Raw genomic sequence first — 72,089 nt, 5'->3', positions numbered from 1 at the left:
TTCTGACAAGAGCTGAATGTGAGTAAGTAAAACCATAGAAAGTGAACCATGGTTAAGGGAAACTGCTGTATAGACCAGTAACTCCTCAATGCTTTTCTCCACCTCAGTTCCATCACATCAATACACATATATACCACATAGCAAGTTGCTGTTGTTGGTGTTGTTCAGTCCCTCGGTTGTGTTCAACTCTTTGTGACCCCATGGACTGCAGAGTACCAGGCTTCCCTGACCTTCACCATCAGCCAGAGCTTGCTCAAAGTCATGGCCATCAAGTCGGTGATACCATCCAACCATCACATCCTCTGTTGCCCCCTTCTCCTCCTGCCTTCAATCTTTTCCAGCATCAGGGTCTTTTCCAAGACTTAGCAAGTTAAGAATCGTAAACACTGATAACTGCAATTTGATTCTAGGCCCCCACAGGCAAAAAGAATGTTTTATGTGTTTTGTTGTTTTCTGTGTATTGTTTAATTTGTACTGCTCTTGTTGCTTTTAGTTTGTTCTGTATTTTTTTTTAATTGAATTGAAGTGCTTTTAGGGAAGGTTCGCCCTCAGATCACCTCTGGTTTATGCCATCCCTACAATCATTAAGTGTAATTTTTTTTTTTATATATTTGTTTGTTAGTGTAGACTAAAAAAAAAAAAAAAAAGATGTACAACTTGAAAGTTGTGAATGAAGTTTTATTTGGGGCAAAATGAGGACTTCAGCCCAGGAGGCAGCATCTCAGATAGCTCTGATAGACTTCTCCAAAGTGGCAGTGGGGGAAGGTCAATATATAAGGTTTTGGTGAAGGGGGAGTTCAGTGCCATGAAGCACTCATTTTACAAAAGGTTTTTGTTAGTCAGGAGGATCTGATGTCACGGTGAAGGGAGTTAGTGTTTCTCTAGATATAAGGAGATGTAAGGATTGAGATCATAAAATCTGTTCCTAAAAACAACAAGGTATCTACTGACCTGTCCCACTTCCCTGGAGCACAGAGTGCCTCACTCTACCCTGAACTCCCTCAGGGATTGTTGGAGGTCAACAGCAATAGCAGCATGGAGTTCAATCTCCATCTAGGCAGATGGAGAATGCCTTTGCTGTTCAGTCGTTGGCAATGCTCTTGGTAAGTGCCAATTTGTAGTTGACATTAGCTACTTGACTTCTGAAGACATTTGAGTAAGTTCATTGTGGGCAATGATTAACCAAAACTAGATAAAGACAAATACAAAAATATGACTACAGCCCTAAATTATACATTAGCATTGGTGGAAAATTTTCATCACTATTTGTACCCTAAATTCATGAATAAAAAGCAAATTATACACTTTAGTCAGATGATATATATCCCAGAAATGTAGGTTGCTTTAACAGTCTAAGATCAGTTAATGTAATACACCATTTTAGTAAAGGACACAATCATCTCAGTAGTACTGAAAAAATATCTGATAATATAGCAAAGTGATTCACAATAAGAGATGAGGATTCGATCCCTTGGTCAGGAAGATCCCCTGGAGGAGGGCATGGCAACCCAATCCAGTATTCTTGCCTGGAGAATCCCATGGACAGAAGAACCTGGTGGGTTACAGTCCATAGGGTTGCAAAGAGTTGGACATGACTGAAGCAACTTAGCATATGTGCTTTAAAAAAAAAAAAAAAAACTCAAAATACTAGAAATAGGAAAAAAAAAAAACCTTTCTGAAACTGATAAAGGGTATCTATGAAGAATCTACAGTTAACGTAATTAATGGTGAATGATTAAATGCTTTCCTCCTAGGGTCAGGAATAAGACAAAGATTTCTCTCTTTTTAAAAAAGTCTTATTGCAGTATAGTTGACTTACAATGTTGTGCTAGCTTCAAGTGTACAATAAAGTGAATCAGTTATGCACACATGTCTGATACCCACATATATATATATCCATTTTGTTTTAAACTCTTTCTTCCACGTAGGTCATAACAGAGTACCAAGTGGAGTTCCCTGTGGTATACAGTAGGCTCTTATCAGTTATTTAATTTTACACAGTACTATGTTTGATGGACTTCCCTGGTGGCTCAGAAGGTAAAGCGTCTGCCTACAATGCAGGAGACCCGGGTTCGATCCCTGGGTCAGGAAGATACCCTGGAGAAGGAAATGGCGATCCACTCCAGTATTCATGCCTGGAAAATCTCACGGACCGAGGAGCCTGGTGGGCTACAATCCATGGGGTCGCAAAGAGTCGGACACGATGGAACGACTTCTGTGTGTGTGTGTATATATGTAACTCTCAATCTCCCATTTTATCCCTTCCCCTCTTCTTTCCCCTCAGTAACCATAAATTTCTTTAATAGTTATGATTCTATTTCTGTCTTGTAAATAAGTTTATTTGTACCACTTTTTAGATACCACATATAAGTGATATAACATATTTGCCTTTCTGTGTCTGGCTTACTTTAGTAAGTATGACAATCTCTACATCCATCCATGTTGCTGCAAGTGACATTATTTCATTTGTTTGTTTTTTTTTTTTCTTTTTTAATGGTGGAGTAATACTCTACCATATGTATGTACCACACTGCATTTACCTAGATGTCCATAGGCAGAAGAGTAGATAAAGGATATTTTCTTTCTGATATTTGGCTATCTGAATGAGTACACACTCTCTTCTACTTTAAGACATGGGACAAGCTTAATGGTAAGACATGTCCTTTAGATATTGGGGAATGCAGGAGCAGGGCTGACAGGGTCTAGAATTGCCTGTGATTGGATGTGGAGGTCTTTTAAAATGTGGAGCTTCCTGTTTCACAGACTGATTGACATACCTAAGCCTTCTTTACCACCACCATCTGTCTCAGACACAAGGCTGCCATTTTGATCCCCATTTCACTGACTCTAACTTTGGTGGCTCAGTGGGTAAGGAATTCACCTACAGTGCAGGAGACCTGGGTTCAGTCCCTGGGTTGGGAAGATCCCCCAGAGGAAGGCATGGCAATCTGCTCCAGTATTTTTGCCTGGAGAATCCCATGGACAGGGGAACCTGGTAAGCTACAGTCCATGTGATCACAAAGAGCTGAACATGACTGAGCAGGTAATACTTTCACTTTTCCAACTTTCTGAATAATGATTGCTAACTCAGCCAAAGTAGGAGGTCTGTTTTTTTTTTTTTTTTAATTTTATTTTTAAACTTTACATAATTGTATTCGTTTTGCCAAATATCAAAATGAATCCACCACAGGTAAGGAAAGAAAGCACAGGGAAGACTTCTCTGTAGTTTCTAGATTAGGTTTTATTTTTTATTTTTTTTTAATTTTATTTTATTTTTAAACTTTACATAATTGTATTAGTTTTGCCAAATATCAAAATGAATCCGCCACAGGTATACATGTGTTCCCCATCCTGATTAGGTTTTAAACTAAAGAAGCTAAAGATGCTCAAGGATAACGTATGACCCAGCCCTGCTCACCAGAGGATTTAGGGCTAATATCTCAAGTAAAACATGCAATCAGTTCAATTCAGTCATTCAGTCATGTCTGACTCTTTGTGACCCATGGACTGCAGCATGCCAGGCCTCCCTGTCCATCACCAACTCCCAGAGCTTACTCAAACTCATGTCCATTGAATCCGTGATGCCATCCAACCATCTCATCCTCTGTCGTCCCCTTCTTCTCCTGCCCTCAATCTTTCCCAGCCTCAGGGTCCTTTCAAATGAGTCAGTTCTTCACATCAGGTGGCCAAAGTGTTGGAGTTTCAACTTCAGCATCAGTCCTCCCAATGAATATTCAGGACTGATTTCCTTTAGGGTGGACTGGCTGGATCTCCTTGCTGTCCATAGGACCCTCAAGAGTCTTCTCCAACACCACAGTTCAAAAGCATCAGTTCTTTGGTGCTCAGCTTTCTTTTTAGTCCAGCTCTCAAATCCATACTGGAAAAACTATGGCTTTGACAAGACGGACATTTGTGGCAAAGTAATGTCTCTGCTTTTTAATATGCTGTCTAGGTTGGCCATAACTTCTTCCAAGGAGCAAGCAAGCGTCTTTTAATTTCAGGGCTGCAGCCACCACCTACAGTGATTTTGGAGCCTCAAAAAATAAAGTCTGTCTCCATTTCCACTCTTTCCCCATCTATTTGCCGTGAAGTGATGGGACCAGATGCCATGATCTTAGTTTTCTGAATGTTGAGTTTTAAGCCAATCTTTTCACTCTCCTCTTTCACTTTTATCAAGAGGCTCTTTAGCTCTTCTTCTCTTTCTGCCATAAGGATGGTGTCATCTGCATCTCTGAGATTATTGATATTTCTCTCAGCAGTCTTGATTCTAGCTTGTACGTCACGCCACTGTATGATTTGTATGATCCTTGGGACTGTATATTTATAGTCCCATGGACCTAGCATTCGTGTAGATGGTGCACAAATAGAGAACTTTTTCATTTGATGATTTTTGGTTCTGCTGATGTATTTTAATCATATTCCAATGAAATGTGCATGTGTGTATGTCTCTGTGTGTTGCCTCATCTCATTATTTTATTACACAAATTAGGTTTGTGAAATGGTCCTAGTTTTGCAGTATTTGAAGCTATATTTTAGTGGTTTTAATTTTTAAGGAGCACCCCAATTCCCCTCATGGCCCCTCAAGGAAGAGGACTATTAAGAAGATTAATGGTCATAACTAAAATTATAAAATAAAAAGCTATTTGATTTTTATAATGGCTATGAAGTGGAAAGGTGGAGATTCTTGAAATCTGAAGCATTAACATAGCCCAGAAGTCAACTGAGACGATCTTTTTTTTTTTTTTTTTTTTTATCATTAGAAGTTACATGACAATTTATTCTGCAATTTGGAAGGGAAAAGTTATATATTTCTGAAGTTAGTTCAAGCAGTAGAGGTGAAATAGTGGAAGTTTCCCTTTTTCTCACATATCTAAAATCTAATATCATATGTTCCCTTATGCTAATCTTTGAGGCCAATGCATTTATTTTAGTTCACTTCACCAGTCGTCAGTCCAGTGTTAATTCAAATGGCACTGTATTCATGGAATATTATTGAATATGCTTAGAGATACTTTTCCTACATTGAACTGATTCTGTCTCTAATGTGTGAAAATGAACCTGGTCTCACTCATTTCCAGGCTATTCTCTGCATGGTCAGAGCAAATGAACACCCTAAAATCTGAATCTGACCATATCATTTCCCAGCCTGAAATCCATCAGAGACCTCCTGTGGCCCATGAAATGAAACCTAAACTTGGGAATGTGGCAGAGAAGAATATCCACTGTTTTTTTTTTTTTTTTTCCCATGGTTCCTGAAACCTTATCCATATTTTTCATCCCTCTCAAAGTTTCTGTACTTCATGAGCTTATGTCTTGGTATCCTGGAAAAAGCTATTTTCTCATCCAGGAATGTGTTTCTCCTTTTCCCTTATATACCTGCGCACATCTGGCACTCTTCTATACTTTCTTAAAGACACAGAACAAGCATCTTTCTTGTAAAGTTTCTCTGATCACTAAAAAATTGTTAATCATTTCCACTTATCTGCCAGTACCAAAGCTCAAACTCAAACTATAATAAAGCTTCTCCCCTCATCAGTTTTGTGAGTTTTTAGGGAAATGACATGATCTCATAAGGTACACTTTTGTTACCTACAAACTAATAAGAATGATGATACTAAAAAAAAAAAAAGAATGATGATACTTAGTGTATTATGATGGTTTGCTGATGTGGTGCAGTCAAATTTCTTAGTACTCACGTTGCCTGGGACACAAAGAACTAAATAGACGTGGATGTTGTTATAATTATTACTCTTTTCACAGTTGGTCTACTCCCATATCCTTCCCCACTCCCGGAATGTCCTGTGTCAGAGGAACTATCTAAATAAGTAGCTACTAGTTTCTTCTTCGCATCTCTTGAACAGATAACTGAGAGAGTACGCTTTTGCAATGATTTAGTCCCAGGCTATTTCCAGGTCACTGTGTCATCAAATGGCACAGGCAATGCTGCGTGCTTTGCAGTTGTGTTACTTAATACTGACGCGGACTTTAATCAAAGTCAGTAGGAGGTAAAACCAATCTGTGCCACACCCAGAAGTTCTGGTATATTCAGCTTTACTTTTAACATTTTGTTTAAGCTCAATGTTTTTTCCATAAGGCTTCATTATTTTTGTGACAAACATTTTCTGATACCTTCCTTCAATGTGGAGCCCTTAAGATCACTTGGTGTTCTTCTTTTAGTTAGCATTTATTTCATTTCGCTGTTTGTTTTTCCCTTAATAACGTCTTTGCTAAAAAGTGATGTTCTCATACGAAGAGAGCTCAGAGGAACTTAGCCCTTACCTAAAACCTCACTTGATGTAATGAAATTCTCACAATATTATTGTTTCATCTCTCTTTTCTGGCCACAAGAAAGGACACTGTTTTACAACCATGGGACGTTTTCTTTCTAGTCCCATTTTGGTTTTCATTGCATAAGGTTTTATATCAATTAACTTCTGAAACAATAATATTGCATAAGAAGTCACAATGCATCAGTAGTGTAACCAAAAATGAGTGCCTATTTGCTCAAGCATCTGGATGGTCAGACAGGTAATGCATCTGATTTTAGCTCAGCTGTTCATATGTCTGAGACTTGGCTATCTGTTGGTAAAGCATATGGCAAAGAGTATGATTATAGTTAAAAGTGAAGAAATTGAGCCACTAATAAGAGTAATCTATCTTGGGGTCCATTTGCATGTAAAATGTTCTTTTAATTTAACTCTTTAACTCATTTAATTATTAATGAGTCATGTTGATATTTTGTGTGTGTGCCATAGATTCCCTTTGTGAATACACAAACACTATAATTAATATCTACATACCCATATCATACCTATTCTGCTTGTCTAGTATCTCTGTTTGTTTCTGAAGCTCCAATACTTTGGCCCCCTGATGTGAAAGGCCGACGCTGGGAAAGATTGAAGGCAGGAAAGAAGGGAATGACAAAGGATGAGATGGTTGGATGGCACCACTGACTCAATGGATATGAGTCTGAGCAAGCTCCAGGAGATGGTCCTTCAGGACCGGGAAGCCTGGCATGCTACAGTACATGGGGTCGCAAAGAGTTAGACACAACTTAGAGACTGAACAGCAAAAACAATCTCTGTTTGAAAGGAAGTCCAAGAAATTAGAAACCTGGTGTAAGAAATTGTAAATATTACCTCTCCTGATGTCCCATGTAATGGCTCATGCCATTGAATCGGATATGGCAAGGTGTGGCCCATGGACCAAATGATTACCATTGCCTGTAATTATATGACTTATCAGCTATTTTTTTCTTAATTTTTAAGTGTCTAGAAAGGATAAAAACAAAAATAACATTTAGAAACGTGAAAATATTCACATTATTATATTCACATAATGAGAATCACATCACATTATTCACAGTCAAAGTTTAATGTCCATCAATAAAATTTTACTGGAACACACTTCACACATGTATTACCTTTGGCTATTTTCCCATTATAGTAGAACTAATTTGCACAAATTGTATTATTTATAAAGCCTAAAATATTTACTATCTGGCCCTTTACAGAAAAAAAAAAAAAATAGCCAACTCCTGTTCTTAGGCAGTTTGCTTAAATTTCTCACTTTACCCTTACCCAAAATGTTCTGCTTGTTTCATATAGAAGAGGACTTCACAACTGAAAAATACCATAGTGGAGGCGGTTTCAAGTTCTCAACTAATAACCTGAGGTTTTTGTCCTGGTTCTTCTACCTTGGGCTTTACTTTCCTCTGTGAAGTTTCCATTCTCCTTGAGACAAGATGCTTGCCCAAAGCTGTAGGTTTACAGTCAGTGCTCACTGTAATCCCCTCACCAGGAGTGAATTTTACTTTCTTAACATTTCACCAAAAGCCTTACAGAGTTAAGTTCTTATCTACTCTGGTTGGATCACGTGTAACTCTTGAACCAATCACAGGAAGGGGTATTTTATGATCTTACTGAACATACTTGGGTTACATATAAACCCTGCACAAAGGGAAATTGACAATTCCATATAAAAAAACTAAGAAAATAAAAGTGTGCTTATCCAGTGTTTACTGGAAATTTATACATGAAAGAGGCAGAATGTATACTGTTTAGAAATAAAAAACCAGTTTTCTCTGAATCATCTTAAGGTAATTTTTTTTAAGTATGCCATCATTTGAGATAAAAATGTAATTAAATTAATGTAAAATAGATCTATGCTGAAGGACAAGTTTTCCTAGTTGTTAAAACATAGAATGACTTTTGTAATAAGAATGCATTAATAAGCAGTTTTTTATATACAAAACAGACAGGAATTTATAAAAAGCTACTTTACATCTAAATTTTGGAATCTCTATTATTGATTTTTGTCACTAAAAGTGTTTGTTTTTATCTTTATTGAATTCAGTATATAATTCAGTAGCCACCTGAAAACATGCTAGATATTATGTAATCTCTTAGATATTCAGAAGAGGACTACAACTTGACCTTGTTTTCAATTTGGCTACTCTCAAGGGACAAAGGCATAATATTAAAATATGTGGTAACAAATAAAAATATTCAAAGGCTGGAATTATAGGATCAAGAAGAATAAACCTCATTGTCCTTTAGGAAAGAGTACGTTTGTTATACAGGAGGTGACGTTTACCTGTCTTAAATGCCTAGAGGATTTTTCCAATCAGACCCCTTTAGGCATGAAAGGAATTGATGTGTTTGGAAAACTGTTTTACACTGCTGTTCGATGTGACTTCAGTGTAGGGAATGTGCAAGGAATATTTGAGGGTTGAGATTAGGAAGTAGAGTGGCAAGTGATGAGGCCATAAATGAGTCAGAACCTATAGCATCTTTAATATCAGACGAATAAATCTACATTTTATTTTCTGTGTCAGAGAACATATAAAGATTTAAGAAAGTAAATAATTTCAATGGACATTCTGGAAAAACACAACTTTAAACATTAAATTTAGTTTAACAGAGACTGAACTATAAAGAAAGCTGAGCACAGAAAAACTGATGCTTTTGAACTGTGGTGTTGGAGAAAACTCTTGAGAGTCTCTTGGACTGCAAGAAGATTCAACCAGTCCATTCTAAAGGAGATCAGTCCTGGGTGTTCATTGGAAGGACTGATGTTGAAGCTGAAACTCCAATACTTTGGCCACCTGTGGTTCATGGGGTCCCAAAGAGTCGGACACGACTGAGTGACTGAATGGAACTGAACCCATTATAGGTAAGATATTTTCCAAGATCAATTATAAGAATTTCTTCACAAATCATTTTCATGACTTCTCAGACAACTTTACTTCTAATATTTCAACAGGATCTTTCAAGTATTAAGTAAAGCAATGTGTCTATAGCAAAAGTGTAGCTCTATTATGCTCTCATTTATGTAAAACATGAGAATACAAAAAATATGTATATGTCTGTCCATTTGTGTGAAAAGAAACCCAGGACTGATAAAAAGAAACCTAGAGAACACTAAGATTTCTTGTCTACAGAGATAAATGAAACAGTGAGATGGATGGGAGGATGAAACTGGGATAGAAGGGTTGGTTGTGAAAGGTGGCACTTCTCTGAATACAGTATTTTGTATCATTCTACTGTTTAATATTTTTATAATTCAAAATGCCTAAAGTTAGCAACAATGAAGAGGAAGCCCAAAATGAAATATCATAGGAAGCAAATGGACACAAATTGTATTACAAATAAGCAGCAAATAAATTAGAAAAAAGAGACAACTTTGGACCTTTTTTTATTATATACTCAATGACTAAAGATCAAGAAAACTGTGCATGAATATCTTAGGCAATGTTCATATTGATATGGGTTAGAATTCCTAAAACTATTTATTTGTATTTGATAAAGCAAATGTATTGCAAATAATAAAAGCCACCTTTCTCACTTTCTGGAACTCATAAACAAGGAGAGGAGAAAGGGTAAAATCTTTTGGTGTTGTGTTAAAATCGGAGGTATGTATATTAAATACTCTTTTCAAAATAGATAATCTGAGAGATAGTAGATTTAGAAATATATATGCATGAATGTTTACTTATATTTCTTAACTCTTTGTACTGAGAGAAACTAGAAGCAATGATACCCCAAAACCATTGAGCATATTTGCTTCTAAAGTTGGTTTCTAAATATCATTCTCAAATAAAAACTAGGACTCTTTGGAGAGGAGGCTGATTCCAGGGTCAGGGCAGAGAAAGTACTAGTTGAGTCTAGAATGTCATGAAGTAGCAGAAAGGAAAGGAGGTACTCAAAAGTTGGTTCACGCACTCTAAAAATGCATAAAAGGCAACTTGAAGGGCTTCTCAGTGGCTGCATATGGTACATACTGAGCAAAATAACAGTAATAATAATGATGATGATGATGATGATAAGGATGAAGAAGGAGGAGTGGGAAGGGAAGAAGAGAAAAAAGAAGGAGAAAGGAAAGGAGAAGGAAGAAGAGGAGGAGGAGGAAAGGAGAAAATAGAAAGCTAGAAAAAAAAATCAATTGTTTTCAGTCTGTGTTGAAATCAATGAATAATTGAATACACAAATGCATAGAAGATGAGGGAAAGCTCTTCTTTATAAAAGAATTCTAACTGACAAATGTGTTTTTTACTTGATGGAAACAGGAAAACAACATTGGCCAAACTCTAAAGTAACAGCTTTTTGTTTTTCAGGCAATAATCATTAATGAGTAGTATAATGAAGTGATAAACATATGATGAAATACGGGATACTTACATAATCTGAAAATAACTATCACAGAATGCTTAATTACAGAGAGGAAGATGGTTACATTGCAGTGAAGAAACCTGGAAGACATCATCTTAAGTGATCAAAATTAACATCCTCACAAATGAAAAAAAAAAAAAGAAAGAAAGAAATTATCTGCCTCTTGCTATGATTCACTAAGATGGCCTATCCTTTCTGTGGTATTTCTATCAAAAATTAATAATGTGAATTTTCAAAATACATTCTACAAAAGCAAGAGAAATTTTTATCAAATATCTGGTCAATAGTCTTCAAAAGTGTCAGGTCATGAAAATTAATGTATTATGTTGCTCTTCAGTTGCTAAGTCAAGTCCAACTCTTTGCAACCCCCATGGATTGCAGCACACCAGCCTCCTTTGTCCTCAATTGTGCCTGAGAACTTGCTGTAATTCATGCCCATCAAGCCAGTGATGCTATCTAAGCATCCCATCCCCTGGCATCCCCTTCTCCTTTTACCTTCAGTCTTTCCCAGCATCAAAGTCTTTTCCAATGAGTTGGTTCTTCTCATCTTTGTACTATGGCTGTATAAGAAGTTAACATTTGAGGAATGTGGATGAATGGCAAATGGCAGGGTTTCCCAACTCAGAGCTATCAATATTTGGGACTGGAGTTATCTTTGTTACAGGGTGCTACCCTGTGCAGTGTAGGATATTAGGCGGCATCCTAGGCCTCTACCCACTAGATGTCAGTAGCAACACCCTCTTAACTGTGATAACCAAAAATTTATCCAGACATTGCCAAACATACTAAGGGAAGGAGACATAAAATCTCTGCCAGTTAAGAACCTCTGGTATATGGGAATTTTTTTTGTACTGTTTTCACAAATCTTTCATATGACTGAAATTATTTTAAAATAGAAAGTTTTTAAAAATGTGTGAAAATGTCTAACACAGTGCCAATGACATATTGAACACTGAATATGCAATAGTTCTTTATAAAATCTAGTAAATAGACCTCTATGGAGATTCATACGTAGTTTTAAATTCTACATCTCAATGAGAAATTCAGAAAGTCTATTTAATTGATCACAGATTTAATGAGGGATTCTTTAAGTGCAAAAACTACTGCATTTCAACACCTCCATCTCTATATTTACTCACTCTGCATCCAAACAAAATCTATCTATGTGGCAGGTCAATCCTGTCTTTGCAATTTAATGCTCCTTATTCTTGCAGGCTTTTTGAGAATATAAACCTTTTCTATTTGGGTTAATTTCACACTTAGACTCTCACCAAAACCTCATTAATTTTTTTTTTTCAGGGATCAGCTCTACTGAATGCTAGGTGTGATGATAACAAGAAAATCTGTAATATTATTTCATAGAACTTTAAAATACAGTGTGATCTGCAGGGAAATGGAAACAGAATGTGGATAAAAGCAGGTTTTGTTATCCTTAGATTTGACATTTTTACTTTAGTGTTTGACTGTCTGACCTTGCTACTCATATCGCTCACAGCTGGCAGGAATTCAGTGACAAAGGGGAAGAGTGGTAGTACATAATAACAGGCCCTTGCTCAGTGATACGCGGTTGGTAATACAGGGAAAAGACAAAGGGAAGAGAGTAATCAGAAGATAGCAACAGTGATTGAAAGTGCAAGCAAAGGAAGGGGCAGAGATAGGAAGTGGCAGCAGTGGCAAAGTTTAAGAACAAACAGTCTGGAAGGGCAGGAACAGGAGAGTCGGCTATCTCTTTTTCAGAAATGAAAGAAGAACACAAGGAGAAAGACAATTTGAACAGTAAAAAAAGAGAGAGAGAGAGATGTGAAATGTATATTGGAAGAGAACAGAGATACTCAGATTCTGAGGTATCATTGGTGATTTAGAGTTCATCCATGGGAGTGTGCTCACCATCATGAGAAATCTGGAAATGATAAATTCCGAAAAAAATAATGTCATTAGGAAAATATTGTGCAAATGAGAAGACTAAAGCAGAATATATAGTAGTCTCCAAATATTCACAGGAATTCTACTTCAAGACAAGGAAAAGTAAAAATGGAATCAGTATGTGTTTGCTTTGATGGCTCTGGAGAATAATTGGTTGCCAGGGAGGAGGATTACAAGGCTGTGAACTTTCTAGGGTGTGAGTTGTTCAGTGATGGACTAAAGCATATAATGCTTTCCTGAGCCCCCATCATGTGGCCATACTAGGGAAGAGCTTTGTTTGTTCTACAACAGACAATAGGACTAGTGTCTCATATCATTTATTATGCAAACTCATACATCCTTGGAAGTAAAAGGGGGTTCACCTATAATTACTTTTAGACAATAATTTTAAACCACAGTGCTTCTGGGAAATACTGAGGAGGACTGGCTAATTTCTGAGAATATTTCTAATGCCTTGACCCTAATCAGTTTTTCCATTCTTGACTGGTCATTTCACCAGTGCGTTTTTCAGTCATTGGGAACTGCTGAGGGGACCAAGTATCCCTATGTTTTGCTATAATAAAAATACCATAACTAGAGAACAGTGGAAATTACTTTCTGAATGTCAACTTATTGATTACAATAATTACTTAATCAAATGAATGATATTGACTATGCCTTACATGCCAGTCATTGTGCGTTGTGTTAGTCCTGCTTATATAAAAAATATTTCTGGAGCAACATAAACAAATATTCCTAAAGGAAGTCAGTCCTGAATATTCACTGGAAGGACTGATGTTGAAGCTAAAACTCCAATACTTTGGCCACCTGATGTAAAAAACTGACTCATTTGAAAAGACCCTGATTCTGGGAAAGATTGAAGGTGGGAGAAGGGGATGACAGAGAATGAGATGGTTGCATGGCATCCCCGACTCAATGGACATGAGTTTGAGTAAACTCCAGGAGCTGGTGAAGGACAGGGAGGCCTGGCATGCTGCAGTCCCTGGGGTCACAAAGAGTCGGACATGACTGAGCGACTGAACTGAACTGAACTGATAAACACATATTACACTAAGTAAGCAGCAAAGCTCAGATATGAACCTATGTTCTATCTACGCCAATTTTTATCTACAGATATAGATAGATGAGAAAGAGAGATCTTTTGGCTTAACAAGCAGAAATTTATTTTTACATGGTAATGGAAGCTGGAAGTCCAAGATCAAGATGTTGGCAGAGTTGGTTTCCTCCAGGGTCTATGAGAGAAGGATCTGTTCCAGGACTCTCTCCTTAGCTTATGGTCAACTATCTTCTCTGTACTTAGTCCTTATATGACCATCCTCTGGTGTTTCTATCTCTTCTTATTCAAAGGCATTTCTGGAATCTCTTTCTCTTCTTATAAGGACACTGATCAAATTGGATTAGAGCCTCATCCTAATGAACTTGTTTGACTTTTCCATCTTTTTAAAAGCATATCTCCAAATACAGTTATACTCCAAGGTACTAGGGTTTGGAACTTAAACATATGAATTTTGAGGGGCTACAATTCAACCCATACAACTTATTTCTTTTAGGATAAAGAAACGTTTCATAATAAATAAGATTGGCCCTTATTTTTCTCTTTGGCCAATACCCATATGACAACCCCATCATTACCTGTATTTTAGCCACCTTAACCATCTTGCTTTGCTCCTAAGGATTATGCCCCCTCCTGCCTTAGAGCTTTTGCATTTGTTAAAAATCTCTCTCCCTCTACTTTAGTATAAGAATTTTGCTGCATAAAAGCAAATCACTGTCAGGGATCCTCAACCTTCACCTCCTTACAGAGGATGTAGGTTTTGTCATCTTCCTTTATTTTTATCCAGCATGCCTTGGGATGGACATGAAATTCCCTTGCCCACTAGCATTTAACTATTTGAGAGTCCACAGTCAATTCTGCCTTCATATTGCTATTTGCCATTATGTGTTAAATGTAGCAAAATTATTTTTTCCCCACAATCCCCCATTACTCTTTTATTGAAATATATTTTACACATAACATTGTGCAAGTTTTAGGTCTACAATGGGTTAATTTGATATATTTATATACTGGAGTATAATTGTCATTGTAGCATTAACTAACACTTCTATCATGTCGGGCTTCCCTTGTGGCTCAGATGGTAAAGAATCTGCCTGCAATACAGGAGACCTGGGTTCAGTCCCTGGGTTGGGAAGATACCCTGAAGAAGGGAAAGGCTACCACTCCAGTATCCTGGCCTGGAGAATTCCATGGACTGTATAGTCCATAGGGTTGCAAAGAGTCAGACACAACTGATCAACTTTCACTATCATGTCACATAATTATCATTTCTTTCTTTGTGGTGAGAAAAATTATATTTAGTCTCTTAAGTTTGATTCTTATAATACAGTGCTAGTGTCTATAGTCATTATACTGTGTGTTTCATCTCCAGGACCTATCTACTAGTTGCGCATTTTTGCCCTTAAATAATCTCTCTTCTTTTCCTTCATTCAGCAGCTCCTGGTAACCACCACTTTGCTGTTTGTTTTCAGAACAGCAATGTGATCCAGCAATCCCATTTCTGGGTATACACCCAAAGGAAATGAAAACAGGACATAGAAGAGATATCTATACTCATTACAGTGTTATTCACAATAACCAAATAAAATGGAAGCAATCTAAGTATCCATCAAGGGATGAATGGATAAAAATGTGGATTCTCATTCAGCCACAAGAAAGGAGAAAATCCTGCCACATGTTACATTATGGAAGGACCTGGAAGACAGGCTAAATGAGCCAAGTCAGAAAATGATGAGTACTCTATGATATCACTTATTTATGGAATCAGAACAACCTGCATCTGGAGATATATTTACAACCATTCATGACAGAGAGTTGCAATAACTTGCATGTTAGAGTTGATGGATCCCAGGGTTTGGGAAACAAAAGGAATGACAAGAAAGGACATAGTTTAAGAATATCCAAGTAGAAGAAAATCCCTTACGTTGACTAATTATAAAAGATGGAAAACATCTCCAAACCAACATCATTTAAGATAAGCTTTGGCTGCCTACAAAATTCAAGTGTGGTCCTGGGTTATCTCTTTCCTACACACAACAGCTGAAAGGCAGTTGAATCATTGACATTATATTTTTCTGCTTCAAGATCTGATTTCCTTTAAGATATTAATAAATGTTTGAAATAATTCCATAATTAATTTCATAGTTCTGCTATATGAGGTCTCCAGCAGCTCTTGGCTCATGTCTTCACAGCACTGAATCCAGTAAACAATGTTGTTTGTAGTGGCAGTAATTAATATCTAATCTCTTAATAAATAAGTTTGATGTTTATAATGCACTTCTGTTATCCATAATTACTATCCTATGCATTAGATCTCTAAGACTTATTTACATACTAGTATTAAATTTCCCTTAAACAGCATGCTTCCTCTTCCCTCTTTCCCCAGGAATACATTTTAAAAATAAGAAAAGAGAAAGGAAGCGAAAGACGGAAAGGAAGGAAGGAAGCCTTCAGTTTGATACTTATTGCCACAAACTGGATAGCAAAACCATTCTTGTGACCCATATGATGTCACTGCCATAAGGATGTGCAAACAGAATTCATTTCCTAAAAGTACTGGTGCCCGTAGAACAGTGAGAAGTCTGAACCACTGAACCCACACAGGTTACAACTCAAGGAAAGAAGGATTACCAAGGAAGATTGGAGAGACTTGTCGCAGATGAAAAGGGAAGAAAAGCTGGACAGTAAAATCTAACACATGCTTACCTCATCCTTTATCTTCCAACATCATAAGATCAAGTGTTTAGTAAGATGGGAAAACAGAAAGTATACATTTACTAGTTCGGTACTTATACTGAGATCTAGGACTGTTTGGAGCATAATTTCTTGAGATTTTTAAATACAATGTTGATTAGAAGGTAGATGCATACTGCATAATGTAGACTGTCTATCAAATTCTCAACTCAGAACTTCTGAGCAAATTACCAGAAGCTTAGAGATTTCCATGTGTAAATTCCTTGGTGCACAGGAGAAGCTTACTAAATATGAATTTGCCCTTCTGTTCCTCCTCTTCCTTCTCTCTGCTTTCCCATCCTTTTCCTTCCCATTAATCCTGGACCCTCTGGATATCACAAAGAATGGATTTCTCTCTGCGTGACATTCAGCATTACCTCTTCTCCAAAGTAAATGTCTAAAACTCCTTCAAGTGTTGTTTCCATAGCTAGTTTCTAAACCTCTTGAAAATGTAATTGCCCACTTCTGGATGCATACCGATTCATCAGTAACATAAAAGGACACAGTGTAATAGATGATACTTCATTTTAAATACTGTTCAAGTATCGTTTGTATTCATTCCTGAACTTTAAAGTCTTTATAGATTATCTATTCTAACTCCTTAAAGATAGAAATTTGTCCTTTCTATTTATTTTTCTCCTTATTTATAACGATAGTATTGAATTTTAATTAATATACAAACAACTGCACATATTTTATGTGTGCAATTTGATTACACTTGGATGTATGTGTACACAGTGATACCATCACCACAACCAAGATGACAGCCGTATTCAGCACCTTTCAGTGTGGCCTCCTGTCCCTTTGTGGTTGTTATTTAATTTCTGTGGTAATAGGAGGGAAGTGACGTGAAGTGAAGTCTCTCAGGCGTGTCCGACTCTTTGCGACCCCTTGGACTGTAGCCTACAAGTCTCCTCTGTCCACGGAATTTTCCAGGCAAGAATACTGGAGTGGGTTGCTATTTCCTTCTCCAGGGGATCTTCCCGGCCCAGGGATCCAACCTGGGTCTCCTGCATTGCTGGCAGACACTTTGCCATCTGAGCCAAATAGGAGGGAATCTGCCCTCTTAATACTATTTGAAGTCCTTCAGCTGTAGCTCAGTTGGTGGAGGGGAGGATTTGACTTTTCTCTTTTTAAAATCTATTTAAGATTTCTCCAGTGTTCTTTATGGGCTTCCCAGGTGGCTCTGTGGTAAAGAATCCACCTGCTAATGCAAGAGATGTAGGAGCCATCGGTTTGACCCCTGAGTCAAGAAGACCCCAGGGAGGAGGAAATGGCATCCCATTCCAGTATACTTGACTGGAAAATTCCATGGACAGAGGAGCCTGGAGGGCCGCAGTCCAGGGGATGGCAAAAAGAGTTAGACAAGACTGAGTGACTGAGCACACACAGGCAGTGTTGTTTATATAACAACCTCGTGTAATATCCTTGAAAATGACTCATCATTTGTGAAGAAAGTCTATGAAATCAAGAGGGATAGCATGGCACAATGGGGAGAGAATAAAATTGAGACGAGAAACCTTGTGTTCAAATTTAGCTCCCTTATCCACAAGGGGAACTACCTTTGGTAAATCATTTAGTTGTACCCACTGTGAGAGGGTAACAGGCAGGAAGGCCAGGGGTCTCCAAGCAGAGGAAATAGGCTGCAAGTGTCTTTTAAAATTCTGTGCTGTCATGATGACACCTGATTCCACCTGAACTTACCTTTATTCAAGTCTGGAGCTAACCAATGCATTTTTCTTATGGAAATGTTTTTCTTAAGCTATGTTAATGAAACTATGTATATATTTTAGAATTTGCCTTTCTTCAAAATGGTTCCACCTAAGACTAAAAAAAGGCAGAGCAATCAGAGATCAAATTGCCAACATCTGCTGGATCATCAAAAAAGCAAGAGAGTTCCAGAAAAACATCTATTTCTTCTTTATTGAATATGCCAAAGCCTTTGACTGTGTGGATCACAAGAAACTGTGGAAAATTCTGAAAGAGATGGGAATACCAGACCACCTGACCTGCCCCTTGAGAAACTTATATGCAGATCAGGAAACAACAGTTAGAACTGGACATGGAACAACAGACTGGTTCCAAATAGGAAAAGGAGTACATCAAGGCTGTATATTGTCACCCTGCTTATTTAACTTATATGCAGAGTACATCATGAGAAACACTGGGCTGGAAGAAGCACAAGCTGGAATCACGATTGCCGGGAGAAATGTCAATAATCTCAGATATGCAGATGACACTACCCTTATGGCAGAAAGTGAAGAGGAACTCAAAAGCCTCTTGATGAAAGTGAAAGAGGAGAGTGAAAAAATTTGGCTTAAAACTCAACATTCAGAAAACTAAGATCATGGCATCTGGTCTCATCACTTCATGCAAATAGATGGGGAAACAGTGTCAGACTTTTTGGGGGGGGGCTCCAAAATCACTGCAGATGGTGATTGCAGCCATGAAATTAAAAGACGCTCACTCTTTGGGAGGAAAGTTATGACCAACATAGATAGCATATTCAAAAGGAGAGACATTACTTTGTCAACAAAGGTCTGTCTAGTCAAGGCTATGGTTTTTCCAGTGGTCATGTATGGATGTGAGAGTCGGACTGTGAGGAAAGCTGAGCACCAAAGAACTGATGCTTTTGAACTGTGGTGTTGGAGAAGACTCCTGAAAGTCCCTTAGACTGCAAGGAGTTCCAACCAGTCCATCCTAAAGGAGATCAGTCCTGGGTGTTCTTTGGAAGGAATGATGCTAAAGCTGAAACTCCAATATTTTGGCCACCTCATGCGAAGAGTTGACTCATTGCAAAAGACCCTGATGCTGGGAGGGATTGGGGGTAGGAGGAGAAGGGGACAACAGAGGATGAGATGGCTGGATGGCATCACCGACTTGATGGACATGAGTTTGAGTAGACTCCAGGAGTAGCTGATGGACAGGGAGGCCTGGTGTGCTGCGATTCATGGGGTCACAAAGAGTTGGACACGACTGAGCAACTGAACTAAACTGAAGACTAAATTTGTTTTCTTTTCTCAAATCTTGGGCTGATAATAGCTCAACAAACCGGTATTCATATCAATTGTTTTGTGGCTGGGGGATGACACACATCATTCCACTCTATCTCAAAAATGCATATTGTGGGAGAGGGGCCTGGTGAAACTCGGTCAGCCTTGAGACGTCTTTCTTATCTGATTAATAGCTTTCTAACAGACAGAAAACATCCAGCTAAAGACTAACGGGCATTCTCAGTCCCCCTTCCCATGTCTATGTCAGAATATTTCTCTGTCCCTTTTCACTTTAATAAAACTCTGCTGTACAAAAGATCCTGAATGATCAAGCCTGGTCCCTGGTCTAGAAGCTAAATCTTCTTCTTCGGATGTCACGAATCCGACACCATTCACTGTTAAGCTGTCATCTCGGAGGCTCGTCTGGGAACTTCAGGACACAGTAAGAACACTCAGAGCTCTAAACTCTCTGCTTTCTTAGTATACACGTTTTCTGCTTTACTTTGCTAACTCTCTGGTGTGCTTGTGTGAATGAATGACACGCCGTGAGTGAAGTAAGCGAAGAGCCCTGATCTGCAGTTTTGCGGTGCTTCATAACGACTAAAGGCAGCCCCAGAAAGGGGAGTCTTGTCAGGGATTTATACTGACCTGCCAGTACCAAGAGATACCCAACATCCCTGTAAGGGGAGTGGCCAGAGTTGGCAAAGCGTGTGGACTGAACTTTTCTTTCTGGGTCATCTTTTTCCTGGTCTCTGATCACTTCATAATTGCATAGGGAATTAGAACTACTAACCTAATCTGTCGAATTATAGACTTCCAAGGGAATTGTGATCCATGCTGTTACTATGTACTTTTACTTAGACACCAAGTATGGAAGCACCTCGCCTTGCTAGGAGCCGAAATTTACAAGAGCATGTTTGGGAGTGAGGCTGAGCTCTAGCTCCAGGAATGTCTCTCAGGCTAGAGGTCACTCTCTTGGCTGCGTGTCTCAGGGGCCAGCGACCTGAAAGTGAGGCTTTGTCATGGCTGTGCTGCCTATCTATGTGGATAAAAGCACTGCTGGTGACCATGAGATTTTTGGAGACACAGATCGGGAGTTCCTGGATCTGGTCAGATTGGAAGTGCAGTGGGCTTCTTCCTTTGATAGTGTTAGCTCTTAGTGGACCAGAGGAGGCTCTCTGGTGGGTTTTGTCTCAACTCCTTAGATATTCTTTTGTGGAATCTGTGGAAATAAGCTGGAAGGATTGGTCCTGATAGCTTGAGGACAAAAATCACTCTTTTCTCGCTGGCTGACACTTTCAGTATCAGATATACTGATGTGGCAATGACTCAGCACTTCTACAGTGGTCAGGACTGTACACAGGAGTGTGCATGGGCACATATAAGATGGCTGCTTCCCCTAGTAGTCCTCGCTTGGGAAACATTCTGGGCAAGCTACTCTGCTCCACCCCAGGTGGCATCAGAGGAAAAGGGCAAATCAAACAAATGCCTTGGTGTTAAGGAACTGAAAATCAATCTGTGATGCCATCAGGTCTACCCTGGTGCCCCCATGATAGAACTGGGACGGATGAGGATAGAGCCTGCGTCAGTAAGGGACAGACCAAGTCCAACCAGGGAAAGAAAGCTTTGGTGGAAAGGCTGCCTACACCCCCATCTAAAGCAAGGAGGGATGCCTCCAGTGGAAAGAAGCCACAGCTGTAGATGCTGCTTTTTTCTCTCTTATGCTGCTGCTGCTCAGTTGCCCCAGTCGTGTCTGACTCCATGCAATCCCATAGGCAGCAGCCCACCAGGCTCCTCTGTCCCTGAGACTCTCCAGGAAAGAATACTGGAGTGGTTGCCATTTCCTTCTCCTTATCTCTCTCTCATAGATGGGAGCTAACAGTTCCAGAACCACTTCTTTAAAATGTATTTTAAAGAACTGGGACAAGTTTGATCCCCAGAATTTAAAAAGATATGCATGATCTTCTTCTGTGATACTGAATGGCCACAGTATCCTTTGGAAGGCAGGGAATGCTGGCCAGTTGAAAGACCTCAATTATTACTATTTTACAACTAGACCAGTTCTGTAGAAAACAAGGGAAATGGGTAGAAGTGACATAAGTGTTGCTCTTTATCTCTCTGCGAGACATGTCAGACTTGTGTCCTAAGGGTACAGATTTGGGTGTGAAACCTTCAGCTCCCTCCTGTCCTCTTACTTTGCCCCTGTATCTGGGGTTCCCAGCTGAACAGGTTGAGAATCAGGGCACCCTTCCAGGAGGGGTGGCCTCAGTCTTGGTAGAAATTCAAACAGTACCAATTGCAGTTGAGACTATCAAGAGGATCCAAAAAGCACACAGAAGCATTTATGGGGCTAACTTTACTTTATGAGCTTACTTGGAAAGATATAGTGTATGTCTTGGGACAGATGCTGACTCCTGACTTGGAAGCTTGAATTTTGGGCGAAACTACTGCTTTTGGAGATGAATGGCTTGAACGTGAGACAAGGGGAAAGAGTGAGCACGAAGTAGCTCCCCTCTCTACTGGGAGCCAACCAGTCCCTATAACAGAGACACTTTGTCAAGTGTATTCTTGAGGGACTCAAGTGAGTGCCGCTAAGACTTTAAAATATGCTCAGCTGGCTGACACGGAACAGGGAGAGAAGGAAACTCCTGGTAAATCCCTAGATAGACTACGGGAGGCTCTCCGCAAGTTTACTGATGTTGATCCTGAAAGTTTAGAGGGAGAAATGATCTTTAAAGATAGATTTCTCACTCAGTTGGCTCCAGATATTTGCTGTACATTACAAAGGAGTTTGGACCAAATCAGTCTTTGAAAAACTGTTACAGCTGGCTCAGATGGTGTATTATGGTAGAGAATACGAGGAGGGAAAAAGAACCAGGCAAAGGACTGAAGCCACAACAAAGGCCATTAAATCTGCCCTGAAACAGCCTGAGAAAAATGCCCAGAAGGACCCAGGTAAAAAAGGATATGCTTGCTATTACTGTGGAAAGGAGGGTCATCTCAAGCAGGATTGCCCTCAGGCATCTAAGGTGTCCCCAGCTCCATGTCCAGTCTGCAAATGATCATATTGAAGAAGAGACTGCCCACTGACGTGTAGGCCCCAGGGGTTGGACTCCCAAAACATTCGGGACTGAAGGTGCCCAGGGGCCCTAACCAAGCCCCTATCCTAATAACACCTGAGGAATCCCTGGTATTGATAACTGTGGAGGGCCAATCAGTCAATTTTCTTTTGGACACTGAGGCAGCTTTCTGCTCAGTAAAGCCCCTGGTCTGCTTTCCTTCCCATTCACTACTGCAATGGGGCTGTCTGGACAAGCCAAATGCTATTATTCCAGTCATACTTTAAGCTGCAACTGGGACTCTGTGCTATTTTCTCGAGTTTCTAATCGTGCCAGTCTCCCTCACCCCTTCTGGGGAGGGATATGCTGAACAAGGTCCAGGCCTCTGTTTTCATATATATGGGGAACCTGCTCTTTTAATTGAACAAAATGTAAGTTATAAAGTGTGAGCTGATGGAAAAACTGTGGGTCAAGCACAAAACGCTGTTCCTGTCATTATCAAGCTCAAAGACCCTCACCTATTTTCCCATCAAAAGCAGTATTCACTAAAGCCTGAGGTTAATGAATGGGCAAAATCTTACTGTACTGACTTCTCATAATATTAGTGGGATCTTAAACTCTAAAGTTCAGAGTGACCATGGCTCCATCTTTAAAGTTGCTGTAACTCAAGGGGGTATTCAAAGCTCTAAGAATAGAATATCACTTACACTATTCCTGGAGACTCCAATTCAGAAAAAGTTGAAAAGGATAATGACATTAAGAAAAGTAGTGAATGGGAAGGAAAGCAGACCAGGGGCTTTAGTGAGCAGAAAGCTGCCTCAGTATCCAAAAGAAAATTGACTGATTGGCCCTCCACAGTTATCAATACCAGGGATTCCTCAGGTGTTATTAGGATAGGGGCTTAGTTAGGGCCCCCTGGGTACCTCCAGTCCCATGTAAGCTAACTAGGAAACACAAGACAGTTGGTTTAAAGTTTTACCCGCAGCTTTAATGAGGGCTCAAACTGCCACTACAAAGAAAGGACTGTCTCCATGACAGACTGTTTTCATGCACAGATATTGTCATAGATCCTGAAGTCACATAGTTAAAATTAACTATGTGACTCATCTTTTAGCTTTTCAACAGACGTTATCGGGGGGTTAACTCCTGACCCAGTCTTTGAGTCAAACAAGCCGCTGTTTGAGCCAGGAACCGAGATGGGCCTGAGAATCTAGGTGGGCTTGCTTCTGTTGACTCCAAAAGTCCTGAGTCTGTTGGTTGGCCCTCAAGACAGCGCCTTTCTGTCCTGCACTCATTCCTACACTGCATTCCACAATGAGTCTAATTGCTGGATCTGCGGAGCACTCCCCTCCTCATCAATTGAACACTTCCCATGACAGGTTTCTCCTCTTCAAGGAAAGGACTTTCTTCAACTCTGTGATGATGTCTAACAATCATAAGATGGACTGCTATAACATATTGTACCCTAACTATGGACATAATGTGACTTTTAATTTTGATTAAGTTTTAACTTGGTATAATAACTATTTTGCCTTACATCTGTAACTGTAAAAAGGAGTTTGTTTCTAACCGTCTGAAAGCATTTAAGTTACAAATTGTTGTCCAGGCTCCTATGAGTGCCACAACCTCCTCCAACTATTACCTGGGGCTCCTGGATCAGAGACCCTCAATATGAGTATTAGGAGAATATGTTGGCTCAACAATTTAGGGACGATGCCCCTTTCCCTTAGAAACATAACTCTCCTAAAAGAAAAGGGTGGGGGCACTCTTTCTGGCTCCTTCTGATGTCTCTATCAGAAGCTTTTTCTATCTCTTTTATGTTTAATAAAACTTTATTACACAAAAGCTCTGAGCAATCAAACCTTGTCTCTGGCCCCAGGTTGAATTTGTCTCCTCCAGAGGCCAAGAATCTCAGCATCTTTTTATGGTTTAACAACAACCTTTTAACTGTTTCAATACCTGTAGTGATTGTGATAACAGTATTGAATTATTTACAATGTAGCTGGTTGTAGTTATCAGCACTATTAAATTGTCAAAATCTAATAAAATTTATTTTGTGATTATTCTTAAAATTGTGGAGGACAGGGACACTAACATCATTATGCTGGCATATGGAAAAATTTATTAGCTTCTGTAAACCAGCCTTTTAGAATAAGACCTAAAACCTATATGGGAATCATATGTGATGTTTTCTCAAATATTATATTCACTTGAGAATAAAAATAGAGAGAAATAATTTTGCTATTTGGTAGGCAACTCTAGCGTTCAGAAATGGAATGCATCAAGCATGTTCAAGTGAATCAATATCCCTCAGTGTGACTTTAGTATAAATCAAAATTTATGATCCAAATATGGCATACTGTGACAAAATTGAATAAATAAGAGAAAGTGATACTACAGAAATAAACATTTCTATATCAGGACAGCTGGCTATTATTTTTATCAAATGGTGGAAAAAGCAGTGCCAGAGAAACACTTGCATGAAAAGGATAATTTGCTCTTCCCTAAAAATTGAACATGGCAGCTAACTCCATCAAATCACAATAAATGTTATTTGTGGCAGATAATAGTATAAAAATCATAAGTAGATATATTCAAGAAAGTGTACTCAGAGTTATATATTATCTTAAAACAGAAAAGGTTAAAGAAAATCAGCTAATAGAATCTCCACATTATACAAATGTGAGGTGAAGTTATCTTGGCTAGGGTCAGAAAGCTGGTGAGTAACAGAATTTACATCATCAGCTACATACAAGTCATTACAAAGTTTATATTTCATATCCATGTCTCTCTCTCCTAGTTACAAACTACATCAACTATTGTTGTTGCTTAGTTGTTAAGTTGTGTCTAACCCTTTTGCAACCCCATGGACTGTAGCCAACAGGCTTCTCTGTCTATGGTATTTCCCAAGCAAGAATATTGGAGTGGGTTGTCATCCTTCTCCAGGGGATCTTTCTGACACAGGGGTTGAACCTGCATCTCCTGCACAGACAGATGGGTTCTTTATCAATGAGCCACCAGGGAAGGACCATGTCAACTATACTTGTGAGTTTACCACATTTATCAAATGAAAATCTGTATTGTGTCCAGTGAAATGAAATTTCTGATGGGGAAAAAAAAAAAAAAAAAACTTTTTTAGTTTAGCTTGTTCCATGAAACATTTTGTGCATATTTATATTAAAATTATTTATTGTTCATTTAAAATTCAAATTTATGTAGAAATCCTGTGCTTTATCTGACAATCTATATATTAGGAATTCCCATTTGGATGAAATTTTTACATCTTTAGGTCAACATACTCAAAATCAAATTTTTGATTTTTCACCTTCTTTTTTTTTTTAATTTTATTTTATTTTTAAACTTTACATAATTGTATTAGTTTTGCCAAATATCAAAATGAATCCGCCACAGGTATACATGTGTTCCCCATCCTGAACCCTCCTCCCTCCTCCCTCCCCATACCATCCCTCTGGGTTGTCCCAGTGCACTAGCCCCAAGCATCCAGTATCGTGTATCGAACCTGGACTGGCAACTCGTTTCTTACATGATATTTTACATGTTTCAATATCATTCTCCCAAATCTTCCCACCCTCTCCCTCTCCCACAGAGTCCATAAGACTGTTCTATACATCAGTGTCTCTTTTGCTGTCTCGTACACCGGGTGATTTTTCACCTTCAAACTCAGCCTTCCTCTATGGCACTGTTCTTAGTGAATGACCTCACTACCACCCAGTTTCCCAAGCCAGAATCCTGGCACCAATTTTGATTTTCATCTTTCTCATTACCTTCCTCACTGGTCATACTCAGTCACTTCTTAAACATCTTCTAAATATCTTCATCTCTCAGTTCTCACTGTTGTTACTTAGTTCATCAATTCTTATTTTCTTTGGTTACTTTAGTGCCTGCCTAACTGGGATTCCCTGGTGGCTCAGATGATAAAGAGTTTGCCTTCAAAGAGGGAGATTTGGGTTTGATCCCCAGGTCCATAAGATCCCCTAGAGAAGGAAATGAAATCCACTCCAGTATTCTCGCCTGGGAAATCCCATGGAAGGAGGCGCCTGACAGACTACAGTCCATAGAATCACAGAGTTAGACACGACTGAGTGAATTCACTTTTCACTTTCAACGGATTTATCTGCCCCTACTTTAGTCTCTTAATCTATTCATGACTTTAGAAAAAGGAATGGGTGAAAAAAGGTCGCTCAGTCGCATCTGACTCTTTGTGTCCCCATGGACTCTATAGCCCATGGAATTCTCCAGGCCAGAATACTGGAGTGGGTAGCTTTTGCCTTCTCCAGGAGATCTTTCCAACCCAGGAATTGAACTGGGGTCTCCTGCATTGCAGGTGGATTCTTTACCAACTGAGCTATCAGGGAAGCCAGACACATGTCCTGGGGGGCTCAGACAGTAAAGCATCTGCCTACGAGGTTGTAGCTATCAATGTTCACTCATTAATGCCAAAGAAGGACTTAAAACATTCCCATTCAGAATCATTCCCAGTCTGGTCCCTGCTAGCTACAGCTAACTCAAGTTGTACAGAAACCCTTTGCCCTCAACAGTGTAGATCAGGGGTTTTCAACCACTGAATAATATTGCCCACTGATTGCTTTGTAAATAAAGCTGCATTAGGGCTTATCCATGCCCATATGTCTATGTGTTTTCTTTGTCTGTCTCCTTGCTATAACTCTAGATACACAAAATTATTTATAATGTTTTTGAACTTACAATACTCTATCTCAGTAGTAGGACAAAATTAGCAATCTCTTTGTAGAATGTTGTTTCTTCCAACATAAGCCACGGCAATTCTCCTTAAAACCCCACTCCTCTTTTATATTAATAAAAAACACCTCTGTTCCAGAAAACCTCCTGGTCTACCAGAAAGTATGAGGTCTCCACCTCTGGGTTCACTGGGACGTTTCCTCTCTACCTCTTTGCTCTGGTTATTCCATTTGGTATTTACAGAACTTTATCTTTTAAGATAGTGAAGTCACTCAGTTGTTTCTGACTCTTTGTGACTCCATGGACTACCAGACTCCTCCATCCATGGGATTTTCCAGGCAAGAGTACTGGTGTGGGTTGCCATTTCCTTCTCCAGGTATCTTCCTGACCCAGGGATTGAACCAGGTCTCCCACATTGCAGGCAGATGCTTTACCATCTGAGCCAACAGGGAAATGCATGCATCATTCCCTAATCTAGTGTCAGCACTTAGCAGAGATAGCTTGAAATAGGTGCTCATTCAATGAAGTACTGAAAACCTGAATCTTGTGTGCAGAACCTAGTCCCTGAGATAATCTCATTTTTTCAGTGTCCTCATTTATCCTGTATTGACAGCTTTGCTTCAGGCCTATGAATGTGTATCGAAAATATGCTTATTATTGTCACTGTAATGCAAAAATCAGTTTCTGAAATTAAGAATTATGTCTAAAAGGTTAGAATAAATCTGCATAGTTAAAACCACCTTCCAAAAAAATGTATTTCAGGATACACATTAAACACATAAAAATCAACAAAAGAAGGTGCAAAGTCAACAAAAATATTGAAAGAAATATCTCTCAGTTGCCTGAGAATATTTGCTAGGTATGAAATCAATTTTCTACCTTTGGTTTGTTGTTGTTACTATTGTGTTGTTGTTGTTGTTTCCCATTAATTCACTTGGTGTTGCATAGAATGGGAAGCTGGTTTGTCAATATACACATTTTTAAATACTGGAAGTCAAATTGTGCCATTGAAAATGTAAAATTGAACCTCTTTTCTAAGGGAAGGGTGTGTGCATGTGTGGTAAAACGCTTCAGTCCTGTCTGACTATATGACCCTACAGACTGTAGCCCACCAGGCTCCTCTGTCCATGGGATTCTCCAGGCAAGAATATTGGAGTGGGTTGCCATTCTTTTCTCCAGGAGATCTTCTCAACCCAGGGGACAAACCCATGTTTCTTATTTCTCTTGCTTTTGCAGGTAGGTTCTTTACCACTAGCAGTACCTGGAAAGCCCAAGGCAAGGATAAGGACACTAACATCCTCATCCCAAGAAATGTTATTTAAAATGAATTATCATATATGTACGATATACATATGAGATATATATATATATATATATGATCACAAAGCCACTTAAATAGAAGAAAACAATAATTTTACTGTTAAAAATTGAGAGGAAGAATAATTGGGGGAATAGACGTGGGAGGATGGAACACAAATTGCTCTTTCTAAAGCAATATTTCATGCAAAGATGGGCACAATAAAGGAGACAAACAGTACAGACCTAATAGAAGTAGAATGGCACCCCACTCCAGTGTTCTTGCCTGGAGAATCTCAGGGATGGCGGAGCCTGGTGGGCTGCCGTCTATGGGGTCACACAGAGTTGGACATGACTGAAGTGACTTAGCAGCAGCAACAGAAGCAGAAAATATTAAGAAGTGCCAAGAACACACAGAACTACTATAGCAAAAAGATCTTCATGACCCAGATAACCACGATGGTGTGATCATTGACCTAGAGCCAGACATCCTGGAATGTGAACTCAAGTGGGCCTTAGGAAGCATCGTTACAAACAAAACTAGTGGAGGTGATGGAATTTGAATTGAGCTATTTCAAATCCTAAAAGATAATGCTGTGAAAGTGCTGCATTCAATATGTCAGCAAATTTGGAAAACTCAGCAATGGCCACAGAACTGGAAAAGGTCAGTTTTTATTCCAATCCCAAAGAAAGGCAATGCCAAAGAATGCTCAAACTACCACACAATCACCTCACGTGCTAGTAAAGTAATGCTCAAAATTCTCCAACCCAGGCTTCAATAGTATGTAAACCGTGAACTTCCAGATGTTCAAGCTGCATTTAGAAAAGGCAGAGGAACCAAAAGTCAAATTGCCAACATCTGCTGGATCATCAAAAAAGCTAGTGATTTCCAGGAAAACATCTATTTCTGCTTTATTGACTATGCCAAAGCCTTTGACTCTGTTGATCACAACAAACTGTGGGAAATTCTTCAAGAGATGGGAACACCAGACCACCTGACCTGCCTCTTGAGAAACCTATATGCAGGTCAGGAAGCAATAGTTAGAACTGGACATGGAACAACAGACTGGTTCTAAATAGGGAAAGGAGTACTTTTGAGATTGTATATTGTCACCCTGCTTATTTAACTTATATGCAGAGTACATCATAAGAAATGCTGGACTGGATGAAGCAAAAGCTGGAATCAAGATTGCAGGGAGAAATATCAATAACTTCAGATATGAAGATTGACACCACCCTTATAGCATAAAGCCAATAAGAACTAAAGAGCCTCTTCATGAAAGTGAAAGAGGAGAATGAAAAAGTTGGCTTAAAACTCAACATTCAGAAAAATAAGATCATGGCATCTGGTCCCATCACTTCATGGAACATAGATGGGGAAACAATGGAAACAGTGACAGACTTTATTTTCTGGGGCTCCAAAATCACTGCAGATAGTGACTCCAGCCATGAAATTAAAAGACTCTTGCTCCTTGGAAGAAAATTTATGACCAACCTAGACACCATATTGAAAAACAAAGACATTACTTTGCCAACAAAGGTACGCTTAGTCGAAGCTATGGTTTTTCCAGTAGTCATGTATGGATGTAAGAGTTGGACTATAAAGAAAGCTGAGTGCCGAAGAATTGATGCTTTTGAACTGTGGCATTGGAGAATACTCTTGAGAGTCCCTTGGACTGCAAGGAGATCCAACCAGTCCATCCTAAAGGAAATCAGTCATGAATATTCATTGCAAGGACTGATGTTGAAGCTGAAACTCCAATACTTTGACCTTTTGATGTGAAGAACTGACTCATTTGAAAAGACTCTGATGCTGGGAATGATTGAAGGCAGAAAGCGAAGGGAACGACAGAGAATGTGAGGTTGGAGGGCTCTGGGATTTGGTGATGGACAGAGAAGCCTGGCGTGCTGCAGTCCATGCGGTCACAAAGAGTCGGACATGACTGAAAGACTGAACTGAACTGAAAGCAGTATTTGTAAAGACATTGTAGAGTTATGTAATAACTACCTTAAGAGCTAGATACATAAATTGTTAACAGCAGATGAACCTGGACAGTAAGATTAGCAATGGGGAAGTGTAAAGTAGGAAACTGATATTTTTCATTAAAAAAAAAGAAACTTTTATATGATCCGTGGGTGTTTTTTAATGTCATATACTTTTTGATATTTAAGTGATTTTTAAATATATTTTCTCCTTAGATCTTATCTCTGTAACAGTGTTTGTGAGTATTTTAATCCTTTATTCATGGACTCACATTTCAGTTATCCTTATTTAACTCTAAGTCCCAGAATATTCCCTGAACGATTGGGCTTTATATTTCCTGTTTTATTTACATTCAGCTCGATATTTGCCACATAACAAGTGTCTAACTCTGAAACATTTTCATGCAGTCTTCCAGAGGTCTTCAGTAGGACTGAGCCCCAGTTGACCTCATAACTGTTCATTAGTATACACTGTGTTGAGAACCTTGTATTTCCTGCTTCACTTTCCCATTTCCTACTGGTTCAGCCTGTGACCCCATTGAAAATAGACTGTTTCACTCAGAGCCTTTTATCAAGATTTGTTTCAAGGGAAACACAAGCTAAGATAATTGGAGCCAAGAATAGAATTATTTTCAGTAGAAACCAAGACCCAGGGTTACATTGGTAAATGACCAAATGGCAACAAGACACCATAGAGGGTGGTAAGTCAGGTTAATAGAACTGTCAGCCATGGTGGATGGTGATGGAATATGTATAGGTGTGAGAATATGTACTGGCTTATGGAACAATGGGAAATTTAAGAATTCTGGCTGTTAACAAGTGCCCTAGAGCTCTGAAAGAGAAAATGCTCGTCTTAGTTTATGCAACTATTAAACAAGGGAACACTGGAAAAGCAAATAAGTCTTCATGGAAATGTTTTAAAAAGACTGTTAACTTCACCTGGAGGATAGACTTTGCTAAGTATCAGGCCTGAGACTTGATTATAAGGGTTTCAGAGTTAGGTTGAAGGCTGAATTCACAGACCCAGCAAGTCTTCTGTAATAAATTTAGGTCCGTGATAAGAAAAGAATAGAACACTGAAATCCAGGATGGGAATATTGGGCAAGTGTGTTTGAATCCCAAGATTTCCTTAAACCTTCTATGCTGAAAAATTGCCTTTTACTAAAAAAAGAGAATCATCTCTCATTGCATAAAGACCATGCAAGGACTTTACTCAAGGTTAATGTTAGCCAACAGGATAATTAACCTTCTCAAGATCTGCTCCTCCTTTCATTGTTCTCAGTCAATAGTTAATGTTAACATGGTCAGAATGAAAGAGTTTAAGAGGGACACAATCAGAGGCCAGTACAGCATGCCTCAGGATAGATACGGAGGGTCCAGCACAATGTATGTTTGATGGAAGATAGTTTATTTGTATGAGGGCACTCTTCACTGTTTTAGGATTTACTACTTCTGCAAGGATACCTAGTATACTTCTGAAATTGGTCCTTGAGGCAGAGAAACAATGATGGTCTACAAAGAAATGAAGGAGCGATGACAGAATAGCTTTAGCAGATAGGAATGGAAGATTTCAGAATAGTTCAGGCTCATAGAGGTAAAGTGGATGCAAATTATTAGAGGTAATAATTGCAGCCATGAAATTAAAAGATGCTTACCCCTTGGAAGGAAAGTTATGACCAACCTAGACACCATATTAGAAAGCAGAGGCATTACTTTGCCAACAAAGGTCCGTCTAGTCAAGGCTATGGTTTTTCCAATGGTCATGTATGGATGTGAGAGTTGGACTGTGAGGAAAGCTGAGCATGGAAGAATTGATGCTAAAGCTGAAATTCCAGTACTTTGGCCACCTCATGCAAAGAGTTGACTCATTGGAAAAGACTCTGATGCTGGAAGGGATTGAGGGCAGGAGGAGAAGGGGATGACAGAGGATGAGATGGTTGGATGGCATCACCAACTCAATGGACATGCGTTTAGGTGAACTCCAGGAGTTGGTGATGGACAGGGGGGCCTGGTGTGCTGCAGTTCATGGAGTCGCAAAGAGACAGACACGACTGAGCAACTGCACGGAACTGAATTCAACAAAAAAAGATTACAAACTTTTTTAACGTACAAGGAAAGCATATATCAGCTACTACAATGGAAAATCACTCTTCCTTACCCAGTTTGCAAACATAAACCAGTTGTTGAACTCTAGAATCTACTGAGTGAAAGATCATATCTGTTCAAGACACAGTTTCACAAAACAGCAGCCTATAAAAGTAAGTTTTTAATTTATTTTTAATTAGAGGATTATAGCTTTACAATATTGTTTTGGTTTCTGCCACATATCAGCATGAATCAGCCATCAGTTCAGTTCAGTCGCTCAGTCGTGTCCAACTCTCTGCGACCCCATGAATCGCAGCACGCGAGGCCTCCCTGTCCATCACCAACTACCGGACTTCACTCAGACTCATGTCCATTGAGTCAGTGATGCCATCCAGCCATCTCATCCTCTGCCGTCCCCTTCTCCTCCTGCCCCCAATCCCTCCTAGCATCAGAGTCTTTTTCAATGAGTCAACTGTTCGCATGAGGAGGCCGAAGTACTGGAGTTTCAGCTTCAGCATCATTCCTTCCAAAGAAATCCCAGGGCTGATCTCCTTCAGAATGGACTGGTTGGATCTCCTTGCAGTCCAAGGGACTCTCAAGAGTCTTCTCCAACACCACAGTTCAAAAGCATCAGTTCTTTGGTGCTTAGCCTTCTTCACAGTCCAACTCTCACATCCATACATGACCACAGGAAAAACCATAGCCTTGACTAGATAAACCTTTGTCGGCAAAGTAATGTCTCTGCTTTTGAATATATATGCATATCCCCTCACTCTTTAACCTCCCTCATACCTCCCATCCCATCCCAACCCTCTAGATTGTCACAGAACAGTGGGTTTGAGCTCCCTGCATCACAAAGCAAATTTCTCCTGGCTATCTAATTTTACATATTGTAATGCATATGTGTCAATGTTGCTCTCTCAGTTGATCCCACCCTCTCCTTCTGCTACTGTGTTACAAGTCTGTTTTCTATATCTGCATCTCATCACTGCACTGCAGATAGGTTCATCAGTTCCAACTTTCTATATTCAATATACATGAATTAATATATGATATTTGTCTTTCTCTTTCTGACTTACTTCACTCTGTGTGATAGGCTCTAGGTTCATCCACCACATTAGAGTGACTCAAATATGTTCCTTTTTATGGCTGAGTAATATTCCATTGTGTACATGTACCACAACTTTATTCATTCATTTGCCAATGGACATCTAGATTGCTTCCATGTCCCAGCTGCTGTAAATAGTTCTGTGATGAACACTGGGGTGCATGTGTCTCTTTCAATTATGGTTGTCTCAGGGTATGTTTCTAGTAGTGGGATTTCTGGGTCGTATGGTAGTTTTATTCCTAATTTTTTAAGGAATCTCCATACATAGTGGCTGTATCAATTTGCATTCCCACCAACAGTGCAAGAGGTTTCCCTTTTCTCCACATCCTCTCCAGCATTTATTCTTTGTAATTATTTTTGATCATGGCCACTCTGACTGGTGTTAGATGATACCTCATTGTAGTTTTGATTTGTATTTCTCTAGTAATGAGCTATGTTGAGCATCTTTTCATGAGTTTATTAGCCATCTGTATGTCTTTTTTGGAGTAATATCTGTTTCGGCAATCTGCCCACTTTTTGATTGAGTTATTTGTTTTTCAGGTATTGAGCTGAATGAGCTGTTTGTATATTTTGGAGGTTAATGCTTTGTCAATTTTTTCATTTGCTATTATTTTCTCCCATTCTGAGGGTTGTCTTTTCACTAGGAATAAGCCTACCTAAAGAGACAAAAGACCTATATGCAGAAAACTTTAAGACATTGATTAATGAAATCAAGGATGACACAAACATATTGAAAGATATTCTGTGTTCCTGGATTGGAAAAATCAATATTGTGAAAATGACTATACGATTCAAAGTAATAGATAGATCCAATGCAATCACTATCAAACTACCAATGATATTTTTCACAAAACTAGAAGAAAAAAATTCATAATTTGTATGGAAGCACAAAAGACCCTGAATAGCCAAAGTAACCTTGAGAAGAAAAAATGGAGCTGGAAGAATTCACAGGTCTGAATTTAGACTGTACTACAAAGTTACAGCCATCAAGACAGTATGGTATTGGCACAAAAACAGAAATATATTGTTCTAATGGAACAAGATAGAAAGCCCAGAGATAAACCCACATACCTATCTTTGACAAAGGAGGCAAGAATATAAAACAGAGTAGATAGTCTTTTCAATAAATGGTGCTGGGAAAACTGGACAGCTCTGTGTAAAAGAATGAAATTAAAACACTTCCTAACACCATGCACAAAAATAAACTCAAAATGGATTAATGACCTAAATGTAAGACCAGAAACTATAAAACTCTTAGAGGAAAATATAGGCAGAACACTCTTTGGCGTAAATCATAGCAAGATCTTCTATGACCCACCTTTCACAGTAATGGAAATAAAAGCAACAATAAACAAAAAAGTGAAAATGAAGTCGCTCAGTTGTGTCCAACTCTTTGTGGCCCCATGGACTGTAACCCACCAGGCTCTTCCATCCATGGGATTTTACAGGAATGGGTTGCCATTTTCTTCTACAGGGGATCTTCCTGACCCAGGGATTGAACCCAGGTCCCCCATATTGTAGGTAGAGGTTTTACCATCTGAGCCACCAGGGAAGCAAGTGGGACCTAATTAAAAGCTATTGCACAGCAAAAGAAACTAAACATATTTTTTTAATTGAGGAAAAATTATCTGGATGTTGATAAGGCCATTGGATACAGAATCTGAATTACCATTGGTAAAATAGAAATGAAGACAGCCTCGTTACTTCTTTTAGAGTGTGGATGTACAGAGTTTTGACCCAAATATGTGCCATCTCAGTTTCTGAAATGATTGGGTCATTTCCTCAGCCTCATAGCACAATCCACATGGATATATTTAGCAGCTGGCAAAACCATCATCGTGTTCCTTCATCTGTGGATGAAGAGCTATTATGCTATAAAAGTCCAAATAGAAGCTTGTAAAACTGTCTGCATCCCTCATTTACAGAAAGTCAAAAGTGCTGGTGCATCCTAGATGAAGTTGCATGGATAATGCCATCTTCAAAAACTTAAATGATGTAGCAGTGGTGGGCTTCATTATATCCTGCTTAATTCACTGATATAGGATGTATGAGTTTAAAAAAAAAAAAAAGATGGATTTTGACAGATGATGGCAAGCTTTCATAAATATAACAAAATGGTAGTGACAGTTTCTGTGTTTGGAGATATACCTTTTCTAAAAGAAATCACCATTCTATATATGACCTTAGAAACTATAGAAGTAGTTACTGATTTGGGAAAACTATTTGTTTCAATACCTATCAGGAAGTCAAATCAGCTGTTGATAGCAGTCACTTGGAAAGACAGCAGTACACCTTTACAGCCTTGCCTCAGGGTTATGTTAATCTCTTGCTCTGTAGGTCAATGGGACCTTGATCCTCTATACACATTGCCTTGCATGAAACTATTCTCTATACAGAGTTCAGCAAACTTTTACTGTAGAAAGTCAAATAGGAAATTTTTGAAGCTTTGCAGACCATGTTTCCCTGGTGGTTCAAACAGTATAGAATCCACCTGCAACTCATGAGACCTGGGTTTGATCCCTGGGTTGGGAAGATTCCCTGGAGGAGGGTGTGGCAACCCACTCCAGTATTCTTGTCTGGAGAATCCCATGGACAGAGGAGCCTGGCAGGGGCAGTCCATTGGGTTGCAAAGAGTCGGACACGACTGAGTGACTAAGCACACACACAGACCATGCGATCTTTGTCACAACTCATAAAATCTTCCATTGAGCAGTCATAGACATTATGTAAATAAATGAGAATGATGGTGTCCTGATAAAACTTTATAAATGAAAGCAGATGACAGGCTGCGTTTGGCTTGGAAGTTGTAGTTTTTATACCTCTGTACTACACCGACTGCATCATATTAATTTGACCTGGAGATTGTGAAATGTCAAGCACTCTGGAAATACTGGAAAGATACCTATGTATCAAGGAAATGTTAACCCCTAAAAAGTTTTGGTTAACTGACATATCTGTGAAGTTTTTAGAGGTTTGAGAACTTGGGTAAAACTGAGGCATTTCTTATAAACTAAATTTCAGGGTATTTGCCCTGTACTTTCTAGCACTAAGAAACTGGGACCGTGCTTGGATGGTCATTTTGAGTTTTAAAGATATTAATACCATGCACCATTTTAGTAATATAACTCAGAATCAGTTCTTAGACATTCATTAAGATGTCAGCTTTGAGTGTGATTCAAACAATAGAGCCTTCTCTAGTAACTTCAGGAAGTGCTTCAGTTTGGATGCAGTCAAGAAACTGAAGGTATTTATGTGTTATCCATGGTAATCCACAATATTGACACTCTGTCAAACTTCTGAAGACAGGCAGTGTTTTTTGTACCAGAGCACCATTTGGTTTTGCATGGCAAATACAACAAGCCACTGTATCTTAATAGAAAGTCTATAATAGACCAAGAGACATCTAGTGAGTATGCAGTGTGTATGCTCATATGTGAGTTCACATAAAATATCCTTTATTCTCTACAGTGAGTCCCTTATGAGCTAATTATTTTCAGGAGAGTACAGCATTAATCCATCATATTATGGAAGTGGTACTGTGTGAGCTGGGCATGAGTATGGCAGGAGAGTACAAATAATTTGTACAAATGGGTGTACTATATATTTATATCACTGACTCTCATGGCCAATCCTCTCCTTGGCTTATCATGTGACCCTATTGAGGGTTCCCAGGTACCGGCTGCCTAGAAGAATATCCTGAAACTGGTTCATTAATGGGTCTACTCCATATGTTGGTATGAACAGAAAATATACAATTTTTGAAGTACAATCCCAATTATGTGTGTATATATATATGTATATATATATGTGTGTGTATATATATATATATATATATATATATATATATATATATGAAATACAGTGGTGATGGCCATTCCTCCCCAGTGGGCAGATCCATGGCAGTACATCTGTTCTTCAGCTTGGTGGGGAAGTGATTACAGATAAGAATACACATAGAGATACTTGACCAGTGGTAAATGACTTAGCCTGAAAAAGACTGGAAATTGAGGATAACAAAATAAGAAAATTGTCAGGAAGACACTAGGGGATAGACCTGTGAGCCCAAAAGGTGTAAATCTTTTATCTCAAGCGACACCCACTAGAAAGAGTGTTCATCTCAGCAGAAATGCTAACCAACCAGATAAACAGGATGAGCTCATACAGTTAGAGTGTAGCCACCTGCCCTTATTGCTCATCCCAGAGAGCAATCTACCCAGAGAGTGAGCATCCATGATGGTAGGAATGGTGGTCATTCACGGCCATGGGGTTGCAAAGACATGGACACAGCTGAGCTACTAATATACATGGCTGCAACATTACAGGCTTCCTTGACCAAGGCTATAATGATTATCCTGCTAATGTTAAATCTATCATTAGTAAAGTTAGAAATCAAGCCCTTGCTATGCTAATATATAATTATAAGACAAATTAGCCACTTAGAGACAAATTACATAAGAACTCTATCACTTGAATAGGGCTGGCAACTTGTCCTTACAAGAATTGGTGTATTTTCTGGATATGGGTTGGTCATCCCTGAGCATATTATTGAGATATTATATTCATTCCTTTTTCATCAAATGTTTCTGTGTATTACTGATTTGGTTACACCATATTAAGAAAAACTGGGTGTTTTTTTTTTTCCCCCATGGACTTTATCTGGCCACTGGAATAGACTTGGTTTCAACAAGAATAGACTGAAAGTACCAATGGATTAAGTATGTAGAAGCAACATTCAACTAATTATTAACAGAAGTTGGGTGTTTAACAACATCAGTTCCCTTGTTTCTTGGGTAGGAGAATCTTGAGGTGTGTCCTTTGCAGTTTTCCAGAGGTCTCTAGCAAGACTGAGATCCTGTGACACACGATGGTATCCAGTTAATTAGCAGAATTTTACTGACTTTCTTCCCTTTCTTATCTTACTTTGCCACCCACCTCCTTCCATGATTTCTGGCGTCACATCACAAATAAACCACTTGCATTCAACTCCTTGTCTCAGTATTTTTCTTCTCAAGAATTCCTAACTTAATACATTTGTATTTAGAAAATTGTCCATAAAGCCAAACTAGTTAAACGCATTTGTAGAATTTTTTTTCAAAACATCTTTATTTATTCATTGGACAAATATTTTGGGGGTGTATTTTATGCATGTCATATATCTCTGATCTTAAGAAAAGCACAGACTAATGACTTGAGAGACAAATAAAGCAAAATTAGAATGCTACATGACAAGTCCTTAAATAGAGAATTACAGGAGCCACAACAACAGTGAGGCAGAGAGAGAGCTTACTTCAGAATTAGTTCAGAGATCAGGGTATCCTAGTTGATGCTGTTGTAGAGTGAAGCTTCTCAATAAATAAGGAGGTTGGGAAGGCTAATTTAGCTTTTAGGACTTAATGGGACACAAATTATGGAAGAACATTTTGGGCCAAAGGAGTAGCATATGAAAAAGTGCATAAAGGTGTCCAGAGGAGAAAAGAAACTATACTCCTGTTCTTTTCATTTACTTATTTCTTTAGAGACAAGGAGGGTCATTGAAGGATTTATTATTTTAATACCTTATTTTTGTGCCTTTGAATCATGCTCGGTCAACATTTATACAAGAAAAAGTAGAGTTTCCAAACTGACTTAGTGAATATATTTTGAGCCTGCTAGAGTTGTTTGTTTTTTTTTTTAGTAATAAATATTTTATATGGTGAATATGAGACCAGGAAGATAAATGCTCCTAATGGTAAATACATATCTGCAACTCCTATCTCTCAGTGGTATCATTTGATTCTAGGACCTAAAGAACAACATACTTTTGATCACTTCTGTTAAAACCAGCGTTATCACATGCATTGTGTAAAACAGGTGTGTGTGTGTGTGTGTGTGTGTGTGTGTTAGTGGTGGTGATGGTGTTAGTGGAGGGTGTTCCCTGACTAGACTAGAAATACAAAGTCTCCTCAATTCTTCCACCTCCCCAGGAAATGTTGGGACAGATTATTCCTCACTTCTTGCCACTCATCACTCACTACTCTCTGAAGCCTGGAAGATGGTACTGGCGTGTGTGAAAGCTACATATTTGTTGGCTATTGGTATTTGTTGATTACTGACGAAAGTTGGTAATGCATGTTATGCCCTTTGTCTTTCTTTTTTCGAATACAATCCAAATGTACATCAACTGGTGAACAAATAAACAAAATGTGTTTGTTTGTTTTTTCCACACAATGGAATACTACTCAGCAATAAAAAGAAATATTGACATATGCTACAGTGTGGATAAATCTTGAAAATATTATCATATATGGAAGAAGCCACACACAAAAGACCACATACTGTACTTGCTTTGGCAGCACATATACTAAAAATTGAAACAATACAGAGAAAACTAACATGGCCCCCACAAAAGGAAAGCATGCAAATTCATAAACCACTCCATATTTTTCATGACAATTGCAAAAATAATGTAATATGTCAATGCATCAAAATGACACATTTTACATCTTAAATTTAGTGTTACACATCAAGTGTATTTAATTTTAAAAAGACCACTTACTGTATTATTCCATTTTATGAAATGTCAAGAATAGGCAAATCTTCAGAGATAGAAAGTGATTCAGCTAGGACTGTGGGTATACGTGAAAGGTGGGTTTGAGAGGTAAAGGCTAATAAGCATTGAATTTCTTCTGAGAGTGATGAAAACATTTTAAAATTAGAGCACATTGTGCCTTTTGTCTTTCTTTAAAGGAATCTATCCACAAGCTGAACACATTTCCCAATCTCCTGCTGTGATGTATAAGGTTCCTACTGTCCTCTTGAATGTCCATCTGTAACAGGGCTCAGTTCCTAGAAGAGGAATTGAGAATCCTTATTCTGACTTCAGAGACAATACTTTGCCATAAAAGGTCCATCTAGTCAAGGCTATGGTTTTTCCAGTGGTCGTGTATGGATGTGAGAGTTGGACTGTGAAGAAAGCTGAGCACCGAAGAATTGATGCTTTGAACTGTGGTGTTGGAGAAGACTCTAGAGAGTCCCTTGGACTGCAAGGAGATCCAACCAGTCCATCCTAAAGATCAGTCCTAGGTGTTCTTTGGAAGAACTGATGCTGAAGCTGAAACTCCAGTACTTTGGCCACCTCATGCGAAGAGTTGACCCATTGGAAAAGACACTGATGCTAGGAGGGATTGGGGGCAGGAGGAGAAGGGGACGAAAGAGGATGAGATGGCTGGATAGCATCACCAAGTTGATGGACATGAGTTTGAGTGAACTCCAGAAGTTGGTGATTGACAGGGAGGCCTGGTGTGCTGTGATTCATGGGGTCACAAGGAGTCGGACACGACTGAGCAACTGAACTGAACTGAACTGAACTGATTCTGACTTCAAGGTCAGGCTTCTAACAGTTATATATAAGAAATAAAGTGGATTATGTGTTTTAATGTTTACCCAGTTCCTATATGTTGGTGGGTCTATAATCTGGTGGGCAGGAAGGCAAAATTATTAGGTTCCTCCAAATTTCAGCAGGTTTTCTTTCTTCTGATGGTTACAAGAACACTTTGTTTTCCTTAGCACAAGGCATATTATATCTGGAGCTGAAACCAATCGGCTGGAGCTGAAAGTTATTGTGGGTAGCATGCAGTAAATGTCTCAATTCATAGGAAACTCAGGTCTAGATATTTTAAGTGATTTTCTAAGGTCATATATATACTTGGAGGAAGAACTATGGCAAGAATTGAAGTGTACTGATACTTCAGGCTATTTTTCATATACTCTGACTTCTCAAAAAATATGTACTTAATAAATAAATGTAACACTAAAAATATAGTAACATTCCCTGGTTTGTCAGATGGTAGAGTCTGCTTTCAATACAGGAGATCTGGGTTCGATTCCTGGGTCAGGAAGATCCCTTTGAGAAGGAAATGGCAACTCACTCCAATATTATTGCCTGGAAAATCCCATGGACAGAGGAAGCTGGCAGGCCCCTGTCCACAAGGACGCAAAGAGTCGGACATGACTGAGTGACTAAGCATATACATTAGCTTACATTACAGGATACTGTCATATGAATGCATTAGACCTTAAGAGAATAATTTTAGTACTAATTTCACTTCCAAAACACTTTCTGGAGTTCAATGTAAGCAGTATTATACTTCATAACTGTCTCTTGATAATAAAGGGAATTAAAGTGGACGCAATTGAGTATTACTCAGCCATTAAAAAGAATACATGTGAATCAGTTCTAATGAAGTGGATGAAACTGGAGCCTATTATACAGAGTGAAGTAAGCCAGAAAGAAAGACACCAATACAGTATACTAATGCATATATATGGAATTTAGAAAGACGGTAACAATAACCCTGTATATGAGATGGCAAAAGAGACACAGATGTATGGAATAGTCTTTGGGGCTCTGTGGGAGAGGGTGAGGGGGGGATGATTTGGGAGAATGGCATGGAAACATGTATAATATCATATATGAAATGAATTGCCAGTCCAGGTTCGATGCATGATACTGGATGCTTGGGACTGGTGCACTGAGATGACCCAGAGGGATGGTACAGGGAGGGAGGAGGGAGAGGGGTTCAGGATGGGGAACATGTGTATACCTGTGGCAGATCCATGTTGATGTATGGCAAAACCAATACAATATTGTACAGTAATTAACCTCTAATTAACATAAATAAATTTATATTTTAAAAAAAATAAATAAAGTGGACGTACAAAAAAGGAGCAAAAAAAGTGGACTATTTCATCAAATGATTCATATTTATTTGGGAAAACCAGCCTGCAAACAAACCAGCACGTTACCAAAGATACAGCACTGGTTACAGAGGAGTTTCAGGGGTAGATCAGGCAATCAGAAGTGGATAGACAGGGGAATCTCTCTAGAGAAACTGAAAAGACATTGCAGATACTTAAGCCTATCTGTAGAGGTGGATAGATGGCTAAAGGCATGTTAGTAGACAGGATAGATAGAAGCCAGGGAGCAGGGGTGGGAAGGTCTGTGGGAACAGGGAAAAAACAGGAAGAAAATGAGTGAGTGGGTGTCCTTGAGCTCCCCAGGTAAGGTGAGATGAAGAGATTTATTACTCAGTCAGCTGTGTACACATATGTAAAAAGGAATCACTTGGTGTACATAACTTTTTAAATTAATTTTTTATTGGTGCATAGTCGCTTCACAATTTTACGCTAGCTTCTGCTGTACAGCAAAGTGAATCAGCTGTATGTAGACACATACCCTTCTCCTTTAGACTTCCTTCCCATTTAGGTCACCGCAGAGCTCTGATTAGAGTTCCCTGTGCTACGCAGTAGATTCTCATTAGTTGCCTATTTTATACATAGTGAATATACATCAATTCTAATCTCCCAGTTCATCCCACCTCCTTCCCCTCTGCCTTGGTGACAATTTGTTCTCTACATCTTGTGTCTTCTATTTCTGCTTTGCAAGTAAGATCTCTTATATCATTTTTCTAGATTCCACATATATGCATTAATATGTAGTATTTGATTTTTTTCTTTCTGACATACTTCACTCTGTATGACAGTTTCCAGATCCATCCACATCTCCACAAATGATCCAACTCCATTCCTTTTTAGGGCTGAGTAATATCCCATTGGATACATGTACCACACATTCTTTATCCATTCATCTGTTGATGGACGTTTAGGCTGCTTTCATGTCCTGGCTATTGTAAATAGTGCTGCAATGAATATTAGGTTGCATGTATCTTTTTGAAATACAGTTTTCTCTGGGTGTATGCTGAGTAGTGGGGTTTCTGGTCTCGTAATATTTACCCTGGATTTAAAATGTATATTAGCTCTCCCATATCTTCTAAAGCTTGCCAGTGTTTAGGTTTACTCCATTTCCCATCAGTATACAATATTTGAATCAAAAGGCAGCTTCTCTTTATCCTATATAATTCTCCTCCTCCTTTCCATCACCTCCCTTTAACACTTTCATCATAGTTTTCTTACAAATGTTGCTTCTCTTCCCTTAATTTCCCACAAGACTCAACCAAGTTAACCTTTACTACACAGTTCAAACATAACCTCATAAATAAGCTTTATCTGTTTCTTCCTCCTATGAACTCTTCTAACACGTAGCTATAATGTGTGTGTACTTGTGTGGGTATTTTTAGATTTATTATTCCCACTAAATTTTTCATTTCTCAAAGGAAAGACCTAAGTAATTTAAATCTGTATTTGTCAGAGCAGCTAATGGGCAGACTGTCCAAGACTTGTGACTTCCGTATGAAGGTTTTACTTCCTCTTGACAATAGAGTTGAGGCTTTAAGTGCACCTCATTATGGAGAGGCACCATTTTGGATTCAATGCATGGGAGAAAAACATAACGTCTTTGCTTTTTTTCTAGAAACAGATGAAAGAGGGAGGGATGACAATTCAATCGTTCCTCATGATATTAACACAGTTGTATTAGTAACAGTGATATCAACAACTAACATTAATATAGCCTCTTTCCATCTTAAGAGCTATGTGGTTGCAAACACTACCTCATATGGAGTTTCAAAATGACCTAGACGCATGAGAGTTATAATTTTTAAAGATAGAAACAGGCATCTCAAATGCGCCAAATGGTTTGTTTACAAAATAATCATTCTTCATCAAGAACCTAAATCAAATCCTCTGACTCCAGTATGGTAAAACAAACTACCTTTCCCCCCGCAAACTACCTCCCCCCCAAAAGATAAATAAAGCTATTTTACCAAAGCATTTCAGATTTTATTCCCATTTTCATGATACAAAAACATCCAGATAAACTCAAAATTGTATATTTTTCTATTTTTAAAAAGGAATCTTATTTAGAAGATTAAAAATCTTTATAACAACTTACTTTTTATGAGGATCTATTCTGTATCATTTACTAAGCATTACTCCTAGAAACTATCATTATTTTCATTTTATAGATGAAAAAGCTGAGTCACTTGTTCATTGCTTCAAAGCTGATAGATGCCAGATCTGAAGCTACAATCAAGTGTTCTGAATCTAAGCCTAAACTAATTTCAAAATATCTCACCAAATGAAAGTAAGATAAAGAAAGCACAGAAAGAAAATAGAAGAGAAATAAGAAAGGTGTGTAGAAGGCACAAATGTGAGTGTGTAGAGACTCACTTTTTTTTCTTTTTTTTTTTTAATTTTATTTTTAAACTTTACATAATTGTATAGTTTTGCCAAATATCAAAATGAATCCACCACAGGTATACATGTGTTCCCCATCCTGAACCCTCCTCCCTCCTCCCTCCCCATACCATCCCTCTGGGTTGTCCCAGTGCACTAGCCCCAAGCATACAGTATCGTGCATCGAACCTGGACTGGCATCTCATTTCATACATGATATTTTACATGTTTCAATGCCATTCTCCCAAATCTTCCCACCCTCTCCCTCTCCCACAGAGTCCATAAGACTGTTCTATACATCAGCGTCTCTTTTGCTGTCTCCTACACAGGGTTATTGTTACCATCTTTCTAAATTTCATATATATGCATTATTATACTGTATTGGTGTTTTTCCTTCTGGCTTACTTCACTCTATAATAGGCTCCAGTTTCATCCACCTCATTAGAACTGATTCAAATGTTTTCTTTTTAATGGCTGAGTAATACTCCATTGTGTATATGTACCACTGCTTTCTTATCCATTCACCTGCTGATGGACATCTAGGTTGCTTCCATGTTCTGGCTAATATAAACAGTGCTGCGATGAACATTGGGGTACACATGTCTCTTTCCCTTCTGGTTTCCTCAGTGTGTATGCTCAGCAGTGGGATTGCTGGATCATAAGGCAGTTCTATTTCCAGTTTTTTAAGGAATCTCCACACTATTCTCCACAGTGGCTGTACTAGTTTGCATTCCCACCAACAGTGTAAGAGGGTTCCCTTTTCTCCAAACCCTCTCCAGCATTTATTATTTGTAGACATTTGGATCGCAGCCATTCTGACTGGTGTGAAATGGTACCTCATAGTGGTTTTGATTTGCATTTCTCTGATAATGAGTGATGTTGAGCATCTTTTCATGTGTTTGTTAGCCCTCTGTATGTCTTCTTTGGAGAAATGTCTATTTAGTTCTTTGGCCCATTTTTTGATTGGGTCTTTTATTTTTCTGGAGTTGAGCTGTAGGAGTTGCTTGTATATTTTTGAGATTAGTTGTTTGTCAGTTGCTTCATTTGCTATTATTTTCTCCCATTCTGAAGGTTGTCTTTTCACCTTGCTAATAGTTTCCTTTGATGTGCAGAAGCTTTTAAGGTTAATTAGGTCCCATTTGTTTATTTTTGCTTTTATTTCCAATATTCTGGGAGTGGGTCATAGAGGATCCTGCTGTGATGTATGTCGGAGAGTGTTTTACCTATGTTCTCCTCTAGGAGTTTTATAGTTTCTGGTCTTACGTTGAGATCTTTAATCCATTTTGAGTTTATTTTTGTATATGGTGTTAGAAAGTGTTCTAGTTTCATTCTTTTACAAGTGGTTGACCAGATTTCCCAGCACCACTTGTTAAAGAGATTGTCTCTAATCCATTGTATATTCTTGCCTCCTTTGTCAAAGATAAGGTGTCCATATGTGCGTGGATTTATCTCTGGGCTTTCTATTTTGTTCCATTGATCTATATTTCTGTCTTTGTGCCAGTACCATACTGTCTTGATAACTGTGGCTTTGTAGTAGAGCCTGAATGTAGAACAGCACTCAGTAGACAGAACATCTATGACTTCCCTAGTAGGAGCAAAAATGATTTTCAGGAAATGCCAACTGAAACATTGATGCCAAAGCTAAGCTTATGGAAATTCCTGCCTGAGTAGATCCTTGTATTATTTTTATTTGATTCTTCTTCTTGGGACATGTAGGGTTATTTCCAAATTCATTACCTTTCAGTAACAAACTATATTCTTATAGAAATACTCTAGTAAATGTCTTTCAGGATCATGTAATTCCTTTAGGGGTTGTATGGGGAAACCCTCTGCCTACTTGATTTACAAAACGCAGATGGTTAGTAATACTTGAGTTGTTATTGATGCCTCCTGACATCTTTCTCAGCACCCTTAAAGAGAGTGGCATAATTCTTTAAGACATAATATTACACTTAGGAATTGCTTTAAAAGATCATCAATCTTTTGTGCATGACTCTGAACACTCAGCTAGTGTTAAATAAACCATGACTAGAAATGAAATTCAAAATACTTTGAGTGATTTCTGCAAAATGCTCTCCATTTGCCAATTATGTCCTACCATATTTCATCTTATCAGTTATTCATTATTCTTGACTAAAAATACAGTTATGACAAACAGTATATCTCAGAGGAAGTTTCATGATTTTCCAAAGAAATACAATCAATATGTCCCAGCCAAGCCATCCTTTATACTTTGCACTTGGTGGAAATAACATTGTGAGTGATGATGATGGTGACTTTATTTGCAGGTGTTGATGAATTTGGCTATTAGGAATATAAATATAACTGAAAGGAATATCAAAACAAAATGGCATAGTTATCAAAAAGATGTCTGCTAAACATGGATTGGACTTTCGCCAGGAGGAATGGCAATCAGTGAAGGATTCTTTCCTTTTTATATAATTTGTAATAAAGAAAATACATTCAAAATTCAATCAGCAAGAAGAGGCACTAGACTCCCCACCCTCTACCTTCCAAAAACAGATTGAAAAGTACCCGAAGGTTTGAACTTTAAATCATCTACTTGTTTTATGAAAATAACTATGATACATGGTCAAGGAAATGAAATCGTTATGTATTCTGATCTGAGGTCTTCTAGGATGTTCTGTTCTTGTACATTACTTAACTTCTCTGACCCTCAGTTTCTTGGGTATTTAAATCAGTGCTTCAAGTATCAAATAAGGTACAAACATAAAAATATTTTTAAATATAAAGAGCTCTTCAAATATAAGGAATCACTCTTTATATTCCCTGGAGAAAAAGAATTTTCCTAGTGCTAAAATAAGGTTAAAATTAAAACCATGTATTATTCATGTATATAAGCTATAAAACTATATTAACACAAATGCACCAATATAGTTTACAAAGTAAAAAAAGTCATTTAAATTAATAGATTTATTAAATTAATTAGCAGCAATTATATATCATCATATATCACTACTATAAGCAATATGCTGTAACTAACAACTGCAGTTTGAGGTATTCAACACTTTCATAAAATTATCCTCACATCTTCCATCCTGCTGTGTCTCTGTGATGCTTCCAGCAGCTTTTCTGGCATTCAAACTTACAAGCCATTTTAAGTTGAAGATTCTCTAGCTTTCCCAGGTATGGCCACCTCAGTCTTAAAGTGATCCCAGTACCTTTTTCTACAGAGAAGATCAAGAACACTTTGATTAGAATCTAAGCCTTCAAAGCTTACAGAAGAGCATGTGTTCTGAGGATGATGGTTGGGGAAGATGCCTGAAATAAAAATCTGATGAAAGGGAGAATACAGTCATAGGTCATAGTGTGTAAATATGTGTACCATTGTTTTGACATGAAAATATCCAGACAGCCACACTCTAGAGGTTCTCTTCTACCAACACTGCCAACAAAACCTTCAGGCCATATAGCTTTATCCTAACCATCATCATAACTTGTATCAGCCATGATAATATGGGTGGATAATGTATTTGTATGTCACTAATGTGCATAGCACTTCAGTCATGTCCAACTCTTTGCAACCCTATTGACTATAGCCCACCAGGTTCCTCTGTCCATGGGATTCTCCCACATTAAATCTTATTTTCTGTTTCAATTACTCAACTTTGAAGCAAAATTAAATTTGCAAGTGATTTCAAAGTATATATGAGCATTATTTTATTTTTTTTTTTTTTATCTCTGTCTTTATTTTTATTTTATTTTTATGTTTTTTTTTTTTTTTTTACCATGAGGTACTTTAGTTATTTTCAGTATTCATCCCACTTGCATAATATCTAAGACAGAACTATGTCATACCATATTCTTTTTTTTTTTTTTCTGAAAAATTTCACAATATAATGTTGATAGTTTACCATGAAGAAATTAAGAAAAGAGAATAGTTTCTAATGTTTATCCATGTATTGACTGTTCGTAGTGCTCTTTACTCCTTCCTGTATTTCCCAGTTTTGTTTTGATATTATCATCATTCATAAAGGACTTTATCATTTTTTATAGCTCGTGCATGCTTCCTTAGCTTTCATTTCTCTGAAGGTGTTTTCACCCCCATTTCAAAAGATACTTTCAATGAATATCTATTACAGAATTGACAGCTTTAATTTTTCAGCACTTTATTTATTTTTTATTTTTTTGATAAATTTAATGCCTTTTATTGCCATACCTCATTTTACTGTGCTTTGCTTTAGTGAGCTTTATAGATACATGTTTTTTTTTTTTTTTTCCCTTGTTAATTTTCTGTCTAGTTGATCTATCCATAAGTGTGAGTGGGGTATTAAAGTCTCCCACTATTATTGTGTTATTGTTAATTTCTCCTTTCATACTTGTTAGGATTTGTCTTACATACTGCGGTGCTCCCATGTTGGGTGGATATATATTTATAATTGTTATATCTTCTTCTTGGATTGATCCTTTGATCATTATGTAGTGACCTTCTTTGTCTCTTTTCACAGCCTTTGTTTTAAAGTCTAATTTATCTGATACGAGTATTGTGACTCCTGCTTTCTTTTGGTCCCAATTTGCATGGAAAATCTTTTTCCAGCCCTTCACTTTCAGTCTGTATGTGTCCCCTGTTTTGAGGTGGGTCTCTTGTAGACAACATATGTAGGGGTCTTGTTTTTGTATCCATTCAGCCAGTCTTTGTCTTTTGGTTGGGGCATTCAACCCATTTACGTTTAAGGTAATTACTAATAAGTATGATCCCGTTGCCATTTACTTTATTGTTTTGGGTTCGAGTTTATACACCATTTTTGTGTTTCCTGTCTAGAGAATATCCTTTAGTATTTGTTGGAGAGCTGGTTTGGTGGTGCAGAATTCTCTCAGCTTTTGCTTGTCTGAAAAGCTTTTGATTTCTCCTTCATACTTGAATGAGATCCTTGCTGGGTACAATAATCTGGGCGAGGACCTGGGAAGAGCACAAAACGCAGCCCCAACTGAGTCTGCGCCTCTGAGGACTACCTGAGTGCCTGAACCTGAGCGGCTTGGACCTGGGAGGTGCATGCAACCCAGGGCCAGCCTCGGATTGTTCCTGGCGGAACAACCTAGAGCCTGAGCAGTGTGGGCAGGGAGGCTACACGCGCCGTGAGCGGGGCAGACCCAGTGTGGCTGAGGCAGTGCGAGCGCACGCCAGTGTCATTTGTTTGCAGCATCCCTCCCTCCCTCCCCATAGCGCGACTGAACAAAGAGAAGAAATACAGCTCCACCCACCAGAACACCAACACAAGCTTCCCTAACCAGGAAACCTTGACAAGCCACCTCTACATACCCACACACAGCGAGGAAACGCCACAGTAAAGAGAACTCCACAAACTGCCAGAATACAGAAAGGACTCCCAAACTCAGCAATTTAAACAAGATGAAGAGACAGAGGAATACCCAGCAGATAAAGGAACAGGATAAATGCCCACCAAACCAAACAAAAGAGGAAGAGATAGGGAATCTACCTGATAAAGAATTCCAAATAATGATAGTGAAATTGATCCAAAATCTTGAAATTAAAATGGAATCACAGATAAATAGCCTGGAGACAAGGATTGAGAAGATGCAAGAAAGGTTTAACAAGGACCTAGAAGAAATAAAAAAGAGTCAATATATAATGAATAATGCAATAAATGAAATTAAAAACACTCTGGAGCCAACAAATAGTAGAATAACAGAGGCAGAAGATAGGATTAGTGAATTAGAAGATAGAATGGTAGAAATAAATGAATCAGAGAGGATAAAAGAAAAACGAATTAAAAGAAATGAGGACAATCTCAGAGACCTCCAGGACAATATTAAACGCTACAACATTCGAATCATAGGGGTTCCAGAAGAAGAAGACAAAAAGAAAGACCATGAGAAAATACTTGAGGAGATAATAGTTGAAAACTTCCCTAAAATGGGGAAGGAAATAATCACCCAAGTCCAAGAAACCCAGAGAGTCCCAAACAGGATAAACCCAAGGAGAAACACCCCAAGACACATATTAATCAAATTAACAAAGATCAAACACAAAGAACAAATATTAAAAGCAGCAAGGGAAAAACAACAAATAACACACAAGGGAATTCCCATAAGGATAACAGCTGATCTTTCAATAGAAACTCTTCAAGCCAGGAGGGAATGGCAAGACATACTTAAAATGATGAGCATTATTTTAATGCTGTCATGTGTCTCATCAAATATATTCTTCATTCTGAAAAAAAAAAAAAGTGAAAGTTAGTCACCCAGTCATGCCCAAGTCTTTGCCATCGCATGGACTACATCCCACCAGGCTACTCTGTCCATGGAATTCTCCAGGCAAGAGTACTGGAGTGGGTTGCCATTTCCTTCTCCAGGGGATCTTCCTGACCCAGGGATCAAACCCATGTCTCTTACGTCTCCTGCATTGGCAGGAGGGTTTCTTTACCAACTGAGACACCAAGGAAGCCTTCTTTCTAATAGTTCTCATTTGGAATTTTATTTATTATTTAATTTTATAAATAGCACAGTGATAAATAAAGCTTGGGCATGGATATTTTATTAGGTATAGTAAAATTTTCTTAACATAGATTTTTCTAAATGATGATAGCAATAACTAAAGCAGCCTATTCTAAATCGGTACTGAGCACTTCATATGCATTATTTGACTGATACATGTCACAGTTTTGCGAGATTATGTTAATATTTGATCATTTTAAATCAAACAATAGTTGATTTGCAATGTTATATTAATTTCAGGAGTATAGCAAAGTGATTCAGTTACACACACACACACACACACACATAGACATATTCTTCTTCAAGTTATTTTCCAATGTAGGCTATTTGAAAATATTGCATATAATCCCCTGTGATATATAGTAGGTCCTTGTTGTTTCCCAAACTCCTAATTTATCCCTCCCCTGCTCCCTTTCCCTTTTAGTAATTATAAATTTATTTTCTATGTCTGTGACTCTATTTCTGCTTTGTAAATAGATTCCTTTGTATCATTTTTAAAAAAATATTTCACTATGTTATATGGTATTTGTCTTTGTCTAATTTATTTCATTTAGTATAATCTTTAATCCATCCATGTTGCTGCAAATTTAGGTTGCCTGCATGTATTGGTTATTATATAAATAGTGCTGCAATGAACACTGAGGTGCTCGTATCTTTTTGAGCTATCATCTTCTCTGTATACATGCCCAGGAATGGGATTGCGGCATCAAATAGTAGTTCTATTTTTAGTTTTTCAGGAACCTGCATACCGTGTCCATAGTGGCTATTACAATTTTACATTCTGACAAATGGAGTGAGAAGGTTCTCCTTCCTCCACACCCTCTCCAGCATTTATTGTTTATAGACTTTTTGATGATAACCATTCTGACAGATGAGGAGATAACTCTCTGCACTTTGGATTTGCATTTCTCTAATAATTAGTGATGTTGAGCATCTTTTCATGTGTGTTTGGCCTTCTGCATGTCTTCTTTGGAGAAAGGTTTAGTTAGGTTTCCTGCCCTTTTTTCAATTGAATTGCTTTTGGTGGGTCTTTTTTTTTTTTTGGTTTTGAGCTGAATGAGCTACTTGCATATTTTGGAGATTAGTTCCTTGTTGGTTGCAAATATTTTCTCTCATTCTGTAGGTTGTCTGCTTGTGTGGTTTATGGTTTCTTTTTCTGTGCAAAATCTTTTTAGGTTAGAAAACTAATCAGGAAGGCCAAGTGTGCTATTAGCGAGTAAATGGAAGAGCCTGAATTGGGTTCAAGTATGGCAGAGTTCAGGGTGCATCACAAAAGCACTGCCTGCAGGCATGTCAAAGGCAGGAAAATACAACCACCTTCAGAAAAATACAAACAAGGGTTTAAAGTTTATATAAAATTTACCTTGTTGTTATGATAGTCTCAATAAAATTCCCTCCCAGGACTCATGCTAAGTGGAAGGGAACTCCTAGATTTAATTTTTAACTGTAAGTATCTAATAATGAAGATACAAAGCTCGGTGGAAAACCACTAGGGTGAGATTCTTAAATATGTGAAAATTTTGCCACCTCTTTAGGAGTCATTAGATGTTTAAATAAACCACTATATGGGTGTCACCAGTTGGAGGAGAGTTCTTTTTAAACCTGTAAATACTCTGAGAACAAAAATAGATTTCAAAAACTTCACAAGTTAATGGATGACAGGAAAAAAATTAACAATGTAGCTGAAACTTTTGTCCAAGTGCTGCTGACAAAGACAGTTGGCTTAATAGGAGACACATATAACATTTTTGCTTGAAAATTCACTTTATAAATGGAAGTTCATTCAAGTACTAATATTTGGTCAGTAAAGATAGCATCTAGGCTTACAGAGATAAAATTTTTTGCCATTGAGAGAAACAGAAAGGAGTCACCCCTATAAAACAATGAATGATTGAATAAAATATAGAATAATGTATGTAAAATAATAACCCATGAACTGAACCATCAATGAAACCTCATAAAGGGGGACATTTTATAGGAGCAGAAATTAGTCACTGTATTTTGCAGAATGGAAATGCAAAATAAGTGAATTAGGTTCACCTAGTCTAGCCTACAGGGCTTCCCTGGTAGCTCAGTGAAAAAGAATCTGCCTGCAATTCAAGACACCCGGGTTTGACCCCTGGGTTGGGAAGATCCCCTGGAGGAGGGCATAGCAGCCCACTCCAGTACTCTTGACTGGAAAATTCCATGACCAGAGGAGCCGGGTGGGCTACAGTTCACAGGGTCGCACAGCATCAGATACGACTGAGTGACTAAGCAGCGGCAGCAGTCTAGATTACTCCCTGCACTTGCGGTATCACTAGCACTTTTGTGCTTAGACAATAGTAAACAGATAGTTGCTACGCATGTAACCTGGCAAGGCAAAACAGCCATAGATTCAAGGATTCAGGAGTAAGGATCTGGGTTACTCTACTGGGTAACCAACCCAGGTCAGTGGAAGAAGCAAAGGGAGACTGCTCTGTAAACGGACAGCGGAGGAATGTGAAACTTTGTGTCTTAAGGAAATTATAGAAAATAATACAGAATGGGGGACAACAGAGGATGGCATGGTTGGATGGCATCACCGACTCGATGGACATGAGTTTGAGCAAGCTCCAAGAGTTGGTGATGGACAGGGAAGCCTGGCGTGTGCAATCTTCTGAACTGAATTCAGTTCTGAACTGAATAAAGAATGGAAAAAAACATAATGGATCATTTTACCTGTGAATAGGTTGACTAAAGCAGAGTAGAATTGCTGGTGTTAGAGAGAAGAGAAAGCCTGTATATTTGAATAGGATAGAAGAATGAGAGTATACACACAGATGCAGGCAGGTCATGGTGCTGGAGAAGACTCATGAGAGTCCCTATGACAGCAAGGAGATGAAACCAGTCAATCCTAAAGGAAATCAACCCTGAATATTCATCGGAAGGACTGGTGCTAAAGCTGAAGCTCCAAAATTTTGGCCATTTAATGTGAAGAGCTGACACATTGGAAAAGACCCAGATGCTGGGAAAGATTGAGAACAAGAGGAGATAAGGGGTGACAGAGGATGAGCTAGTTGGATGGCATCTCTGATTCAATGGACATGAGTTTGAGCAAACTTAGGGAGGTAGTGGGAGACAGGGAAACCTGGCGTGGTGCAGTTCACGGGGTCACAAAAAGTTGGATATGACTTGGTGACTGAACAACAACAGAATATTATGGTGGGAAGATAAAATCATACCCATGTGATTGGATTTATGCAATAATAGTTAAGGTCATTGATTACCCTCGAGTGTGGGCACAGCAAACGCTGAAGCTTTTAGGAGGGAGACAGTTATCTGAAATAGTTTTCTGAAAGAGGACAAACATACTTATGTAGAAAGTGTGGTTCTTAGGAAAATACGGTTGATACAGATTGGGGCACTTGAAATAGACAGCTTAGAGTCTGAGCAGTTGTGGATGGGACAAGATGTAATATATGTCTTCAGACACCAGAAATGGGAGCAGACAGGGACAAGGTCATTGGAGCTGGAATGTCAAGAACATAACAGTCCAGGCTATTGGATAATATTATCACCATAGTGGTGAAGACCACCAATGATGTTAACAGAAGTTAGTGGTAGAGAAGATGACTGTAAGCCAATGCTAAAGACATTAATGGATAAGGGTTACTGACTGGTGAGTAGTTGATGACAGCAATAAAGAAGGGAGTAGTGGGTGCTAAAATTTAATGTCACATACTTAAGAGAAGCTTTTTTATGTAGCTAGTGGAATAAATAGTTTGGAAGTTGCAGTAAGGAGCAAGCAGAAAACTTATCCCACTACAAGAGCTAACTGAAGCTGGTGGCAAACAAAAGAGCATTTTTCCTCTGTCTCTCACAAATCACACACACATGCCTGTGTTTGAGCACTCACTTATTCTCATATATGTTACCTTAATACAATTAAGCAAATGCATATACCCTTACGCAAGTAAATAGATTCATATAATCTCAACAATTCTTTTTAAAGTATTTCTTTATAATATGGGAGGTTCATTTACCACATTCAGTATGTAAAAGTATACTATTTCAATATTTATAATGAATAAGTAAATTGTTTATATATGTTTAATTTATAAATGCCTCTATACACATCTATATGAATTAGATGTGTGCATTTTTTCACATATATGTTGAATTTTCTCTGCTGATTTATTGTTTTTCAAAACTATGTTTGGATGGTTCAAACACATGTGTTGTAACTATATTAAAACTTTGTTTTTAGGAATCGATTGGCAAGGATCTGGAGAAGGAGCAGAGAGATTGTCTAGGGGACCTATGGGCATGAGAGAGTCCTGCTGGCACCACTGACTACCTTCTGCACATACCTCCTTTTCTTCCTACCTGGCCCCAGTGTTCAAGTATCAGCAAGGTTTGGCTTCAGGGGAATTTGGTCTTCTAACCACACCAAACTTATGTGAACCTTGGCTGTATTAGAACCCTTCTGATATTTCTGCACCAAACCCAGTGAATTTGACAAGCAACAACACACGAGAAAGGCTACGAAGGCACTTATGATAATCATTTTCTGTCTTGAAAATAGTGACCCATTTGAGAGGAATGCAGATGGGGCCGTGCTGTCCAGATTTTCCTTCCAGCTGTAATAACTGGAACAATGATAGTCACACTGAAACCAGGGATGGATTCCACCTGGGGAAATAAGCAACAATATAAAGATGAAAGACAGTTAAAGGAGTGAGTTGTGACATCAAAATGATGTTCAAACTTGTTATAACAACAACCACAAACAAAAACCTTTAAAATGCCTTATGTATCACCATCGTTTCCAGTTGGTTGGACTTTCTCTTCTCTATAATGTCAGTTGTCGTTGTTGTTCGGTCACCCAGTTGTGTCAACTCTTTGTGACCCCATGAACTGCAGCACTCCAGGCCTCCCTGTCCCGCACTATCTACCGGAGTTTTTCCAAGTTCATGTTCATTGCATCAGTGATGCTGTCTAGCCATCTCATCCTCTGATGCCCTCTTCTCCTTCTGCCCTAATCTTTACCAGCATCAGGGACTTTTCCAATGAGCCGTCTATTCGCATCAGATGAGCAAAATACTGGAGCTTCAGCTTCAGCATCAGCCCTTCCAGTGAATATTCAGGGTTGATCTCCCTTAAGACTGACTTGTTTGATCTCCATGCTGTCCAACAGACCTTCAGGAATCTTCTCCAGCACCACAGTTCAACGGCATGGATTCTTTGGCATTCTGCCTTCCTTATGGTCCAGCTCTCACAGCTGTACATGACCACTGGGAAGACCATAGCCCTGACATAATGTCAGTTGGTGATGTCTATTTTCTATTAGTACTGGATACGATGTTTTCCATAATTAAGGTAAAATGTTTTGTAGCAAGCAGGTTTTGTGGCTATCAGGCTGATGATAGTATTTAATTAAAATCTATCATTTTACAGGAGTTTAAATTTAGGAATAAAATTACATTCTCAAACATTTATAGTAGTTATTATGGCAAAAAAAAAAAAAACCACAAACGAAACCAAATGACTCAGAATAATAAGGATACCTGATGTATTGATAAAATTTGCCATGCACTAAGCTCTTGTCTTTAAATCATTGCCTTTAACCTAGAAACTGGTCTTCTATTTTCTTATCTAGTGCTCTTTCTACTACTGCTTTCTGTCCTCATAAATCTCACCATATCCGGAGACAGAAAGATTGATAGACCATGCAAATATGTTTTCCTTCTGTCTGACTACAAAAACCATTTTTTTTTTTCAGAAGCAAGTGGGAAGAAAGTAAGTGTAAATAATAACAATGCTTTTGTTCTGTGAAACCATGGAGGACTGTGAATCTGTCTCCAGTAGATGATGAAGGATGAAACAGTGATATAGAGTAGAGGGTCTTGGCAGAGAGTATCATCTGTTGCCTTTTAGACAGGTAACAGATCATCTCTGGATTTAGGGCAAGGGCTGATGTGCCAAGTCAGATTTACTCTGACACTGGCTGCAGAGTAGTGTAGAAAAAGAGAGGAAAGGAGAAAGAAAGAATTTTTTTTTTTTTAATTAAAGCTTCAGTTCAGTTCAGTTCAGTCACTCAGTCATGTCCAACTCTTTGCAACCCCATGGACTGTAGCACACCAGGCCTCCCTATCCATCACCAAATCTTGGAGCTTGCTCAAACTCATGTCCAGACTCTAGTTGGTGATGCAATCCAACCATCACATCCTCTGTCATTCCCTTCTCCTCCTGCCTTCAATCTTTCTCAGGATCAGGGGCTTTTCCAATGAGTCAGTTCTTTGCATCAGGTGGCCAAAGTATCAGAACTTCAGCTTCAGCATCAGTCCTTCCAATGAATATTCAGGACTGATTTCCTTTAGGATGGACTGATTGGATCTCGCAGTACAAGGGATTCTCAAGAGTCTTCTCCAACACCACAGTTCAAAAACATCAATTCTTCAGTGCTCAGCTTTCTTTATGGTCCAACTCTCACATCCATACATGACTACTGGGAAAACCATAGCTTTGACTATCCAGACCTTTGTCAGTAAAGTAATGTCTCTGAAGTAATGTCTCTGCTTTTTAATATGCTGTCTAGGTTTGGCATAGTTTTTTTCTTCCTAGGTTTGTCATAGGTTTTTCTTCCAAGGAACAAGCGCCTTTTAATTTCATGGCTGCAGTCACCATCTGCAGTGATTTTGGAGCCCAAGAAAATAAAGTCTGTCATTGTTTCCTCATCTATTTGCTATGAATTGATGGGACAGGATGCTATGATCTTATTTTCTTGAATGTTGAGTTTTAAGCCAACTTTTTCACTCTCCTCTTTCACTTTCATCAAAAGGCTTTTCAGTTCCTCTTGCTTTTCTTTCATAAGGGTGGTGTCATTTGCATATCTGAAGTGAAGTGAAGTGAAATGAAGTGGCTCAGTCCTGTCCGACTCTTTGCGACCCCATGAACTGTAACTTACAAGGCTCCTCATATCTGAGGTTATTGATATTTCTTCCAGCAATCTTGATTCCAGTTTGTGCTTCATCCACATGCCAAGCTTACCACAGGCCAAGTAATGCATTCTTAAATATAAATAATATTATATTACTTATATGTATGAAAAGTGAAAGTGTTAGTGGCTCAGTCGTGTCCTACTCTCTGCAACATCATGGACTATAGCCTGCCAGGCTCCTTAGTCCATGGAATTCCCTAGGAAAGAATACTAGAGAATTCCATGGATTGAAAGCATTGTTAACATCTTTCATATTATATCTTCTATAGATTTTTCTTATTGGTGTACAGTTGCTTTACAATATTGGGTTAGTTTCTGCTGTAGAGCAAAGTGAATCAGCCTTACGTATACATATATCCCCATTTTTGTTTTTCATTTCCTTCCCATTTGGGTCACCACAGAGCACTGGGCTAAACTCAACACCATTACTGTCTGTCCAGAAGACTAACAGAGAGGTCCAGAGAGATATTTCTTGAAATAATGAGTGAACATTAGACTTGCAAAGTTCTGTAAAGGCCATTTAAACCATCTACTTCAGAGATGAAAATTTAAGAGCTATATATTTTGTTGGCTGTCCAAATTTACAGAATTAGCAGCAGAGTTGGTGCTAGAATCACACTGAGTTTAGAACATAAGAACAAATATAAGCCTTCATTCAGTTTGTTCATATTTACTAAGGTTCTTCTATACCCAGATGTGTCAGACATCTAACAATATTCACATGAAAACATAGTGCAAAATGTAAGAGTCAAGAGTCTGAAGAAAAAGTAAACTGACAGGTGCAATTTAAGTTATACTGTCATAAAATTTCCACGAAATGTTGACTCCTTGTGTTGGGTTCTTGGAAAGCTTCAGGTGAGCAGAGAGAATGGAGAGTCTTCTCCCAGAGCTTCTCTGAAGCTTCTTTAGAATAGGAATCAAATCATGTTGATCATTGAGTCATTAGCCACTTTAAAAAAAATAAATAAATTCTCTGTGATTTTGGTGGCAATTCGAGTCCAAAATCCATAGGGTAAGCCATCAAGGGATTCCAGTATGAGCTGAAACTACGGTCCATGGGTTGAAATTTTTATCTTAATAAAAAGTCGCCTTTTAACTGACTTTTTAACTGACTGAATCAGGCACATAGAATATTAAGAGTAATATTTACTTAAATTTTACTGGTATGGATTGTAATCACATCTATAAAATGCCTTCACAGCACACCTAGATTATTATTTGACTGAATAACCGAAGACTAGCCATGCTGACACATAAAATTGCCCATCTTGATCACCCAATAAGAATAATTCATTTTTTGGATTCATTACATGTGGCATTAGTGGTAAAGAAATCACTGCCAATATAGGAGACTTAAGAGACTCAACAGACTTGGGTTTGATCCCTGGGTGGGGAAGATCCCCTGGACTAGGAAAGGGCAACTCATTCCAGTATTCGTGCCTGGAGAATCCCATGGACAGAGCAAACTGGTGGGCTACAGTCCACAGGGTCACAAAGAGTCAGATACCACAGAAGCGACTTAGCACAGCATATATTGTTCAAAGAGTTTCAAGGCATTATCCCACTGAATGTAAAACAAATATTGCTGCTGCTATTTATTAAAGAGAGTATAGAGGCTAATGACACCCACACTGTTCAAATTCCACTCTTTTTAAGGGGCTCTGAGCCCATAACCCAGGTCTTAAACTCTGTTCAGTAAAAAGATGCCACTTTGCTTCATACAGAGTAGCTTACTTCTGTGGAGTAGTCCATTTCTAAGTTGTTCTGACCTCTTCTTTATGTCCAGAATAGAGTCCACATGTTGAGATAGTGAAGCTATATCACAGAAAGAGTCTGGATCAGTAAGTCATCTGGAATTTCAATGAGCGAGAAGTTGTGTTGGCAAGACATTATTTTGTTAAGCAACTGACTTTTGAAGGTTGTCGGTTAGCAGAGCATAACTTAGTCTACGTTAACTAATTAACTTCATTAACTTCTTAGGGAGTTGATTTAAGGATTTTATTGGATAAAAGATGGGAAAATGTTGGAAAAAGCCAAACATTACTGTGTTTTTAATCCTGCAGCTGTGTTTCCTTTAAGACACTGACCGTTGTAAACAAGCCAGGGCATCAGGGCTGACTTCTCTCACTGAATATTATTTATTCCTCCAAGAAGTTTTACCAGCTGAATACATCAAATTACTTCTCAATTTTAATTAGGCAGAAATGGCAAGATCTCATAACAGAGAAACACATTGGCAATGGAATTCAGGTAATAAATTAAGCTTTTAAACTTTTTTTTTTGTCCTCTCTACCCCGCTGTCCAGCCCAGGGTCAGACACATGATGGCCATCAATGTATTTTTGTTTCTAAGATGTCAAACTCTTCTCAGTTCATGTCCTAAATATCATAGTAAAATTAGCCATGCATACCATTGTGTCGTAAACTGCATACAGAAGGCTTGAAACATTTAAAATTCTTTTCCAGCCAAGGTGGAAAGTTATAAAAAGTAGATTTTTTAGCCAATGCTTCCCATATTCAACAAAGGAATTTGTACATGTTCAACTAGCAATGTCTACTGGGGTGATGCGGAGTGTCTTTAGGGCTTCCCAGGTCACTCAGTGGTAAAGGATCCACCTGCCAACGCAGAAGCCTCAGGAGACACAGGTTCAATCCCTGAGTCAGGAAGATTCCCTGCAGGAGGAAATGATAACCCGCTCCAGTATTCTTTCTAGGAGAATCTCATGGACTGAGAAGCATCTTGGGCTAAAAACCATGGGGTCACAAAAAACTGGACATGACTGAGCATGCACACATGTAGTGTCTTCAAAGAGTGCTTAGCCTCTCTAAGACTCAGAAGTGAGAAGACCTTGATGCTGGGAAAAATTAAGGGCAGGAGGAGAAGCAGGCAACTGAGGATAAGATGGTTGGATGGAATCACCAACTGAATGGACATGAGTTTGAGTAAACTCTGGGAGACAGTGAGGACAAGGAAGCCTGGTGTGCTGTAGTTCTTGAGGTCCAAAAACTCAGATACAACTTACCAACTGAACAACAACAAAGCTCAGAAGTATGGTATGATTTTCCACACCCACCACTACAGAAAAGTATTCTGTCCAGAGTACATGGATATCAAAATAATCCACATTGACTCTATATAACTTTGAAGGGAACAAAATCAATCAAAAGCTTATGTTGCAAAGTGATGATTAATGATTAATGATGTTGAGCATCTTTTCACGTGCTTTTGGCCATCTGTATAACTTCTTCAGATAAATGTCCACTGAAGTCTTCTGCTTGACATTCATGTAAGGAGCTTCTAAATGCATGATGCCCAGATCCCACCTAACAGGTTCTGATTGAATTGCTCTTGGATGGAGCCTGGGCTTCAGATCACTTTGTAAAAGTTCCTCATCTGGTTTATTACATAACCAGGACAGAGAGAGATGCTTTGGCCTGCACCAGTGCGTCTCAGAAACTTATTTTCATGTGTATCACATGAGAACCTTGTGAAAATTAACATTCTGATTCAGTGGTCCTGAGGTGGGTCCTGAAACATCTGGATTTTTGTTCCCTGGTTTGAGTTGCAGGATATAAACCGCTGAGATGCTCTGCCTTGGGGAGAGAATGACTAATAGACTGTATCCTGCTCAGCTGCCCCAAGGGGATTTTCTACCTCGTAGCTGAGGCCAGTGAGATACAGACCTCCATGCATGTTTTTGTTGTTGTTGTTTTTAAAGTGGAATTTGACCTAGATGCTAGTATGTTCTTGAAATGGAGCTAGAGACAAAGCATATGACCTTGTCTTATGAGCAGAAAGATCCATAATAGGTTAAGAAAGACTTGAACTACAGAGGAGCAGTGGAATCCTGTGACTGACAGAATTAGTACAATTGGGAAAGGCTTAGTACAATTAATGCAATTAAGGAACTTCCCAGTGAGAATCTGCCTGCAATGGAGGAGACCCAGGTTCCGTCCCTGGGTTGGGAAGATCCCCTGGAGAAGAGAATGGCAACCCACTCCAGTATTCTTGCCTGGAGAATTCCATGGACAGAGGAGCCTGGGGCCTAGCAGGCTACAGTCCATGGGTGTCCACAAGGAGTCTGACACAACTGAGCAACTAACACTTTGTAACTCACAATTTTGTGACATGGCTAAGGAAGGAAGGGAAAGTATAGAAACCATGTACTTTGTATGACTGAGCATACATAATACTCACACACAATCCACATTGAGCCTCAATTCCTTTACTCCTTCCATCTAAGGCAAGAACCAATGTTTCCGAGGGCCAGGGGGAAAGTGTGGGGAGGCGATACAAACATCTCCTTCTAATATAGCTCATTATAAATTACTTGATGTTACACCTTGTCTTTGATAAAAAATGACACCCAGGTTTCTTAACCTGTGAATCCTAAAGCTAACTTTCAGTACTGAAAATCTCCAGTCTTATGGACTCTGTTGGAGAGGGAGAGGGTGGGAAGATTTGGGAGAATGGCATTGAAACATGTATAATATCATGTATGAAACGAGTTGCCAGTCCAGGTTCGATGAACGATACTGGATGCTTGGGGCTGGTGCACTGGGACGACCCAGAGGGATGGTATGGGGAGGGAGGAGGGTTCAGGATGGGGAACACATGTATACCTGTGGCGGATTCATTTTGATATTTGGCAAAACTAATACAATTTTGTAAAGTTTAAAAATAACATAAAATTTAAAAAACATAAAAAGATTCATAGAGGTATCATTCTGATGTATAAATTATGCTATACTGAGGATTTATAAGATAAAATTAGCCTTTATTTTGTCTCCTGACATTTGGATTTAAGTTAATCTACACTGGGGCTTCCCAGGTTGCACAATGGTAAAGATTCCACCTGCCAATGCAGGAGATGCAAGAGACACAGTTTTGATCCCTGGGTTGGGGAGATCCCCTGAAAATGGCAACCCATCCCAGTATTCTTGCCTGGAAAATCCCTTGGATAGAGGAGCCTGATGGGGTACAGTCCATGGAGTCACAAATAGTTGAACATGACTGAGTGACTGAGCACACACACACAATCCATCAGTTCAGTTCAGTCGCTCAGTCGTGTCTGACTCTTTGAATCTCAATTCCTTTACTCCTTCTGCTTAAGGCATCAAACAACTTCTAACCAAATAATGGGATCTTTGGGGGTTCCTGAGCATTGGAGTTTTAAGAAAACTCTCCTAGATGTCTCTAATGTGAAACCATAGTTGAGAGTCATGGGTCTTTAAGACTTTGGAAGTAGTGTTAAAACACTTATTTGACTACAGTTTTAAGTGGTGTGTCTCAATTCAGGTAGAGCACCCTTCTTTGCTGATTTCAGTTCTTAATTCTGACTGTGAGTGTAGAGGTCCTAGTATTCTAGAGGCAGAGGTAATGGGCAATGCCCCTTTCTCAGGGCACAAATGGTCCAAATAGTCTCTTTGACCTGGGCTGCCCCTCAGTGTGTTCCCCTGTAATAGGCAACTTTGGACATGAATTGGTTCATCAAATTCCATGGAGCGTCAGTGAAATAGTGAGAAGTCTCAAAAACATCATACACCAAAAGGAACAATTCAAGGAGAGAAAAGAAAAACAAAAACCACACAGTCACCCAAAGAGGTCCTTACATAGTTGATAATTTGGTAACCAAACTTGAACTTTATTCTCTGATGACATGAAACAGTAATGTCCTCTGGAGTGATTAGGGTGTTTTGATCTCATTGCAGAGGTTTAAATATCCCATTAACACTCTGATTATAGATAGCTAGATATCGCTTCCAAGTATGTTCCCATTCAAAGTTATACCTTTAGTTCTGGGATAAAGTTTCATCCCTTCTAAAGGTACTTGAATTATTCGTTTGCCATACATAGATTTGCCATACAACTTCATTTCAAAGTATTCACCCTAACTATACCACTAGCCCTAAATCTGTTTCTTTATATATAAAGTTAGCAGTTGGCATATAGCATGCCAGTATTTTTTCACACTAAAGGAGTGGGATGGGGAGGTAGGAGGGAGGCTCAAGAGGGAGGGGAATATGTACACATATGGCTGATTCATGTTATTTTACAGCATAAAATAACAAAACATTGTAAAGCAATTATACTCCAATTAAAAAATAAATTAAAAATATATAGCTAATCTTGTTATATATGTTACAAATTTGCATTTTCACCTTTACTATGAATTGCATAAACATAAACATATATTAAATGAATGTACTTGTAGCATTAGTTGAGTAAAATAATGTTCAGTTAAATTCTGCATAATGGATAGGAAGGAAATGAAAAATATCTTCTGGTAAAAAGTATTTTATGCTATACCTATTTTTCACATTACCTGTGGAAAGAGAGGATTACATGTGTGTTGGATTTCAAATGAAGGATTTGCACAGGAATGAGAACAAGAAATGATGGGCCATGAACACTGCCTTCTAGACCTTCTTTCTCACCTTCCCCAAAGAAACCAGCAGTTGCCAAGCTACTGGTTTGTTTGAATATATATATTTTAAAGAATATTCAGTTCAGTTCAGTCTCTCAGTCATGTCCGACTCTTTGGGACCCCATGGACTGCAGTACGCCAGGCCTCCCTGTCCATCACCTGGACAGGGTCTCCTGGAGTTTACTCAAACTTACGTCCATTGAGTCGGTGATGCCATCCAACCATCTCATTCGCTGTTGTTCCCTTCTCCTCTCACCTTCAATATCTCCCAGCATCAGGGTCTTTTCAAATGATATTGGAGTTTTAGCTTCAACATCAGTCCTTCCAATGAACATTCAGGACTAATTTCCTTTAGGATGGACCGGTTGGATCTCTTTGTCCAAGGGACTCTCAAGAGTCTTCTCCAACACCATAGTTCAAAAGCATCAGTTCTTCAGTGCTCAGCTTTCTTTATAGTCCAACTCTCACATCCATACGTGACTACTGGAAAAACCATAGCCTTGACTAGATGGACATTTGTTGGCAAAGTAATGTCTCTGCTTTTTAACACACTGTCTAGGTTGGTCATAATTTTTCTTCAAGGAGTAAGCGTCTTTTTTATTTCATGGCTGCAGTCACCATCCACAGTGATTTTGGAACCCCCAAAAATAGTCTGCCACTGTTTTCACTGTTTCTCCATCTCTTTGCCATGAAGTGATATTGATTAATAGCAAAAAAGAAAATAAAAGGATATTAGAAGGAAATAAAAACCTGAATTCTCCAAACAGTTTTCACAGTTCATTAACTTATAATCTGAAGTCTGTCTCTTATATCAGGGAGGTGGTCTTCCCCCTTTAGGCCTCAGTTTCCTAAAATCTGAACTAACGAAGGTATCACATCCAGTTCTAGGATGGCACTGTTTGGGGAGCGGGAAGCCCTGAAACAGTTAACAACTAGTCAGAGTTTGGGAAAACGCAAGGAGAAGCTGTCACCCCTGGAGCTTGGCCAGCAGCCCTTTTATTCAGTTCCTGGTCTCCCCTCCCATCTAGTCCTCACCCCTGCTAACCTACTCCAGATGGGTTACACACAGACCTGCCAAAGTGTCCTCTAGACGAAGTACCACCAAAAAGGTAATCTTTTCTTTTCCCCTAAAAATATCTGTTTTCAATCACCTTGCAAACTCAGGACAGCTTCCGGGGGTCTGGACTTGTTTGGAAATTTCACTTTACCGCTTGAGTGCCAGACTCAAGAGACACAGCTCTGACATCAATTAACAGCACGACAAATTGGCAGCAGCCATTTCTGGAAATAGCTTCCGCACTGACAGTGAAATATGATGGTTGAGAAACAGCCCCTCCAGTAACACTCTGTCATTCTCCCACACAGCTGACACACCCTCCACCTTCCCCCAGACTTATACAGTACACACATGCATGCACACACTCTTACAAAGAGGCTATACAGCTAGGCTTGCACACACAGGCTTACAGGAAGCTTGCACATACAGGTACTCATGCTCCTCTCCACACAGCGGTTCAAACATACACCCCCTGAGGCATTTATATTTGCTCACATAGGCAACCCTTCACAATCACGCACACACAAATGCACATACATCCACAGATACACACACGGGATCAGCCACCTATGCATGTACACAAACTCAAGTGTGCCTTTCTGATGGCTCAAAGGCTCTACACATGCCTGCAAACCCAGGACTCACTAAGACATACACACAGAGTACAAAGAAACAAGTTCTTAAACACCGTGTTATTTGAATACACGAACTTGCACAAATACAGGCACATATAAATACCAATCCAACACAAGAGACTGAAGACAAGTTTCTGAAGTAAAGTTGGGAAAAGCAGCTGTTTTTGCTCTAAGCAAAGAGTGTAAAATCCAGAATAAACAAAATGATGCTCTTTGTGCATTCTGGTTTTAATATATTTAGCTGTGAATGGCTTTATCTGCCATATTTATCTCTCTCTTTTTGCCACTCAGGTTACTGGAGTTATGTTTACATAACAAGGTCTTAGAACATTTAATTAAATTAATATTTCTTTTATGTGAAAAAATACTGCCTTCAAGGGCTGGTTTTAGTTGTTGTTTAGCACCATTTACTCAATGGAGAAACTCTTCATGGTTTTCAGTTTTGACATGTTTTTCCACAAATTGCATCTATTTACATTTTCCAGCACCTACCATTGCCTCTAAGAGTTTGCAGATCACTGGCTAGGAAAAAAGAAAGGCTGTTTTTCCAAGTCTCCATATTTTTTATGCCTTTCAGATGTTTGGGAAACTAAGCAGGCTTATTAATTAACACTTACTTTGGGGCATGTGAGCAGAAAAAAGGAGTGTGCTGATGTCCTTACCATAAGTGAGAACAGCTGGAGCTGGAGAACAGAAACAGAGTAACAGTGCCTTTATTTATCAAAAGTTAGGTCTCAGTTCTGGAATCTCGGTGGGCGATGATTTAGCAGACAATGGAGTAGGTGCAGTAAATTGCAGAAGCCTGGGGCAGAACTCAGCTCCCTGCATGGGACACCTGTGTGACTCAGGGCAAAGTGCTTTAAGCTCTGAGACTGAGGTGCCTTCAGTGTAAGAAGAGGATGACGATCCCTCACTGAATTTTAGAGACAGGGAGGGATCAGTGTAGGATTTCTGGTATTCAAAAATCATGACGCGTTTTATCTTTCCTTCAATTATTTTCTGCAATGTCATCTCTGTTGTTGTTCAGTCACTAAGTTGTGTCCAATTCTTTGTGGACCCCATGGACTGTAGCACACCAGATTTCCCTGTCCTTCACTATCTCCCGGAGTTTGCTCAAATTCATGTCTATTGAGCGGGTGATGCCATCCAGCCATCTCATCCTCTGTCATGCCCTTCTTCTCTTGACCTCAATCTTTCTCAGCATCAAAGTCTTTTCCAAAGAGTTGGCTCTTGGCATCAGGTGGCCAAAGTATTGGAGCTTCAGCTTTATCATCAGTCCTTCCAGTGAATATTCAGGGTTGATTTCCTTTAGGATTGACTGGTTTGGTTTCCTTGCTGTCCAAGGGACTCACAAACATCTTCTCCATTACCACAATTCAAAAGCATCAGTTCTTTGGTGCTCAGACTTCCTTATGGTCTAACTTTCACATCCATACATAACTATTGGAAAAGCCATTGCTTTGACTATACAGACCTTTGTTGACAAAGTAATGTCTCTGCTTTTTAATACACTGTCTAGGTTTGTCATAGCTTTTCTATAATCTGTACTAAACCCAAAACCAGTGATTCTTAACCTATAACAGGATTCATATGATTTCCCATCTCAAAAAAGGATCATCTTATATTCTAAGTGTTTTCACTTTCCCCTTGAGGAATTTTGTGGCTCCTGAACTCAGTGCCAATTGTGTGAAGGAGGCTTCCCCACACCCACAAGTGATTCTCTGACAGAAGTTGAGTGTCCTACAATCCAATTCTATTCTGATACTATCTACCCAGAGACAGCTTCAGATTCCACAAGATTAAAGTTCAGTCCTCCAAGATTTCCCATCTTCCACTTCAGATGATGGTTACCACCTGTGCTTCTGACCAACCAGGTATAGATTAGAGGTTCCAACCATCCCCTCCTTGGACTTCAGACCCCAGGTTATTACCTTTGCATGTGCGCTCACTTGTGTCCAAATCTTTTTGACCCCATGGACCGTAGCCCACCAGGCTCCTCTGTCCATGGAATTTTCCAGTCACAAATACTGGTGGGTTGCCATTTCCTACTCCAATGGATTGAACCCACATCTTCCCAACTCAGGGACTGAACCCACATGTCTGGCATCTCTTGCATTGGCAGACAGATGCTTTACCACTAGCGCCATCTGGGAAGCCCCTTGTTACCTATACTTCTAACCTAATGGTTGTAAACCAGATATTTCCACAACCTCCTTATCAGGTTTTATTAATTTACTAGACTGGCTCACATAATTCAGAGAAGCATTTTATTTCCTGAATCCTTGGTTGGTTTTATAAGATGCAGCTCAGGAGCTGTCAGATGGAAGGGATGCATAGGGCAAGTGTTATGGGAAGGAGCACAAGCTCCTGTGCCCTCCCCAGGGTCTTCACTCTCCTCAAATTCCCCTGTGCTTACCAATTAAAAAGCTCTCTGAAACCCATTCTTTTGAGTTTTGTGGAGGCTCCATTACATGGACATTGTTGATCAACTCATTGACCGTTGGCAACTTATTTAACTTGCAACCCGTCACCTTTTCTCAGAGTTTGGCAGTGGTGAGACTGAAAGTTTAAATCCCTGTGGTCAGCTCCATGGGCAACCAACCTCCACATGTAGGTCCTCTACAAAAGTAACTCCTTAAGATGAGACACATCTTTAAATTTTATAACTTAGGAAATTCCTTTGAAAGTTGTACACCAGGAAATATGAAGGAAAACCAAATATATATGAGAAATAAGTATTTGATCATCTGAATGACCAAATCCACCACTTTATTTCCTATACCCAGTAAGTGTCTGGCACCTAATAGATTTTCAGTTATATTTGTTGAAATGTCAGGGAGGGTCCTCAAATACTCCAATTTGGATCTTTTATGCCAACCCAAAACCAAAACCAAAAAAAAAAAAAGGAAGAACCACCCTATTCTTCCAATGAAGAAGCATAATTGCAACGGTCTGAATGTGTTCCTCCCAAATTCATAGGTTGAAATATGGCCTCCAGTGAGATGGTATTAGGAGATGGGTACTTTGGAAGGTGATTAGGTCATGAAGGGTGGAGCCCTCATTAGTGAGATCAGTGCCCTTGTAAAAGACACCTCGGAGAACTCTCTCACCCTCTTCCTGCTGTGTGAAGGGGCAGCAAGAACTAGGAAACATGATACCATATCTGTCACACACAAAAGACACCAAATCTACCAGCACCTTGAGCTTGGACATGCCATCTGCAGAACTGTAGATAAATAAATGTTTGTTAATGAAGCCATGCTGTCTACAGCATATTGTTATAGCAGTATGAACTGATTAAGACCATAATAGAAAACTAGGGCTATAATTTCCCAGTATTCTTTCCCTAGGGTCTGGAATGGAACATAAAAGAGGCTTAATAAATATGTGTTACATGAATCAATAAAGTAACAATAAGAATGTTTTGTAGGAACAACAACAAAAATATACCATTAAAATGTCATTGTTAAAATAACTCAGTTCAACATTTCTTGCAGAGAAGCACTTCTTCTTGTTCCTTTCTTATTCTTACTTATCTGCTTCTAGTGAGGTTCCTCTCACTAGACCCAAAATATGCAAAATCTGACATACCACCCTCTGCTTTTCTGATACTACACTTTATCTCAATTTCAACTATATTTTTATTTTCTAATTGCCACAGGTATTAGTCATGTAAATTCCCATCTCAAACTCATCCTCTTCATAACATTTACCTTTCAATATTCATTGAGCTGGAGCAGTCTACCAGAAAAGCCCTCCTGCAAATGCCTTAAATAAGGATGGTCATCAACATTTACCTGGTGGGCATCCTGAGTCCCCCTCCACCTATCTACACCCTGCTGGGTCTCCTGTTCATACTCTCTTAGCACTTTTTCTCCTTCAGCATTAAATGTTGTTGCAATTTAAATATCTACGGCTTGCTCCCTTTTCTTCTTCCTGCACAAATCTATGCATAAAACTTCTCTGAGAAGCAGTGTGATATAAAGTTCACAGGACTCAAATTTACCTTTAAAAGATTTAAAAATACCTATGACCTTGAATAACAATAAATAGGAAAGAGCTGCCAAGTGTACCGAAGGGCAAAGACACTTGTTGAAAAAGGCAAATGTATAAACCAAAGTCAGCAAAAATAGCTCCCAAAAGGATGTGTAATACACAAAGGGCAAATCCAACACTTTTTTTTTTTTTAATAACTAGAACAAGGTATGCAGAGACTAGCAGGTTTCCCTGGTGGCTCAGATGGTAAAGAATCTACCTGCAATGCCAGAGACCCAGGTTTGATCCCTGGGTGGAAATTGAATCAAGGTCTCCCACACTGCATGCAGATCCCCTGGAGAAGGAAATGACTACCCATTCCAGTATTCTTGGGGCTTCTCTGGTGGCTCAGATGGTGAAGAATCTGCCCGCAATGGTGCGGGGTGGGGGGAGGGGAGGGTCTGGGTTGGTGATTCTGGGTCAGGAAAATCTCCTGAAAAAGAGAATGGCTACCCACTTCAGTATTCTTGGCTGGAGAATCCCCATGGAGAGAGGGGTCTGATGGGGGACTACGATCCATGGGTTCACAAACAACTGGACACGGCCAAGCAACTAACACTTTCACTTTTTCACGCAGACCAGCATCCTTGACACCCCTTCCACAGGACTAAGATGTGGGCAAAATAAGTGGTTTCAGGAAATACTGAAGCAATTTCTTAGAAAAGGAAGAATATTGACCTTGGAGCAATCTGGCTAAATTAGATCTCTGCTTTCTGGAAAGAGGCAAAGACACCAAAAAATCAGTCATATAACCTTGCCAAATAAGCCACCCCATGCTGTTACATGGGGAAACTCAATGCCTAAACTCATTCTGTCTCCAATACAACACAAATTCTCCTGAAAATAGCTGTCCTGTGAGAACCCACCCAACTCAAAGATGAGAAACCATTAAGAAGGAAGCAGCACAGGATCTCCACAAAGATACTATAAGAAGTAAGAATAAAAGGAACAGCAAAATGCGAAAGATGACTAAGCCTCACAAGAAAAAATATTGCCATAGAGCAGATGTAATATATGAGCAAACACACAGTCATAAATAAAATTTTAAAAATACCTTTAAAAAAGTGTGCTAGTAAGATATACCATGTTAACCAAAAAAAGATGTAGCATGAGCTGGCAGAATTGGGAAACAAGTGAAAAGGGAGAGGGAAAAACATAATCTACAAAACATGTCTGCATTAGAAGGAGCACAAAGGAAAATAGAATCTGCTCAAAGCATAGTAAGGCCATGGAAGACAGGTCAAAAGTAAGAGAAAATTGAACAGAGGGCTTTAAAAGTTTGTTGATGGCAGATATAAAGCAAAGGAAAGAAAAGATGACTGCACACACACACACACACATACTATGAAAGGTAACTTCAAAGCCTAATAAATATGCTTTTGCTAAAAATAGAACTATCATATAGCCCAGTAATTCCCCATTCCTGAGAATATACTTGGAGAAAACCATAGTTTAAAAAGATATATGCACACTGATGTTCATTGTAGAATTATTTACAATAGCCAGGCATGGAAGCAACCTAAATGTCCATTAACAGAGGACTAGATAAAGATGGTGCAGTACATGTATACCATGGAATATTACTCATCCATATAAAGGAACAAAATAGCACCATTTGCAGAGTCGTGGATGGACCTAAAGACTGCCATACAGAGTAAAGCAAGTCAAAAAGAGAAAAACAAGCATCATATAATATCATTTATATATGGAATCTAGAAAAATAGTACAGATATACTTATTTGCAAAGCAGAAATAGAGAACA

General features: G+C 38.8%; 1 long non-coding RNA gene and 1 other non-coding gene across 2 annotated transcripts; both read left to right on the top strand.

Moving 5' to 3' along the window:
- The first annotated feature begins 19,605 nt into the window (after positions 1 to 19,605).
- Positions 19,606 to 56,665, top strand: LOC147370264 (uncharacterized). The gene is made up of 2 exons (XR_015166085.1): positions 19,606 to 19,815; positions 55,441 to 56,665. It is a non-coding gene; the product is annotated as an uncharacterized LOC147370264 (long non-coding RNA).
- LOC147370265 (U6 spliceosomal RNA) lies at positions 39,940 to 40,047 on the top strand. Its single transcript, XR_015166332.1, has one exon. It is a non-coding gene; the product is annotated as a U6 spliceosomal RNA (small nuclear RNA).
- Positions 56,666 to 72,089: the final 15,424 nt, after the last annotated feature.

This window comes from Bos grunniens, chromosome 6 (genome assembly GCF_055505025.1).
Source record: "Bos grunniens cultivar Pamir isolate PY7600 chromosome 6, Bosgru_T2T1.0, whole genome shotgun sequence".
NCBI classification, from domain to species: Eukaryota; Metazoa; Chordata; class Mammalia; order Artiodactyla; family Bovidae; genus Bos; species Bos grunniens.
Note: the sequence above shows the minus strand (reverse complement) of the source record. Positions and strands in the feature narration are given on the sequence as shown.